Source organism: Salmo trutta, chromosome 35 (genome assembly GCF_901001165.1).
Source record: "Salmo trutta chromosome 35, fSalTru1.1, whole genome shotgun sequence".
In the NCBI taxonomy this organism is placed as follows: domain Eukaryota; kingdom Metazoa; phylum Chordata; class Actinopteri; order Salmoniformes; family Salmonidae; genus Salmo; species Salmo trutta.
In genome coordinates, this window is record NC_042991.1 from 390,744 (window position 1) to 462,436 (window position 71,693).

General features: G+C 41.5%; 2 protein-coding genes across 2 annotated transcripts; one reads left to right on the plus strand and one right to left on the minus strand.

Moving 5' to 3' along the window:
• Window positions 1-1,729: 1,729 nt before the first annotated feature.
• LOC115174384 (nuclear receptor subfamily 2 group E member 1-like) lies at window positions 1,730-13,993 on the plus strand. The gene is made up of 10 exons (XM_029732902.1): window positions 1,730-1,786; window positions 1,880-1,928; window positions 5,711-5,856; window positions 6,462-6,549; window positions 6,811-7,046; window positions 7,437-7,583; window positions 7,813-7,909; window positions 8,167-8,316; window positions 9,775-9,883; window positions 13,611-13,993. Exons 1-10 carry the CDS (start codon window positions 1,730-1,732, stop codon window positions 13,771-13,773), a joined length of 1,242 nt encoding a protein of 413 aa, XP_029588762.1. The 3' UTR covers window positions 13,774-13,993.
• Window positions 13,994-16,966: 2,973 nt separating this feature from the next.
• Window positions 16,967-60,444, minus strand: LOC115174429 (sorting nexin-3). Its single transcript, XM_029732940.1, has 4 exons — window positions 60,006-60,444; window positions 20,455-20,550; window positions 20,201-20,325; window positions 16,967-17,877 (listed from the first exon to the last, which is right to left on the minus strand). Exons 1-4 carry the CDS (start codon window positions 60,165-60,167, stop codon window positions 17,772-17,774), a joined length of 489 nt encoding a protein of 162 aa, XP_029588800.1. The 5' UTR covers window positions 60,168-60,444; the 3' UTR covers window positions 16,967-17,771.
• Between the last annotated feature and the right edge of the window lie 11,249 nt (window positions 60,445-71,693).

Here is a 71,693-nt window from a genome sequence, read left to right on the forward strand (position 1 = left end):
TGGTAATTGCATCATGACTTTTTGAGGTTGCAGTTTATTTAATTGTTTTAATCATTCCAACTTTGTTTTCCAGAGAAGCCCTTCAAGACAATGAACACAGTCCCCCACACTTCACTAAACCCGAAATTGTGAACACAGGGCAAGGTCTGGGTGATTGCCTCTACCCTCAGCCCTCATCCCAACCCCACAGTCAGTCCTCAACGCCAGATATCTGTCTCTCATGTTTTATCGACTCTTCATCGGTACCGTCCATGGTGATGAAATTGGACTTGTTTACTACTGTAGTCTATATTAGCCATTCGTAATTGACTCTAATTTGTAATGCTGATTGTAGAATTTGAGATTTGCATATATTAAAACTAGAAAATTCGAATTTATTCACCTTATTTTATTATTTAATAGCCCATTTCTTTTTCACAGACTTATGTTTCCTGTTTATGATTTCTTTAATAATGTATATGCCTATTAAGATCGGTTGCGACATAAACTGTTCGTCTTTGTCTTTGATTTTCATAGTGGAACAATTCACGGTGGTAATATCTGCATTCTATAGCTTATAGGGTTATAATGACTTCCAATAAGTCTCTCGAAATTTTAAAGACAATTTACAGTAATGCGGACAATTTACATGCATACTGATGCCGTCAAGCAAAAAACAGATAGGCCTCTAGACAATCCACTGTCCTTTGTTAACGATTTTTCATTGACTGCTGGAGATGAAGGGAGTTGCTAAAACAAAAAGTTAAAGCAAGCAATTCGGGCAGCAATGATGTTGGTTATATTTGTGTAAAGGCTATCAGTGAATGACGAGGATTAGGGAGATTATCTCGCACATTCACCCCCCCCCTTCCTGGCATAGCCTAGCATAGCCTAGCATAGAAACAATTGTGTGAAATAAAGCTCATTTTAATAAGTATGGAATATCATAAACATTTTGTTAAAGCAATTATTTCCTTCATATGTAAAAAAATGTTTACTAAAATACCTTCTATTTTTTTTAGACAGTTTCTGAGGCACTTGCACTTGTAGCCTGTGTATATCAACTTGGGTAGTTTGCTCATTAAAGCTAGAATCCTTAGTTGCTACATCCATTTTTGAATTTATTAATGACATACCCATTGATTGTTGAAGAATATTACGTATGGCCTAAATGCCTCGAGATTAGTTCACGCGTCATACCCCATCAGAACCCAAAATATAAGCTTTATTCCAATGTAAATGTAGACAAACAATGTATAGACTCAAAACATGGTTAAAACTATAACTTTGTATATCATAGACGGTCAGTCCTTGCATCCATAGCTATGTCAATGAATTTGAGAGTGGTTACATTTCTCCAGGCACATCTTTCAGGTTTTACCAAAACTAAAATAGAGTCGGATGCCCGCTTTGTTATTGTTTCAGTTAAGGATTCTATCTTTAACATATTCGATGTATTTATTTATAACATACTTAGAGAAGTTAGTACTTGGACCAGCTCGAGCATACTCAAAACTGACTCAACCAAGCAAGCCATGATTAAGGCATTTTTAACGGTGAAAGACATGACAACGACTAATTGCAATTAACTACGCCATTGTACCCCGCCCTTGTCTGTTTAAATCGACACTTTTAACGTCTATATGACCTCTGGGCTACCGTGGGAATGTTCATAATTAGAAACAGAATTGTGGATTTCTGGAGTTACCGGGCGAAAGCGTCACAAGCTGTCAAGGTCAGTGAGTCAATGATGGGTCTACCGGCGCGGACCCCTCGCCTCAGCTCCCCTGCACTCCCTGCTCCTGAGGCGAAGAGGAGAGGCTGCATCTTTCCGCCCCGGCAAGCGGGCAAAGGTGGCGAGGGAGAGACCACCACACTGCTCTAGTTTCGGCTACATTAGCGTGTGAGTCCCCAACCCAGAACCCCTGCTTCGTTGCCGACTACAAAAGGTCTGTGGGAACCGCTATCTTTCACACATAGCCCTGGAGGGATGCCCAAACGGTCTACCGTTGACAAAATCCATAACTCACCCTCTCTCGATGATAATCGATCGACATTCGTTTTAGACAATACTAGTAACAACTCACTTTCAAGTTAATGCCCCATGCACATAAGCGCAACAGGTGCACATTCAATTGTGTTCAAATATGTTAACTAACCTTTGAAGAGATTGCACCTATTTAAACATTTGCACTAAAACGTTATAGACGCGGCAGTCAGAAAGAATGGTTAGAAATAGAGAGAATAATTCAATAGTGATGTACAACACCCCTTAATATTAATGCATCTATACAGCCCAGTGTTTTCTTTCCCACTTCACTTGCCTCCAAGCGAGTCCCTGTGAGCCGGGTGACGTCATGCTGGCACACAGAAGTTGGGAGTAGAAAGCATGGAAAAGCTAAGTGGGTGAAGCAAGCGGAGTTCTCCACCCTCCGCCTTTTCTGACACTTCTCGTAAATATTACAGTTAAGAAGAGCCTTGTTTATTTGTTGGTTTAGACTGGACTCGCTGGGTAGTCCGTTTGTTCTGGAGCGCCGATCCGGCAGTTTTCTAAACAACTTTGTGCGCGGTGTTGAGTTCCGAGCAAACGTGGAGCAGTTGCCACTCGCCGCTTGCAGACGGATCTCTATCCGGTTTTCGCGCTACTGTCCACACTGCATGGACCTTGTGTGACTCAACGTCCAAGATTTGCAAATACTCGAAAATCCATCTTGGTAACTAGAATTTGGTAATCCTTGGAAAATATCAAGTTGGGCGACATTATAGAAATCTTATTGTTTTAAGGAAAACTGTAGGCTATATTTCATTTTTTGATATTCTTCAGCTGTTACTTTTGCACCGACAGTGGATTTTGATTGTTAAAATATAAAACAGTGTAGAACGACACTGTCCACGATGAGCAAACCCACCTGTTCAACAAGTGGGTGTTTGGATATTCTGAATGTTAAATCAAGTAAGTAGGCTACAGTTCCTATTTGTCCTTCACATATAATGAGGTATTCGTGTATTTATAATTGTATTACTTCAAACATGTATTAATTGAAAAGTAATAGGATATTATGTGAAAAGCGTTGAAACATTCCCGAAATAAAGTCAGCGACAATTTGCGTTTACCTTGGAGTTGCTGTAGGCTACATCTGCTAACCCGTTTTATAACTTAAATGATGAAGTCAATTTTGTTATTACATAAAATTGCTTTTTATTTTTTTTCCAATGTGACAATGGTAGCCTAGGCATACTCCCCACAAATATGACTCATTGAGCACTGTACAAGATAATGCGCTGATTAATTAACTGTTTAATTCTAGTTATTTGTTGTTGATTATTATAGCGTTAGTATCTCATGGAAAAGTACACTGCAAGTACAGTGAGTTACAAGACTGAGGAGGTGAGAGAAGGAATAGAGGTAAAACATGTAAAAGGGGTTAGGGTTAGAATGTTCCTGAAATAGTGTGCGAAAGACACATACTATCTAGGCCTACATGAGGCTGAATAAGAACACAAACTATAGGCTACAGTTTCTTGCTGTTTCCAATTTAAAGTCCTGCACTTCGAAAGTCTATAGTGAGGGTTATCGAGGTAGGACAATGGGTCAATGTGCCACCATGATGATAGCCCAGTCAGCTTATTATTGATTAACAACTTAGTCTTGATGATGTCTATTTGTGTGTGTGTGTGTGTGTGTGTGTGTGTGTGTGTGTGTGTGTGTGTGTGTGTGTGTGTGTGTGTGTGTGTGTGTGTTGAAATACAGAATGTGTGTGCAATATATTATATATTCTGTACTAGCTTACATGTATTTTTATTCTTACATAAAGTGTTGCTAAACTGAATGCACGTCCAAACGAAATATGCCTAAAACTCATAGGCTATTATTCGTTTCACCAATGCCTGGTTGGTTGCTATTTAGGCCTTGGAAAATCTCAGGCAGTAGCCTAATCTACAATTATTCACTTTCATATAGCTTTTTAATTAGAATAATTTACATCAACATCACAATCATTATTATAGCCTATTGCTTTCCTGCAAGTTCATTGCACACATTGTGGCTGGTCACAAAAACCTTTCGCTCAGTCAGTAAAACTAACTTCTTTCAGCAGGTTTTGGACTGATGGTAATTAAGGTAATGGAATATGCCATATATTTTTAAGCAATTACGGCACACAATGGCGACGACTGGGACCCCCATGGAGAGAAGTTAAGACGTGTTCCCACTCCAAAATCAAGCTCATTTTATTTTATTTTTCTCCAACAGCATGATATTAATTATGCCCTTTATTAGTGCGTAGGCCTAATTATAATTGTTCAGTGAGGAAAACATTGTTATATTGGATTCATTCGTTAAATATGCCTACTTCTACGCCTAGGCCTACTTCTAGGCCTATAATATTTTCAGATGCGCAATTAGGCTATTGTCCACTTGTATTTATTGTTTTAAAGGTTATACAGTCATTATTTTTTAACGAATAGTTTGAGTCAACTCGTTTATGCCTATTTATTTGTTTTTGTTGTAGCCATGGCATCAAATATTTTTTCCAATTATTTTAGATGTATGCTGGATTTTTTTATCCTTAACCCCGTGATGTATTTACTTCGCCACCATTACCTTTTTTGCCTTTACCTCCCTTATCTCACTTCATTTGCTCACTTTGTATATAGACTTATTTTTCTACTGTATTATTGACTGTATGTTTGTTTTACTCCATGTGTAACTCTGTGTTGTTGTATGTGTCGAACTGCTTCGCTTTATCTTGGCCAGGTCGCAATTGTAAATGAGAACTTGTTCTCAACTTGCCTACCTGGTTAAATAAAGGTGAAATATATATATATTTTTTATACAAAAAAGAATTTATAGAAATGTAGCCTAATAGACAACCACTCTTGAAACACTTTGTATAATTGGTGTATTGAACTCCTCGCCGAAGTCGATTGTTTTTGCTGCTCTGTCGTTATGAAGTTGTATCCAAATTCCCATGCTACTACCCTTTTTGATGGGTCACTGGTGAATCAATGAGCAGGTGGCAAAACGTCAGTGTAATTACATAGCCGGCGTATCCAGCCATAAAAATACTCCCTCATATACATACAAATATAATTCTTTCAAATAGATTTGAATACAAATCTTTATAGAAATCAATTTTGTTTCATTTACTCCCGGGTCAATTTACATACACTTCATTTGAGTTGGTGAAACGAGTTGGTGCGCATTATTCTCTGTACCGTCTCACTCCCTAATCCGCAGGCCTATAGACCTGCGGGATAAAGCAGCTGTCGATTCCCATTATGAGGGGGAGTTGGCAGCTTGTCGAGATCGGGGCAGTCAGACGAGGTTCAATGGGGAAAATCATTAAGTTAACACTTTCCCTAATGTCTCCATTGTGTGCCCCCGGGCATTGTCTTTAGAGACCTCAGATATGACGCTTCCCACGAACTCACAAGATACGCGCGCGTGTACATGCCCATGGCCGGGTGACCTATTAAGGCACGGGACGCTGCCCATTGTCACGTTGTGTATTTTGTTTTGTCGTCCCTCATTAAAAGGGAGGGAGGGGGTGATGAGGTGGAGGGGGTACAGTGCATGAGTTTGAATACAGAATTTATTCTGATGTGTGCTCTTCCAAGCCTTTGATGACGCGTAAAACACCTTTCTGATTTTTGATTTTGAGGCACAAAGTACATTAACTATCAAAAGTAATAAAGATGAATTAATGAATTTGTATTTATTTTTATCCAGGTCGTATTTTGGATATCCCGTGTAAAGTGTGTGGCGACCGGAGCTCTGGGAAACACTATGGCGTGTATACGTGTGACGGCTGCTCTGGCTTCTTCAAGAGGAGCATCCGCAGAAACAGAACATACGTCTGTAAATCAGGCTGTCAGGTAATAGGCCTAACTACAGTGTTTCTCAATTTCATGGTAAATCTATTTTCAATTCAGGCGGTGACTTTATCCTAAATGTATGCAAATATGATCTGTAGTTTTGGCGCACACACTGCACATTTTTACCTGTCTTACGTTATTGGTCAGCCTTGAGTCTGCAGGGTTAAATCTCCCCTGAGATGTGTCTCTGAGAGGGCCCAGCGATGCAGGGCACGACAAGGCCTAATTGCATCACCTACCAGGGTCATTGACTGGCGTTAAACACAGTCCAGCTTTAATTTATCAGGTGTAATCCAATCTAATGTTATGACACTAACCCGAGGATTTAGCCAGCAGTGGGCGGGATAGCACTACTTATCCTCGGGGATAAGACCGCTGCTGAGCCGCGGGGGATCGAGTCAACGAACAACACATCCTTCACCTGTAGATTTTCTCTTCCCTCAAACAACGTGTTAATTGTCCTGTTTTTTTTCTCTCTCTCTCTCTCTCTCTCTCTCTCTCTCTCTCTCTCTCTCTCTCTCTCTCTCGCTTCCTCACCCCCTCCCTCTCGCTCTCTCCCCCCTCCCTCTCGCTCTATGTCTCTCTCTCCCTCTTTTCCATCATAGGGAGGATGCCCCGTGGACAAAACGCACAGAAACCAATGCCGAGCGTGCCGCTTGAAAAAGTGTCTCGAAGTGAACATGAATAAAGATGGTAAACAGGCTTAATTAAATTATTATTTTGGCTATACGCCCGCTATGACATTTCGGTTTAAGGTGGCCAAATCGGATGGAAAACTGTATTTAACGGAATCAGCTGAGAGCTGGGTAAACAGTGAACGTATTCATAAAGTTTTCATGAGAGGCTAAGCCTTTTACCTTACCAATCTTCGAACAAAATAAAAACATTTTTAAATGAGGCATTCACAGACCATTATTTTACTAAAGAGTCTTGTCCCTGCTCTCCATTTCTCAGCCGTTCAGCACGAGAGGGGTCCCAGGACGTCCACCATACGCAAGCAGGTCGCCCTATATTTCAGGGGGCACAAAGAGGTGAACGGTTCATCGACCCACTTCCCGGGCTCGAGCCTACCGGGGCCGCCTTTTTTCACTACGGTCACACAACTGGAGCCACATAACTTGGAGATGAGCGCAGTAGCTTGTACGCCGGAGAGGCAGGCCATCGTGGGACTGGCCCAGCCCACCCCGAAGGTAAGCCTCTGTCCTCCGCTCGCTCTTTACTCACGGAGCAGCGCTATGTGGGCAATGAGTCAACAAGGCCATGCACGTTGCAAAGTTATTTATTTTCTCCACTTTTAAACAGTTTATAAGTTGATATTCTGGTCCTGATTCAGCAGCTTCGAGGGACACAATCTGTCATTCATGTTTTCACCTAAATCCAACGCAGGCAACATGAGTTTATAGCCTACATCTTAGTCTAGTTTTGGTGCTTAGAGTTTTTATGAAATACACACATTGGCCTATTTATCACCAACGTGCAGTATATATTAGCATGTTATTTATTAGTCCTACAGCACATTATATATTTTTTTCAAATAGCACCCACAGGCGCTATTTGTTTATTGACCTCTTGCATTGCAGTACCCTCATGAGGTCAGCGGCACGCCCATGTACCTCTATGAGGTTGCTACTGAGTCGGTGTGTGAGTCAGCCGCGCGCCTGCTGTTCATGAGCATCAAGTGGGCCAAGAGCGTGCCCGCCTTCTCCACGCTCCCCTTACCTGACCAGGTAAGCCACTATATTCAGTATATGGATATTATAGGCTAGATATTAGCCAATTAGCGACTTTATTAAGCTATCCCTTTCCAAATAGAAAAGTTGCAATTCCATAGGCCTAAATCCATGAATCGAATAATACGACTAATGTGTGCCAAGTATAAATCCATATCTATATTTTCATAAAAGTAAATTAGCCATGCTCATGGGTGCTGACTGAGGTTTGTAATCCATTTTGCAGCTGATCCTCCTGGAGGAAGCCTGGAGGGAACTGTTTGTTCTGGGCATAGCGCAGTGGGCCATTCCGGTGGACTCCAACACCCTGCTCGCTGTTTCCAGTATGTAACCTATATGATCAACAGGTTAACTCTACTTTTAGGCTACTTACTATTGTTATGTTATGTTTAGTTTAGATTATTTTCGTTTAAATTTTCAGAACGAAAATGGAGACAGATTTTCCATTCCTTTTCTGTTTTTCGAAATATTCACATTATCCTCAATACAATGTAACAACACTTTGTAAATGTTTCTGCATATGTTTCGTAGCTAATATCGTTATTGTCGCCCCCCCCCCCCCCCCCCCCCCCCAATGAAGGTATGAATACAGACAACACAGAGTCCCAGCGGATGAATACAATAATCTCAGAAATACAAACCCTGCAAGAGGTCGTTACCTGCTTCAGACAGCTGCGTCTGGACGCAACTGAGTTCGCCTGTTTGAAGTGCATCGTCACGTTTAAAGCTGGTGAGTTGAAGAGGGGGTACTCAACATTTATTTTAAATGAAATTATCCTCACTAAAGTCATAAGAAGGCAGCGTTGGGGTCAATGTCATTTAATTTCAGTAAAATAGTCAGACATTCGTTAGTGGGGGGACAGCAATTCTACATATTTTGCCATGGGGAAAATATAAAAATGTGCAGCTTTATAGCTAATCTCATGCTATTGTACACATTTTGCCATTAGGCTGAGTTAACGTTTTGCATTTTTTAAGCTCATTAAAGCTAAAATATAGTTGTGTTGACTGTGATAAAGAAACTGGATTATGAGCTGTCTTGTTTGCCAAATGAACAAATGAAATAGGCAGTGGAATGGTGCATATAGCCATAGAAACACTGACTTATAGTGAGCTCCAAAAGTATTGGGACAGTGACACATTTTGTGTTGTTTTGGCTCTGTACTCCAGCACTTTGGATTTGAAATGATACAATGAATCTGATGTTAAAGTGCATCTTTGATTTGAGGGTATTTTCATCCATATTCGGGTAAACCGTTCAGAAATTACAGCACTTTCTGTACATAGTACATTGTACATTTGTACATTGTACATAGTACAAGTACTCATTGTACTATTTTATGGGACCAAAAGTATTGCGACAAATTCACATATGTGTTTTAAAGTAGTAAAAAGTTAAGTATTTGGTCCCATATTCATAGCACGCAAAGACTACATCAAGCTTGTGACTCTACCAATTTGTTGGATGCATTTGCTGTTTGTTTTGGTTGCGTTTCAGATTATTTTGGGCCTAATATAAATGAATGGTAAATAATCTATTGTGTCATTTTGGAGTCACGTTTATTGTAAATAAGAAAATAATATGTTTCTAAACACGTCTACATTAATGTGTGATTACGGATAATCCTGACTGAATCGTGAATAATAATGATAAGAATTATATTTGATGATGTTTGCATGTTTAGGTAAAAAGCCAAATAATGTCCCGTTTGGAACTCTGGCAAGTAGAGAGCATTTTATTTATTTATTATTATAATTTTTTTCTGATTCGGTGGGCCTGGCTCCCCACTGGGTTGGCCTGGGCCCATCCAGGCCCACCTGTGCCTACACGACTTTTTGAATTCCAGTCAATTCAGGAAGTGCACTGAAATTCCAATTCCAATTCTCTTCAATGCTTTTCAATTATGAACATTTGAAATTGGAATTTGGTGTACATTCTGAATTGATTGGAATTGAAATGGAATTGACCCCAACCCTGCACGGTCACCAATAGTTAAGAAAAAAAACAAAACAAATCGAATAGTCAAGGACATAAAAGCCAAATAACATGTTTTTTAACATTACAATGCAGATGTCAGAAGTACTTTTTCATGTATGAACATTTCCATTGAAAGCAATGCATTTGTCAGGTGCAGCGTGAATATAATGGCAGTCAGTAACCATGCTGTTTATGACTTTTCCCTTCAAGCAGTGCCAACGCATGACGGGTCGGAGTTGAGGAGTTTCCGCAACGCCAGTGCCATTGCTGCACTCCAGGATGAGGCACAGCTCACCCTAAACAGTTACATACACACCAGGTGAGACATTTGATAAAAACAAACAGTTGCTAGATATTTTTTTTAAACAGATATGCTCTTGTTTAATTCAGCTATGTGTTCCATTTACCAAAATACTTGGCACACAGGTGGCCAATATAGCCATATTTACTGTATCTACAATAGGCTATTATGCAGCAAGATAGGTTACCGTGCAAACAAAATTTGTCGTTAGGCCATCTCCAGAACGTCACGAAATGGTTGCCTAAAGTCCCCTGGACATTGTGCCATGGTCCTGTGGAGGTTTTGTCTAGTTTCTGGTTTGTTCCAGGGACGTCCCCAGGGTTGTTCTCTGGACGTGTCATTGTCCTGTGGAGGTTTGTGGATATATATGCTGATTTTTTTTGGTTGTAAAACCATTATTTGGTCAACAGTAATGTGCATTATTCAAATCCATGCAATGAAAGTATATGCCTTGTCCCTGTTTTGCTGCCAGCTTTCACTCCCTTTCCCCCCTGTGCGCACAAAGTAGAGGGAAAGATTAATTCTGATAAGCGCAAGCATACGATGATTGCCCAACATTTCAACATTGCAATTGAGGGGAAAACACAGTTTGTAAAGCAACTTTGATAAAGAGAGGAGAGCCTAAGCTTTATGTGAGTATTATTTCTCAATTCTCAATATTGAACAAATGGCAGCACGTTACATCCCAGTATGTAGGCTAATATGGTTTTGAAATGATGCGCCCGCAGAGAGTAGCGCATCTTTTGCATTGAACACATTCAGTAGCCTAGTACCCCCTGTATATAGCCTTGTTATTGTTATGTCATTTTCTTGTGTAACTTTAAGATATATATTTTTTTTCACTAGTTTGTTTAGTAAATATTTTCTTAATTCTATTTCTTGAATTGCATTGTTGGTTAAGGGTTTGTAAGCAAGCATTTCACCGTAAGGGCTACACCTGTTGAATCATGTGACAAATAACATTATATTTTATTTGATTTAAAAAGTTCTATATACAACTGTTAGAGGTTCCTTGTGTGAAGAAAGCGATAGAACACTTTTTGGTTCTCTAAGGAACCTTTTTTTCTAAGAGTGTGTGTGCTAGATTGCTACCTCTAAATATGATATTGTTGCTAAATAGCCATGTAGTTGATGAATCTATCAGTACATTTAATGTCCTACACAATTGTTTCGTCTGTAGCCCTACGGTACCGAGTCAATGTGTGGGGGTACATGTTAGTCGAGGTAATTTGTAAAGTGACTATGCATAGATAATAAACAGCGAGTAGCAGCAGTGTAAAAACAAAGGGGGGTGGGTCAATGTAAATACTACCGGTGGCCATTTGAGAACAGTCTATGACGTGGTGACCGGAGTTTGCTATGCAGACATATAATTATTATGACGTAGAAGAAGAACTTACATGCAGTTGTTGTCAGCAGCAGCCGAAAGGGAGATCATCTGCCTCTTATAGTTGGGTTACTGCCATACTTTGCAAATAATAAATAGTCCCAGTGCAGTCAAAAACGTGATTTACCTGTGTTTAATATATATTTCCACACTATGAGGGTGGAATAATACTGTGAAATTGTAAAATGATGATGATGCCCTTTAAGTGTAACAATGGTTTGAAAAGACTGTCTGAAATTTAGGCCTGTTTTGGTGGAATGGAGTTTAGGCCTGCCTGATGACATAAATGTAGTTAATAAACCAATAACAGCTAGTATTCAGTTTTCCCCTCCCCACTCAGACCACTCACAGACAGTCCTAGCAAAGTTATTGCTTGAGTCATTTCTCTTTGCTAAGAAGCTATTTTTGTTTCTTTTTGACAATTTTAATTGAAAACAATCACAGTCAGTACTTAATTGTTACACAGAAATGATTTGATATTGAGATAGAAACGCCTGCATTGGACCTTAGGCTTGTGTGAGGCTGCTCGAACATGGAAACCATTTCATGAAGCACCCGACGAACAGTTATTGTGCTGACGTTGCTTCCACAGGCAGTTTGGAACTTAGTAGTGAGCGCTACAAGTGAGGACAGATGGATTTTTACGCATAGCACTCAGTGGTCCCGTTCTTTGAGCTTATGTCCTACCACTTCGCGGCTGAGCCGTTGTTGCTCCTAGATGTTTCCACTTCACAATAACAGTACTTATAGTTGACTGGGGCAACTCTAGCAGGGCAGAAAGGTGGCATCCTATGACAGCACCACATTGAAAGTCACTGACCTTTTCAGTAAAGCCATTCCACTGTCAATGTTTGTCTTTGGAGATTGCATGGCTGTGTGCTCAATTTTCTTTTCTTTTTTACACCTGTCAGCAACGGGTGTAGCTGGAATAGCCAAATCCACTAATTTGAAGGGGTGTCCACATAGTTTTTGTATACATAATGTATTACTTTTTGTCCATATCACCAGCTCTATGAGAACGTCCTAAAAACGTCCATGATGACATCTCCAGAACGTACTGGGAACTAGACTGAGCCCTCTTGGACCATGACAACGTCCTAACGTGAGAAAACAAGGACCTGTATGAAACATCCCTTTGTGGTCGTCATAAGGACAACGTCCTGTCAGAGCCAAAAGGGGCATTCCCTAATGGTCATGAAAATACTTTATCGTAACGTTCTGTCGGTAGCAAACCAGGACCTGTCTGAAATGTCCCATTGCGGTCATTACATGTCCCGAGCATAACGTAATGTCATAATCTAATAGGAACCTATTTGTAATGGTCGCTAGTGGACATCAAAATACCTTATTATAACGTTATACTGCGACCAAACCGGGACCTGTAATGAACATCATTTTATGGTCCCAATCATGTTTTAATGTTCCCCCGAATGATCTAAGAACATCAGTGGGATAACGTTTCGCCGAAACCCTAAAAGGGAGCTAATGGGAACGTTGCCTAATGTCCTTAGGACGTCCCCTGTTTGCTAGGTACTTGTTCAATTCATATAAACAGTTACAAGCACAAATTGTTGAGGGAGTCACTGTGCAATTACTCAAAAGTCTCAAATGAAATTTAAAGGTGATGAAATAATTCAGTGTCTAATCAAAAAAGCATATTTTGTCCAATGGGTAAAATAATGTGTTAATTGTGTAGATAATCTTCTAAGAAAACCCATGGTCCACTTGTAGGAAGGCCAGAATTAGGGTGACTAAATCAATGGCCAGAGAAAAAAAAGTGGTAAAAAAACAGGAAAATTGCATCATGTCACCTAGGCTTGATTCTGTGTACTCGCCATCTTTCTTCTCGAATCCGCAGGACATAAAACAATATAGAGAGAGGTAAGACGGATATCGATTTTGAGACGACATATAGTGTTTTAATATTTTAGTATACACTTTTCATATTTATTCGAAATTCCTGTTCTTATTCGAAGATTTCTCAAGGAGCACTAAAGCGTATACCAAGCTTTTTAGTTTCAAAGCCTTTTACATTTAATTCAGCTCAGAAGATGATCACCACAAAATATAAATCCTCAAAAGCAGTTAGAGAAATCTGCAGCTCTATGTCAACAGAGCTTGGTGCTTATTATCAGATGTATTACGTTACCAAATCTGACTTTTTGGATATAATGTTAATGACACGTTAGAGAAAGAACACATTGAACAATTCAGAACATGAATAATCATAGTTTGGTCAAATGCATTTTAAAACATAGGGAAGTGAAATTTTATCGCCAAAGCGCGTTTTTGGCAACTCTGGGCAGAGTGGGTGAACACCCTAAATGTCTGCATCTTTCTTGTTCTTGTTATTTGCAGATATCCAACTCAGCCCTGCCGCTTTGGGAAGCTGCTCCTACTTCTACCAGCTCTGCGGTCAGTCAGCCCATCCACCATAGAAGAAGTATTTTTCAAGAAGACCATCGGGAACGTGCCCATCAGAAGGCTCCTCTCTGACATGTACAAATCAAGCGATATATGAGTTTATTTCCGCCATATCAACATTACGCGCACTAGCCAAGAGTGTCTGTTAAGGCTCGCAGACACAAACATTCTAATGAGCACTTGGCAAATTGAACTTGAAGAACATAAAAACCTTGATTTTACCAATCTTTGGGTTAGGCTTAAGTTTTGAGGATGTATACTGAACAAAAATATAAACGGAACATGTAAAGCGTTGGTCCCATGTTTCATGAGCTGAAATAAAAGATCCCAGAATTTTTCCTTACACTTAAAAAGCTTATTTCTCTTAAATTTGGTGCACAAATTTGTTTACGTCCGTGTCAGTGAGCATTTCTCCTTTGCCAAATTAATCCACCCACATGAATGGTGTGGCATATCAAGAAGCTGATTAAACAGCATGTTCATTACACAGCTGCACCTTGTGCTGGGGACAACAACAAAAAAACACTCTATAACGTGCAGTTTTGTCACACAACACAATACCACAGATGTCTCAAGTTTTGATGGAGCCTGCAATTGGCATGCTGACTGCAGGAATGTCCACCAGAGCTGTTGCCAAACAATTTAGTGTTCGTTTCTCTACCATACCAATGTCGTTTTAGAGAATTTGGCAGTACATCCAACCAGTTTCACAACCGCAGTCCACATGTAACCACGCCAGCCCAGGACATCCATATCCGGCTTCATTACCTGCGGGATCGTCTGAGACTAGCCACTCAGACAGCTGATGAAACTGAGGAGTATTTCTGTCTGTAATAATGCCATTTTGTGGGGGAAAACTCATTCTGATTGGCTGGGCCTGGCTCCCAGGTGGGTGGGCCTATGCCCTCCCAGGCCCACCCATGGCTGCGGTCCTACACAGTCATGTGAAATTCATTTAAATTGACTGATTTCTGTATATGAGCTATAACTCAGTAATATCATTGAAATTATTGCATGTTGCATTTATATTTTTGTTCAGTATAATAATAGAGTTGTCTAGCCAATTTAAGATTGCTACAATTTCGCTAAATACTGCAATCTGTGGTTTACACAAAATAAGGAAAATCTTTAGTTGAAATAAGCCATCTGTGCGCAATTGATGAACCTTTAAAATGTAGAGATGTTTTTGAGTGTCTCTAAGACCAATAAGCTTTACGACCAATGCCCTTTCAATCTTTTATTGCAATGTTCAATCTGATCGAATGGAAGAAACCAAAAAAGATGATTCACAGCACGATCCACGGTCAGATGTGCTATAGGGTCGTTGCCCCCTTGCCCAATGCTGAAACCAAAGGGTGTGAAGCGTCACAACTGCCTGCATGAAGTGGAGGGGCCACCTCCTCAAGGTAGGAGAATGCTGACTGACCTCCAGGAGCTCGTGTGATGATTCCATACCAGAGAGTTTTGACAGGCACAAGGACTTGACAAACGCTACCCGAGAATTGAGAAATAAAACGACTTTTGGTATGTGCAGGTTTCAGTGTTCAAGGCTGAGTGAAATGTCACCAGTTTGCATTTGTGTGTCAGTGTGTGGGGAAGTATTAAAATGATTAGGCCTACTTTGTGAAGTTAGACACTAACACTGGAAAAAAATATTCAGCACTTGGATTTGTGGATTTTGTTGTTGGCTGTAAATATTTTTCTCTGTTGTACAAAGTGGGAGTTTTATTCTTGTGAGAGTTGTACTGAAATATATTAGAAGAATAAATTATATTGAAATATGGGTGTCCCAAATTGTAATTTAGTTACCTTATACCACATTGTTTGGGAAATTGATTTACATTTCCTTTTTGACTAAATATGCTATCCAGCTCTCTCAGGTACAGTGCCTTCAGAAAGTATTCATAACCCTTGACTTATTTCACATTTTGTTGTGCTACAAAAAAAACTCCCTAGTCCTTGCCAGTGACAAGCATACCCTTGATGCAGCCTCCACCATGCTGGAAAATATGAAGAGTGGTACTCTGTAATTGAATTTGCCCCAGACATAATGCTATGTGTTCAGGACAAAAAGTTAATTTCTTTGCCATATCTTTTGCAGTATTACTTAAGCGCCTTGCTGTAAACAGGATGCATGTTTTGGAATATTTTTTATTATGTACAGGTTTCCTTTTCACTCTGTCATTTAGGTTAGTATTGTGGAGTAACTACAATGTTGATCAATCCTCAGTTCTCATATCACAACCATTAAACTCTTAACTATTTTAAAATCACCATTGGCCACATTGTGAAATCCCTGAGCAGTTTCCTTCCTCTCCGGCAACCGAGTTAGGAAGGATGCCTGTATCTTTGTAGTGGCTGGGTGCATTATTACATCATCCAAAGCCTAAATAGTAACTTCACCATAGTCTAATGGATATTCAGCATCTGAATTTTCATATTTTTTTTTTTTTACATATCTACCAATCGGTGTCCTTTTCGAGGCATTGAAAAACCTCTGGTCTTTGTGCTTGAAATTCACTACTCGATTGAGATACCTTACAGATAGTTGTATGTGTGGGGTACAGAGATGGGGTAGTAATTCAAAAATCAGATTAACCACTGTTCTTGAACACAGAATGAGTCCATGCAACATATGCCATTTGTTAAACACATTTTTACTCCAGAACGTTAAGCTTGCCATAACAAAATGGTTGAATACTTATTGACTCGACATTTCAGCTTTTAATTTTGTATTAATTTCTCACATTTTCTACCAACAAAATTTCACTGACATTATGGAGTATATTGTGTAGATCAGTGACACAAAATCTCAATTTAATCATTTTAAAATTCATGTCATCAAAGAACAATGTGGAGAAAGTAAAAGCACTGTACAAGGCAGTTTTGGAATCCAAAATCACTTGAGCGTGACCCAGAGTGAAGGGTACGTTACCCTGAAACTCCAGTGAGAACAAATGCCATGGGTTTTAAAGCTAGGCTGCAGTAAAGTAAACATTAAGCCATGGCCAATGCAATGCCCCAGATGCAATACATTTTCACAGGGGTTTCAAGTATTTTCTGATGAATCAAGGGCTTTACCTTTAATTGAGTTTCATATTTAGTATAATGATTGAAAAAACCTCAAGCACAATTAAAAACATTAGTAGCAATCAATGTCGTTCAGTCCAATTAATGTGGTTGCCATTCACAGGTGGTTCTAACTGATGTATATCAGAAGCAGCATGGACCAAAGTGTGTGTCTATTCACTGAAATCTTCACTCAGGAAAAACATGACAACATCACCTCATGCATATGAGTGCGTTTGACCTATTTTATTGGAAAATTTTCAAAATAAACAAAATGGCACAGCAGTATACACATTTCATAAACACATGGTCAGTTGGTAGAAATGCTGTGGGGTTCCCCTCTCTGGTGCATTTTTTCTCATTATAAAATAATTTACAGGCTAACTAACAGTGGAAGTGCTGGCTGGTAGTACACAGACAGACACATGCTTCAGTTCATGGAAGTGATGGACCGTCCACAAAGGGCAATTTTCAGAGTCAGGGACAAAGTGTGCCAAGTCACATTTATGGTGGTGAGGACAATCATTCCAATTGAACATTGAGTAAAAACAACAGTGTGTAATGTATGGGGTTTTAACATGAGGTTTGCATACATGGAAAGGTATTTTTTTTTACATTTCTTTAAAAAATATCCAAGACAAGACAATATCCAATATCCAAAAAATATCCAAGACATACCTCACTGATAAATATAGATAACATACTGTAAAATACTCAAGGTAGTGGCATTGAGACAACAAAAGCGATGATATATTATTTTCAACCAGTTATTACATGTAGACCATTTCCTAGTTTGATCCAATCGAGAGTTGAAAACGAGCACTACATGAGATCCCTAATCAACACGGAGATGAAAGAAAGTGATTGCAAACAAAAGAAGAATAAAGATCATAGAAGTGTTTGTGGTCGGAGCAGAGCAGGACCATTAGCAGTACAGAGAGCTTTGGGTTGTGGAGCGGGGCCTGGCCGAGTATAGACCAGGGCAGAGAGTGCCCCGGGGCTGGGCTGCGTGGTGGCCCGCTTCTCTTAAGCTTGTCGTATTTTGGAGGGGGTATAGGTCTTGTCCACAGACTCGTCCTGTAGAAACATGTGCAGACAGCGCTCGTTCTGGGCCAAGGGGTGACCAGCCACTCTGAAACACAAAACAGGGAGAGACAAAGGTTACAAGTGGTTATGAATACATGTTGTTGTTACAGTCTGTCTGACATGGCCACAAAGTACATGGTAACACATTGCACATATTTTCTTTCCTTGAAAGAAATCTCAAAATACATTCTTTACTATAACAACACCCTTACTTAATCCTCTTCGTTCCTATCAAATCAAATGTATTTATAAAGCCCTTCTTACATCAGCTGATATCTCAAAGTGCTGTACAGAAACCCAGCCTAAAACCCCAAACAGCAAACAATGCAGGTGTAGAAGCACGGTGTCTAGGAAAAACTCCCTAGAAAGGCCAGAACCTAGGAAGAAACCTAGAGAGGAACCAGGCTATGAGGGGTGGCCAGTCCTCTTCTGGCTGTGCCGGGTGGAGATTATAACAGAACATGGCCAAGATGTTCAAATGTTCATAGGTGACCAGCAGGGTCAAATAATAATAATCACAGTGGATGTCGAGGGTGCAACAGGTCAGCACCTCAGGAGTAAATGTCAGTTGGCTTTTCATAGCCGATCATTGAGAGTATCTCTACCGCTCCTGCTTTCTCTAGAGAGTTGAAAACAGCAGGTCTGGGACAGGTAGCACATCCGGTGAACAGGTCAGGGTTCCATAGCCGCAGGCAGAACAGTTGAAACTGGAGCAGCAGCACGGCCAGGCCAGCTATGTGGAACATAAGGCTTCCATGAGAGAGTGCCACGAGAGAGAATTACCATAATTGGACAGCATTAAAGTACAGTGAAAAGTGTTGTCAAAAGTTAAGCAAAATATGCCCACATTTTCATCAGGTTTGTTTTCCATTTTCTCAGTGTCCAAATGATCAGGTCAGATGCAATTTAGAAGACCACTGACCTATGTATGATGGAATTGAGAGCGAACATCTTTAAATTCATAAAGTCCCCGTGTTACATCTGAAGCAGGAAGTGGAGAATTTGATGAAGAGGAAAGGATTCTGGAAACCTGCTCATAATTACCATCAAGGTCAAGGAGAGGGATGGGGAGATTGAAGCAAAAGAGAAGAAAGGAGAGAAAGATGGAGGTGGAACGCAAAGGAGAAAAAGAGAGCAAAAAAGTGAAAAAGAACATACTTCCTCTTAAAAGACCAATTTCCCATGACAGACGTACTCTCAACATCCTATGTACTCAGCTACATTCTTAAAAGGGAAATATTTCTGAAGGGCAAGCATGACCAAGGGTTCATGTACAACAGAAACATTGTGGAGGATTTGAGGAGGCTTCCATTTGCCATTAGATGAGCAAGTTGAGCCCCCCTCCCGACACTCCATGACTCAATCAAAACAGACATTTATATTTTTTTATGGGGTTGAATTAAAACCGTAAATAAGCTGGCCCCTGATCGCACCCAACCCTGTACCCACTCCTCCATCCTAACTCCGACTATATTCTCGCCTTTTGTTTTTGAACAATATGGCCTGCAAACTTCCCTTTAAACTTCACTGTGCTGTTCTCTCCTCCTCTGCTGGGTTGTTTAGAAATGATAACCATGTTTACCTCTAGGTAAATGGTTTTCCTCTCCACAATACACTCAATCACAGTTCATAACAGCAGAGCGAACCAACTCCACTCCGCTGTGCAGCTATTAAGTCTGAACAATGCCATGATCAACAGTAGCGTTTAATTTGAGGAAAAAAATAATAATCTTAATTACCAACACATTCTTCGCTCTTTCGGAAAAAAACTATTTATGGATTTTTTTCTCTTCTCGCCATAGTCTTTAGGCATACTTAATATTCTAACAGGTATAATTTGCACATGAAACAAAGATAATAGCCAAGTCTGCAATCAAAGCAAATAATAACAGTACCACTGTAACTTTTATTGTTCTCCACGTGGGAGTGAGAACACCTTGGGTAAAAAAAATAAGCAGGGGTGCACACACCACCCATCGAGGAACCGCTCGTTGTAATTTGAGACTCAATTATCATAAATTACACATATAAAATAAAACTAATTTAGGAAAAAAACAAGGACTAAGGGACGCACTTGCGGCCTCTTTGGCTGTTCTTGTTCCTTTACTAGGCAATTATGAAGGAGAACGAAGAAGTAGACGTCCTGCTGAATATGTTCAGTCTGTTAACGACACCAAGAAAGACGAGAGAAAATCTGATTCATGTTAAGTGTTTCATAGGCTCCTAAGGTTAAGATTGAACTAAGAGTGGCTGCAAATGAAATGTTTAACAAACACACACGCCTGACATCAATCAAAAAGTAGTAATATTGCAACCAAACACAACATCCTGGCTCTAGGAAGCAGAGGATCTCGTCTGTGTAGACTCACTTGTTGAGGAACTGCTCCAGCCCAGCTCTCCGCTCCTCGATGAAAGAATCGTCAAATATCCCATCGTCCCCTCGGAACGGCAGCTGTCTGAACAGAGCCTTCCCTGGGAGAGGGGGTACCACCACCTGAGAGGGACACACATGTTAACAAGTTAAAATCTTGTATCAGTTATATTGTTGTCTTTATCTCTCAGGTTTGATTAGATTATTCCTGTGTAATGTGTATTGAGACTTGTAAAGCCCCAGAGGGCTCACCTTGCTGTCTCTCTCCAGCTCCCCTCTGAGCCACTGAAAGTCGCTGTACCGTCTCCGCACACGAGACTCCTTCAACTTGAAGATGGGCAGATTGGTCTGAAACACAGAGAGAAATCAGACTTAGGGGGACCAGAGCTAACATACTGTATAAGGGTAGCATAAATTGTAGGTTAAAATAAAGACAAGAGTTAGAGTATAACGAACACTTGAACTAAACCATGATCTTATCGAGTGGAAAGTTGGCTACATTGTAGATCGAGTCCAGTATAAGTCAGTGATAAATTATATTGATACTAAACATTTATAAAGCTTTTTCACTAGGTCTCACAGCACACTGTATGGTACCATCTATCAATCCACCACCAATGAATAGTTCAGACAGAAAAACACCACGTATTACTTTTAACCATTTATTAGAAAGAAAATGACAATACATTAGGTCTTGGCGGTTGGCTCCGCTGCTTCAGGGTCGCTCACTGCTTAGCAAAGCTCATTACCATAATAACAAACTACAGGCAGTAAGCGCGGTATAGCTATACCAATCCCCCCGACTGAAACAAAAGCAGGCTGGGGGTGGCGGCGGGCGAGCAGAAAACAGACATGCATAGCGAGTAACACGTTACAGCAACAGCATGTCACCAAGAAACACCAGCACATAGCTTGCACGTGACAAACCTCAGAGGATGTGTGTGCAGAAACTGGCCACCTAAATATACCGCCATATTAAAGTAGAGTGAGGAATCCAATTGTTGCAATATCAGCTAATTCAAACACTCAGGTTTCCTGTCTGAAATGGCTTAGCTTTATTAACCTGAGTGAATCACAGCCACCATTTTGTGCCAGAGACACTCACCACACACTAGCTATGAGAGTGGAGAGTAGATGCGGAGTGAATGACCCATGCTTGCTATTGTGGCGTTTGGGCCTAGCCTTGTATGAATCCCTCAGTGGAAAATTACTGTTAAGAGACATACAAAAAGAAATTACATTGGAAATACTGTATTTAAAAAATATATATATATTTAACCTTTATTTAACTAGGCAAGTCAGTTAAGAACAAATTATTATTTACAATGACGGCCTACCAAAAGGCAAAAGACCTCCTGCGGGGACGGGGCTGGGATTAAAAAAAACAAAAAACAACAACATATAAATAGGACAAAACACACATGACAAGAGAGACAACACAATACTACATAAAGAGAGACCTAAGACAACAACATAGCAAGGCAGCAACACATGACAACACAGCATGGTAGCAACACAACATGACAACAACACAACATGGTAGCAGCACAAAACATGGTACACACATTATTGGGCACAGCACAAAGGGCAAGAAGGTAGAGACAACAATACATCACACAAAGCAGCCACAACTGTCAGTAAGAGTGTCCATGATTGAGTCTTTGAATGAAGAGATTGAGATAAAACTGTCCAGTTTGAGTGTTTGTTGCAGCTCATTCCATTCGCTATCTTCAGCGAACTGAAAAGACAAGCGACCCAGGGATGTGTGTGCTTTGGGGACCTTTAACAGAATGTGACTGGCAGAACGGGTGTTGTATGTGGAGGATGAGGGCTGCAGTAGATATCTCAGATAGGCCTCACTCCCCCCTAAGAGGGTTTTATAAATAAGCATCAACCAGTGGGTCTTGCGACGGGTATACAGAGATGACCAGTTTACAGAGGAGTATAGAGTGCAGTGATGTGTCCTATAAGGAGTATTAGTTGCAAATCTGATGGCCGAATGGTGAAAAACATTAACCGCTCGAGAGCGCCCTTACCTGCTGATCAATAAATGATGTCTCTAATCTAGCATGGGTAGGATGGTCATCTGAATCAGGGTTAGTTTGGCAGCTGGGGTGAAAGAGGAGCGATTACGATAGAGGAAACCACGTCTAGATATAACTTTAGCCTGCAGCTTTGACATGTGCTGAGAGAAGGACAGTGTACTGTCTAGCCATACCTCATACAAGTACTTGGGAGTGACTACATCAAGCTCTAAACCCTCAGAGGTAGTAATCACACCTGTGAGGAGAAGGGCATTCTTCTTACCAAACCACATGACCTTTGTTTTGGAGGTGTTCAGAACAAGGTTAAGGGTAGAGAAAGCTTGTTGGACACTAAGAAAGCTATGTTGTAGAGCATTTAACACAACATCCCGGGAGGGGTCAGCTGAGTATTAGACTGTATCATCTGCATATAAATGGATGAGAGAGCTTCCTACTGCCTGAGCTATGTTGTTGTAAATTGATAAGAGCGTAGGGCACCCCCTTGGTGACAGGCAGATTTTCTGAGACAGCAGATTTTCTGACTTTAAACACTGCACTCTTTGAGAGAGGTAGTTAGCAAACCAGGCCAAAGACCCCTCAGAGACACCAATATTCCTTAGCCGGCCCACAAGAATGGAATGGTCTACCGTGTCAAAAGCTTTGGCCAAGTAAGTAAAAATAGCAGTACAACATTGCATAGAATCAAGGGCAATGGTGACATCATTGAGGACCTTTAAGGTTGCAGTGACATATCAAATCAAAGTTTATTTGTCACGTGCGCCGAATACAACAGGCGTAGACCTTACAGTGAAATGCTTACTTACAGGCTCTATCCAATAGTGCAAAAAAGGTATTAGATGAACAATAGGTAGGTAAAGAAATAAAAACAACAGTAAAAAGACAGCTATATAGAGTAGCGAGGCTATAAAAGTAGCGAGGCTACATCCAGACACCGGTTAGTCAGGCTGATTGAGGTAGTATGTACATGTAGATATGGTTAAAAGTAGCTATGCATATATGATGAACAGAGAGTAGCAGTAGCGTAAAATCACACATCCATAACCTGTGCAGAAACCAGAATGAATACCCGAGAGAATACTATAGAGATCACAAAAGGCAGTCAGTTGATTATTTTAAGTTTTTCCAACACTTTTGATAAACAGGGCAAAATAGAAATAAACCTATAACAGTTGGATAAGCTTGATCTCCCCCTTTAAATAAAGGACTAAGCCTGGCTGCCTTCCAAGCAATGGCAACCTTCCCAGAAAGGAGACAGGTTAAAAAGGTCGGAGATCAGCTTGGCGATGATAGGGGCAGCAACCTTAAAGAAGAAAGGGTCTAAACCATCTGACCCAGATGGTTTTTTGGGGTCAAGTCTCAGGAGCTCCTCAGACTCAGTGACTGCATGCAGGGAGAAACTTTGTAGCGGGGCAGGGGAAAAAGAGGGAGAAGCATTGGGGATAGTTGCATTAAAAGGGGTGGAAGATGAGGAAATGTTGGACGGGCAAGGAGGCATGGCTGAGTCAAATAGGAATCCTGACTTAAGGAAGTGGTGATTAAAGAGCTCAGCCATGTGCTTCTTGTCAGTAAAAACCACATCATCAACTTTAAGGGTCATGGGCAGCTGTGAGGAGGGTTTATTCTCCAGGTCTTTAACCGTTTTCCAGAACTTCTTAGGGTTAGACCCACAAAAAGTAACTAACTTTGGCCTTCCGGATAGCCTGAGTGCACTTATTTCTCATTTGCCTGAACGAGAGCCAGACAGCCTGAGTATGCGTGTAGCGAGTCATTACAGAAAACACCAGACTGATACCTACCAGGATTATTTGTATGGATAACATCAAGAAGAGTAGCCTTTTCTGGGTGTTTGGAGTCATACCTTGTGGGATTGGTAATAATCTGAGAAAGATTTAGGGAGTCCCATTGATTTAGGACTTGGTCAGGTAGTTTAAGCATGTCCCAGTTTAGGTCACCTAGCAGGACAAATTCAGACTTGGTGTAAGGGGCCAGGAGAGAGCTTAGGGCAGGTAGGGTACAGGCCGGTGCTGAAGGAGGACGATAAACACCCAGCAACAATCAACAAAGAGCTATTTGAAAGTTTAATACTTAAAACAAGCAAATCAAATTGTTTGGGGACAGACTTGGTGGAGACAACCGATCACTGAAGGTGATCCTTGGTAAAGATTGCCACTCCCCCACCTTTTCTTGACGAAAAAGGTTATAACCAGAAAGGTTAACATCAGTATTCAAAACACTCTTCCTTAACCACGTCTCAGTAATGACCAACACATCTGGATTGGAGCTCTGAACCCACACTTTCAATTGATCCATTTTAGGTAATAAGCTTCTCGTGTTAGTGTGCAGAAAACCCAGGCTTTTATGGGAGCAGAAATCAGTGAAGCAGATATCAGAGCACAAGTCAGAATTGGGGCTAGCAACAGTAGGTGGGCCAGGGTGTACATTAACATTTCCAGATATCATCAGCAGTAATACAATCAAGGCACGGCATAGTACAGGGAGAGCTCTGCAGTGCTGATTTATGACATCTGAATGTGCATCAGATGGCAACAAGATCATAATGTATAGAAATTTCTTCAGATAACATGAATGCAAAGCCGGCGAGAGGTGTTTAGAATGGAATGGAAGGCCAAAAGTCTGTGTAACCAATAGAGAGTCAGAGTCCCGAGTGTTGGGAACAAACATAGTCTGTCCCACGGTTGGGTAAAGAAAGTTCATAGTCAACAAAGTATGCAGGAGTCATGAGGCAAATAGCAAAATACACAACATTATTTTTTAATATATAAACGACTTGGGGCTAGCCATTGGAAGTTCAGAGTCACTCGCCCCAACAGTGCATGTGTGCTGGAGGCGAGCGAAAGCTCGGGAGAAAAGGGGGGGGGGGGGGGGTCATGGTCTACCCCTACCAGACAGGGGGAGACAGGCCAGGGTAGACGGTGAACAGATCGCCAAGTGGAATCCAAGCAGCAGTGCAGCAGGCAATGGGAGTAGGTATCACCCACTTGGGAGAAGCTTTTATTTCTGGAGGCAGATTTCTTGTAGAAAATGCCAGTGGATGGTCTTTGAACAGCAGAAGGGGGCTTCAAGGCTTCTGGATCTGGGTGGGGTAGCCTGCCATTTTTTGGGCTCAAAAGGCTTTGACACCTCTCGCTTCACACGTCAGTACTAATTGAAGTTGTATCTCTTTGTCCTAGCAAAGCTTGATCATTCAGTCCTTATTAAGTAAAATATATAATTGTAATGTATTTTTCTTCTTGGCTTTTGAAAGTAAAAAAAAAATGCTTCAGACTAAGCATTACTCACTCAGCTCCAGGTTGGATGAGGTTCTCAGGTCTCTGCTTGTTTGCCAGAACATTTGATGTACAGTTATGGCCAAAAGTTTTGAGCATGACACAAATATTCATTTTCACAAAGTCTGCTGCCTTAGTTTGCATGATGGCAATTTGCATATACTCCAGAATGTTATGAAGAGTGATAAGATGAATTGCAAAGTCCCTCTTTGCCATGCAAATGAACTGAATCCCCCCCAAAAATTCCACTGCATTTCAGCCCTGCCACAAAAGGACCAGCTGACATCATGTTAGTGATTCTCTCGTTAACACAGGTGTTAACACTCGTTAACACTTGGTCATGCGGATTGAGTTCGAATAACAGACTGGAAGCTTCAAAAGGAGGGTGGTGCTTGGAATCATTGTTCTTCCTCTGTCAATCATGGTTACCTGCAAGGAAACATGTGCCGTCATCATTGCTTTGCACAAAAAGGGCTTCACAGGCAAGGATATTGCTGCCAGTAAGATTGCACCTAAATCAACCACTTATCGGATCATCAAGAACTTCAAGGAGAGTGGTTCAATTGTTGTGAAGAAGGCTTCAGGGCGCGCAAGAAAGTCCAGCAAGCGCCAGGACCGTCTCCTAAAGTTGATTCAGCTGCGGGATCGGGGCACCACCAGTACAGAGCTTGCTCAGGAATGGCAGCAAAGAAGCCACTCCTCTCCAGGAAAAACATCAGGGACAGACTGATATTCTGCAAAAGGTGCTGAGGACTGGGGTAAAGTCATTTTCTCAGATGAATCCCCTTTCCGATTATTTGGGGCATCCGGAAAAAAGCTTGTCCGGAGAAGACAAGGTGAGCGCTACCATCAGTCCTGTGTCATGCCAACAGTAAAGCATCCTGAGACCATTCATGTGTCGGGTTGTTTCTCAGCCAAGGGAGTGGGCACAGTCACAATTTTGCCTAAGAACACAGCCATGAATAAAGAATGGTACCAACACATCCTCCGAGAGCAACTTCTCCCAACCACCCAGGAACAGTTTGGTGACGAACAATGCCTTTTCCAGCATGATGGAGCACCTTGCCATAAGGCAAAAGTGATAATTAAGTGGCTCGGGGAACAAAACATCAATTTTTTGGGTCCATCGTCAGAAAACTCCCCAGACCTTAATCCCATTGAGAACTTGTGGTCAACCCTCAAGAGACAGGTGGACAAACAAAAACCCACAAATTCTGACAAACTCCAAGCATTGATTATGCAAGAATGGGCTGCCATCAGTCAGGATGTGGCCCAGAAGCCAATTGACAGCATGCCAGGGAGGCTTTGCAGAGGTCTTGAAAAGAAGGGTCAACACTGCAAATATTGAATCTTTGCATCAACTTCATGTAATTGTCAATAAAGGCCTTTGACACTTATGAAATGCTTGTAATTATACTTCAGTATTCCATAGTAACATCTGACAAAAATATGTAAAGACACTGAAGCAGCAAACTTTGTGGAAATTAATATTTGTGTCATTCTCAACTTTTGGCCACAACTGTATAGTTTGGGAATAATAATCATTGAGTGTAGGAAACACTCCAAGTAATTCCATCCAAAATCAGGTTGTAGGTTTGGAGTGAAGGTTGTTGTTTAGGATAGCATCCTGTATATGTCCATCCCCAAAAATCTAAGTTTGTCTAAGTCCAAATCTATTTTTTAAAACATGCTGAAAAATGTGGGAGCGCATCTGCTCATGACCTCTCTCTCTGGGGAATGGCTATTAAAAAATCCATATTGAGGACTGAAGAATAAAAAAAGTTAGCATACTGCTCACCAAGCTCTGATGCACTTTGGATGATCTTAGAGATAGCGAGAGAGTAGACAGTGGGTGTGGTGACCGGACTCTAAAGAAATGTAAGTTGCTTGTTTAAAGAGCACTGGAATGTAAATTTCATGAAATGTTTCACTGAAGCGACCTGCAGCACATTAGAACACAATGCGAAAGCAGCAGCTACTCTTCCTGGGCTCCACATGAAATAATACATAGTACAGAAAATGATTAGTCAAGGACTGAACTACACTGAACAAAAATATAAAAACGCAACATATAAAGTGTCGGTCCCATGTTTTATGAGCTGAAATCAAAGATCCCAGACATTTTCCATATGCACAAAAAGCTTATTTCTCTCAAATGTTGTGTACAAATTTGTTTCCATCCCTGTTAGTGAGCACTTCTCCTTTGGCAAGATAATTGTGTTGAGTAGCCAGCAAAAAATAGGAGCATTGCGCTGTGATTGGCTCAGTGTTCTGTCACTCATGGGAACACTACGTCATCACCAAGTTTAAGTCCTTAGTAAGGGTAGACATCCAACATTTCAGCCCTTTGGGTCCTGCCATAGTTATATTACAGATCTATAGAACAGATCTACCACTTCTTAGACTTGCTTTTAATGAGCACCACAGTGCTAGCCAGTTTCCCTCGGGGGGAATCCCCTTCGAAACAGGACGCAGTTTGATTGCCATCTTAAGTGGCGGTCCAATTCACAAAAATTACCTCCTCGACCCGCTTTTTAGCTTGAGGGAGCAAGTGAACAACTTTGATCACTTGCCGGGTTGATCTAGCCCACAATTCAATGCAATCGTAGTCACGTGTCAAAGTCCGGTGGCCAAAGTGTGAAATTTACTCAACACGGCTGGATAAAAAAAATTAAAATAACATTGATTTTAGCGTTGGCAAATCGGAATGACGCTCAAAGTGGCTCGGACTCATAGTGAGGAGCCAATAAAAAAAAACGTAGCTAGCTTCATAAACATATTTTTGGGAATTCGGAATAAAGGACCAAACTATACAAAATTGCTAGCCAGCTAAAGGTAACAGTAGCTGAAGCTCAACTTCAATATTTCCACCAAGGACGTTGCCACTCCGTTCATCACCATCCCTCAATTGGATTTAGGGCTGAAGGCTGTCTACTTTGCATTTGGACCGTAACACAGTGACTAGGGTCTGGTTTCAATGATAGACTATTTTGGCATAGAGGAACTACGACACTGCCTACATCGATAAAAGAAAAAAATATTCTGGGGACTCTCCCAACAAATCACAAGGCAGACATGCCAGAACGTTGTGATTCAAAACCCAAGTTTGCTGGCAAAACCTTTGCAGTGATTTTAGTTAAAGAGATTCTACAGTACTTTTGTATACTTTTTAGCCAGTGGTTCTGAAAGTAGCACTTGCAAGCAAAAGTGGTCCCTGAAAAGTGCATACTACGTCACATACGTGCACCACATTGCCCTCTCTCGATCTTTTAATGCTGTGTCCATTGAGCCGTTGGGCCTGCCCTGCATCCTCATTGGATATTGCTGGGCATACCTCTTGCTAGCTGTCACTCAAATGTGAGGGGCTGGAGCTCCTGGGCTAGAACTTGAATTGCTAGGGGGCTGGCCCATGTGGGGGGAAATGTAGGAAAATGGCATAGCACAGCTTCAAGAAAACAGTCGCTTTCAAACAAGGGATTTCGTGGCTAATTGAGGTAAAACAGAAATTCTGCTCATAGAGTATGTATGTATGTATGTATGCATGCATGCATGCATGCATGCATGTATGAGCTACACATTGACACATCCATCCCAAAGCGGGAGGTTTAAAAAATACTTTGTTGCCCAAGTACCAGAGCACATCTTTAAGGTAGTTAATGCAAACTAGCCACTTGCGAAATGCACTCATTAAAAATACCCACCGTGATCTCCATCTTGCTAGCTAATATTCTGTATTTTATTAAAGCAGATAAAGTAGTGACGTAGTTCCTCTATGCCAAAAGAGTCTATCATTGAAACCAAACCCTAGTCACTGTGTTGCCTAGGGTCAGGTTTCCGAGACTACATGCAACTCAGCAGCTAAGAAGAACATGAAATCGCTAGAGTGCCTTTGTGTCACACTTATGTTTGCAAAGTTTGTACAAACATGTTGATCATGTCGCTTGTGTATAACATGATAGCTACATGTAGCCTAACACCTATTCTGAAAAAAGAACACTAAATCGTGCTTGAGACATGGAATGCATAGTTTGAACATGTCAACCATGTCTTTAGCATAGACTGTAAAAAAATTGGTCTTAATGTACAACATGAAGTTTACCCTCCATGTCAAGGAAGGGGACGCGGAAGCTACATAGACAGCAGAGTGGGCAGCAGCTACATAAAAAAATCCTTCAAACACACAGAAATCTCTATCATTAAACACAGCAAGTTGGGTTCCAGAAAATTCAGAACCGCAGCCACTCCATTTTTAACACCACAAAAACTACAATGAAGTCAATTACTAATATCAGAAAATGAATTACAAGTAACTATGTGGCTCAGTTGGTAGAGCATGGCACTTGTAATGCCAGGGTTGCGGGTTCGATTTACACGGGGGACCAGTATAGATTTTTTTTTTAAATGGAAATGTATGACCTCACTACTGTAAGTTGCTCTGGTTAAAAGTGTCTGCTAAATGACTAAAATGTGAAATGAAAGATAAGATAGAAAACTTTGCCTAATGTGGGGGTTCTGACAGTTGATAACAGAGGAAAAAAACCTATAAAGAACAAGGTCGAGACAAAAGTTTTTGTCTGAGGGGCTCTAGAACACTACAACTTTTTTCCCCCGTCTTGCTCCTCCTTTCTTTCCCCTCTCATTACCCCCTTTCTTGTTACCTCCTTTCTCCCCCTTTCTGAAGAAGTAGGCTTCCTCTCTTGTTCGTCTATCCAGCCATACTCTCTCCTCTTACTCTTTATTTCCTTCCCCATTTCCCTTTCTCACCAGGTGAGGTTGTCAGCCCCCCCCCCCTCCTCTCAGGTCACAGGAGAAGGGGATTAGCCTAACTTTAGCGCCCCTCAGCTCTTAGCTGCTCTCTCCCCTCTCAGTGGGCTGTCCCCCAGTGTTCTGGTACTTCACAGCATGGAGCGCTTCACGGAATGCTGGGAAGTTAATCCCCACGACAACAGATCATGGTTACAGGTAATCTGTCACCGCCGAGGCGCTAATCTCATCAGGCCCAACACACACAGGAGCATAACTCTGTATGTGGACACTCAGGCGCTAGAGTTGGACAACACATTTAAAAAGGTTGCACAACAATACACACACGCACTTGACGATTAGACAATTCAGTGCTTGAGCCTGTAAATTGAACCCACAAATACTGATGCTCCAGATACTCAACTAGTCTAAAGGCCAGTTTTATTGCTTCTTTAATCAGTACTACAGTTTTCAGCTGTGCAAAGATCATTAGAAAACTTTTGCAATTATCAATTAGCCTTTTAAAATGATAAACTTGGATTAGCTAACACAACGTGCCATTGGAACACAGGAGTGATGGTTGCTGATAATGGGCCTCTGTACATCTATGTAGATATTACATAAAAAAATCTTGTTTCCAGCTACAACAGTCATTTACAACATTAACAATGTCTACACTGTATTTCTGATCAATTTGATGTTATTTTAAATGGACAAAAAAAGCTTTTCTTTAATAAACAGGGACATTTCTAAGTGACCAGAAACTTTTGAATGGTAGTGTAAATAAATTCAATTTAGTCTCAAATAAATAATGAAATATGTTCAATTTGGTTTAAGTAACGCAAAAACACAGTGTTGGAGAAGCAAGTAAATGTGCAATATGTGGCAAGTAAAAAAGCTAACATTTAAGTTCAGAACATGAGAACATATGAAAGCTGGTGGTAACTTTTAACATGACTCTTCAATATTCCCAGTTAAGATGTTTTAGGTTGTAGAGCAGAAAGCAGAGCTTGTCTGCATGTTCCCCTGTCAGTCTGCTCCTCCGCTTATCATAAATGATCCCCACCTCACTGAACACTCTCTCGCTTGGGACAGAGAAACGTCTTTGCCAGTGGAGCGAGTGATTGAAGTCTGTCATCATTCTGCTTCCACCACTCCAAAGACAAGCCACTCCTTCTGTCAATGGCTCTGTGAGGTAACGCTCCAACTCAATTTCAAAACGGCACTGGACTTCAGCCTTGCCCTCTTGGCTTCCAAGGATTCTATCGTAGAGGCTGTCCACCAGACTGGGTGGCTGATCTACCCGGACTCTTTGCCTCTTTGCACCTGAATCTGTGTCCTCCTCTTCACTAGTCCCTTCTGCTGTGGCTCTGGGATTTGATTTCCTTAGTAGGTCAGATTCCTCCTTCAGCCACTCTTTTGCTTTCTCTAGTGCTGTCCCTGAGGTGAGGCGTAGCTCTTGTAACGTGGATCCAGGACAGTTGCCAGCACCAGGCACTTTGTCTCGCCATCACGGTTGACAACTCCATTGTGTCCTCCTCCCAGAGTGCTAAGAGCCTTGGCGTGACCCTGGACAACACCCTGTCGTTCTCCGCTAACATCAAGGCGGTGACCCGATCCTGTAGGTTCATGCTCTACAACATTCGCAGAGTACGACCCTGCCTTACACAGGAAGCGGTGCAGGTCCTAATCCAGGCACTTGTCATCTCCCGTCTGGATTACTGCAACTCGGTGTTGGCGGGGCTCCCTGCCTGTGCCATTAAACCCCTACAACTCCTCCAGAACGCCGCAGCCCGTCTGGTGTTCAACCGTCACAAGTTCTCTCACGTCACCCCGCGCCTCCGCACACTCCCCTGGCTTCCAGTTGAAGCTCGCATCTGCTACAAGACCATGGTGCTTGCCTACGGAGCTGTGAGGGGAACGGCACCTCCATACCTTCAGGCTCTGATCAGTCCCTACACCCAAAGAAGGGCACTGCGTTGATCCACCTCTGGCCTGCTCGCCTCCCTACCTCTGCGGAAGCACAGTTCCCGTTCAGCCCAGTCAAAACTGTTCGCTGCTCTGGAACCCCAATGGTGGAACAAGCTCCCTCACGACGCCAGGACAGCGGAGTCAATCACCACCTTCCGGAGACACCTGAAACCCCACCTCTGGGATAGGATAAATTAATCCTTCAAACCCCCCCTCAATAAAAGATATAGATCTACTATTGTAAAGTGGTTGTTCCACTGGATATCATAAGGTGAATGCACCAATTTGTAAGTCGCTCTGGATAAGAGCGTCTGCTAAATGACGTAAATGTAAAATGTAGTCCAAATGTCTCCTCGGCCTTAGAGAACCGCCTTGTCAGACTGTCCAACATGGTCTTCCGTAAAGTTGATGCCTTGAGTAAAAGAACCCTCCTGCTGCAGCATCAGCTTCAGCACCGACACACTGGGGATGATGCATGCGGCTGTAGAGTTGGAGTGGCTCATCTCCAGTGTCACCTCCTCCATAGGTGCCAGTCTCTCACTTATGTTAGAGACAATGTCCCACTGTGCAGCAGACAAACTGCTGATGTGTCCGTATTCACCTGAATACAGATTCAGTGCACGCCTCTATTCAAACATCCTCTGCAACATCTGTAGTGTTGAGTTCCAGCAAGTTTGAACTGCTTGGATGATGCTGTGTTTGGGAAGGCCAAGCTCTTCCTGAATTTGGCCAGTAAACATTAGATTATGTCAGGAGAGTACCCTGCCAAAAATAATCACACAGCCATTTTCAAAGCAAGCATATATGTCACAAAAACCAAAACCACAGCTAAATGCAGCACTAACCTTTGATGATCTTCATCAGATGACACTCCTAGGACATTATGTTATACAATACATGCATGTTTTGTTCAATCAAGTTCATATTTATATCAAAAAACAGCTTTTTACATTAGCATGTGATGTTCAGAACTAGCATAACCACCGCAAACTTCCGGTGAATTTACAAAAATACTCATCATAAACGTTGACAAAATAAATAATTATTTTAAGAATTATAGATACAGAACTCCTTTATGCAATCGCTGTGTCAGATTTTAAAATAGCTTTTCGGCGAAAGCACAGTTTTCAATATTCTGAGTACATAGCTCGCCATCACGGCGAGCTATTCAGACACCCGCCAAGTTCGGAGCAAACTAAACTCAGAATTAGTATTAGAAATATTGTATTAACTTTGCTGATCTTCGTCAGAATGCACTCCCAGGACTGCTACTTCCACAAGCAATCTTGTTTTTGTTCCAAATAATCCATAGTTATGTCCAAATACCTCCATTTTGTTCGTGCGTTCAGGTCACTATCCAAAGGGTAACGTGCGAGCGCAATTCGAGACACAAAAAGTCAAAATGTTCCATTACCGTACTTAGAAGCATGTCAAACGCTGTATAAAATAAATTTTTATGGTATTTTTAACGTGAAATTGCGATAATATTCCAACCGGACAATAGTGTATTCATTCAAGGAGAAAAAGAAAAAAACAGCGTGCTCGCGGGAACGCGCATATCCAATCTCTTTGTCCTCAGGCAGACCACTCAGTAACTGAGCTCCTATACTCTGCCCAGAGACAGGAGAAGGCTCAATCCACTTTCTGAAGGCTTTAGACAGCCAATGGAAGCCTTAGAAAGTGCAACGTAACAGCACAGATACTGTAGTTTCGAAAGGGACAAGAAAGAAGAACTACATTTCTCAGATCCTACACTTCCTGGTCAACTTTTTCTCAGGTTTTTGCCTGCCATATGAGTGCTGTTATACTCACAGACACCATTCAAACAGTTTTAGAAACTTCAGAGTGTTTTCTATCCAAATCTACTAATAATATGCATATTCTCATTTCTGGGCAAGAGTCGTGACCAGTTTAAATGAGGTACGTTTTTTCATCCGGCCGTGAAAATACTGCCCCCTATCCATATCAGGTTAACTAGTCCAACGCTCTAACCACCTACTTTACATTGCACTCCATGAGGAGCCTGCCTGTTACACGAATGCAGTAAGAAGCCAAGGAAAGTTGCTAGCTAGCATTAAACTTATCTTATAAAAAACAATCAATCAATCATAATCACTAGTTAACTACACATGGTTGATGATATTACTAGTTTATCAAGCCTGTCCTGTGTTGCATATAATCTCTTAGGTACACGTTGCTCCAACCATAAACATTAATGCCTTTCTTAAAATCAATACACAAGTATATATTTTTAAACCTGCATATTTAGTTAATATTGCCTGCTAACATGAATTTATTTTAACTAGGGAAAATGTGTCACTTCTCTTGCAACAGAGTCAGGGTATATGCAGCAGTTTGGGCCACCTGGCTCGTTGCGAACTGTGAAGACTATTTCTTCTTAACAAAGACAGCCGACTTCGCCAAACGGGGGATGATTTAACAAAAGCGCATTTGCGAAAGAAAAAACAATCGTTGCACGACTGTGCCTAACCATAAACATCAATGCCTTTCTTAAAATCAATACACAGAAGTATATATTTTTAAACATGCATATTTAGCTAAAAGAAATCCAGGTTAGCAGGCAATATTAACCAGGTGAAATTGTGTCATTTCTCTTGCGTTCATTGCACACAGAGTCAGGGTATATGCAACAGTTTGGGCCGCCTGGCTCATTGCGAACGAATTTGCCAGAATTTTACGTATTATGACATAACATTGAAGGTTGTGCAATGTAACAGGAATATTTAGACTTAGGGATGCCACCCGTTAGATAAAATATGAAACAGTTCCGTATTTCACTGAAAGGAAAAACGTTTTGTTTTCGAGATGATAGTTTCCGGATTCGACCATATTAATGACCAAAGGCTCGTATTTCTGTGTGTTATTACGTTATACTTAAGTCTATGATTGATCCACCTCTACGCAGACGACACCATTCTGTATACGGCTTTTCTGGAGGTTTGTTAACACAGTGTCCAAAGATGAGCTTCAATGCCATACAACACTCCTTCCGTGGCCTCCAACTGCTCGTAAATGCAAGTAAAACTAAATGCATGCTCTTCAACCGATCACTGCCCGTACCCGCCCGCCCGTCTAGCATCACTACTCTGGACGGTTCTGACTTAAAATATGTGGACAACTACAAATACCTAGGTGTCTGTTTAGACTGTATACTCTCCTTCCAGACTCACATTACATCTAGACGTTCCGCTAGCGGAACACCTGCTCCAATATCCAATGATGGGCGTGGCGCGAAATACAAAGTCCTCGAAAATCCGAAAACTTCAATTTTTCAAATATATAACTATTTTACACCATTTTAAAAGACAAGACTCTCCTTTATCTAACCACACTGTCCGATTTCAAAAAGGCTTTACAGCGAAAGCAAAACATTAGATTATGTCAGCAGAGTACCCAGCCAGAAATAATCAGACACCCATTTTTCAAGCTAGCATATAATGTCACAAAAAACAAAACCACAGCTAAATGCAGCACTAACCTTTGATGATCATCAGATGACACTCCTAGGACATTATGTTATACAATACATGCATGTTTTGTTCAATCAAGTTCATATTTATATCAAAAAACAGCTTTTTACATTAGCATGTGACGTTCAGAACAAGCATTCCCACCGAACACTTCCGGTGAATTTACTAAATTACTCACGATAAACGTTCACAAAAAACATAATTATTTTAAGAATTATAGATACAGAACTCCTTTATGCAATCGCGGTGTACGATTTTAAAATAGCTTTTCGGTGAAAGCACATTTTGCAATATTCTGAGTAGATAGCCCGGCCATCATGGCTAGCTATTTTGACACCCACCAAGTTTGGTACTCACCAAACTATACTATAAGAAAAATTGGATTAACTTTGCTGTTCTTCGTCAGAATGCACTCCCAGGACTTTTACTTCAATAACAAATGTTGGTTTGGTTCCAAATAATCCATAGTTATATCCAAATAGCGGCGTTTTGTTGTGCGTTCAAGACACTATCCGAAGGGTAACGAAGGGTGACGCACCCGGCGCGTTTCGTGACAAAAAATGTCAAAATATTCCATTACCGTACTTCGAAGCATGTCAAACGCTGTTTAAAATAAATGTGTATGCGATTTTTCTCGTAAAAAAGCGATAATATTCCGACCGGGAGTCGTTGTTTTCGTTCAAAGACAGAGAAAGTAAAATGGACTCTTCTCGTGCACGCGCGCACCAGTCTCATTGTTCTCAGATCGACCACTATCCAAATGAGCTACTGTTTTTCAGCCATGGTCTGCAAAGTCATCATTCAACGTTCTGGCGCCTTCTGAGAGACTATGGGAGCGTTAGAAAATGTCACGTTACAGCAACCCTGTTTTGGATAGAGATGATCAAGAAGGCTAAGAAATGGTCAGAGGGCGCTTCCTGTTTGGAATCTTCTCAGGTTTTGGCCTGCCAAATGAGTTCTGTTATACTCACCGACACCATTCAAACAGTTTTAGAAACTTTGGAGTGTTTTCTATCCAAAGCTAATAATTATATGCATATTCTAGTTTCTGGGCAGGAGTAATAATCAGATTAAATCGGGTACGTTTTTTATCCGGCAGTGAAAATACTGCCCCCTATCCATAACAAGTTAAGCATCTCCAATCCAAAATTAAATCTAGAATCGGCTTCCTATTTCGCAACAAAGCATCCTTCACTCATGCTGCAAAACATACCCTCGTAAAACTGACCATCCTACCGATCCTTGACTTTGGCAATGTCATTTACAAAATAGCCTCCAACACTCTACTCAGCAAATTGGATGTAGTCTATCACAGTGCCATCAGTTTTGTCACCAAATCCCCATATGCTACCCACCTCTGTGACCTGTATGCTCTCGTTGGCTGGCACTCGCTTCATATTCGTCGCCAAACCCACTGGCTCCAGGTCATCTATAAGTCTTTGCTAGCTAAAGCAACGCCTTATCTCAGCTCACTGGTCACCATAGCAGCACCCACCAGTAGCACGCGCTCCAGCAGGTATATTTCACTGGTCATCCCCAAAGCCAACTCCTGGAACGAATTGCAAAAATCGCTGGAGACTCATATCTCCCTCACTAAACTTTAAGCATCAGCTGTCAGAGCAGCTTACCAATCATTGCATCTGTACACAGCCCACCCAACTACCTCATCCCCATATTGTTATTTATTTTTTTGCTCCTTTACACCCCAGTATCTCTACTTGAACATTCATCTTCTGCACATCTATCACTCCAGTGTTTATTGCTAAATTGTAATAATTTCACCACTATGGCCTATTTATTTCCTTACCTCCCTAATCTTACTACATTTGCACACACTATATAGATTTTTCTATTGTGTTATTGACTGTACGTTTGTTTATCCCATGTGTAACTGTGTTGTTTGTGTCGTACTGCTTTGCTTTATCTTGGTCAGGTCACAGTTGTAAATGAGAACTGGTTCTCAACTGGCCTACCTGGTTAAATAAATGTGAAATACATTTACAAAATGTTTTTAAAATGTCTGAGTTTGACTAATACAGTGAACAAGGAGCAACAAATGGTAACGGCGTCACCGGCCTGAATCTAATCTGTAGCTATACCGTCAGTAACAGAGGTAAATGTAGTTTTATATTCGGTTCTCTTGTCAATGACCCAAGCATGTCATGACCATGAAGATTAGGGGTGTGCCGAGTAGTCGGACAAAACGAGTATCGTAACAAATATGGGACATTTTCTGGCTACGATTATGATCCAAGTATTTTTTGTAACTGTCTGTGATCAAAATTAAAGTAATTTTTGGGTGCCAGCACACATCTTTCTCATGTCAGTCAGTCATGCGCAAAGTTCTATGTGGTCTAAATAACTTAACTGGCTAGTTAGCCTGTCTGTAAAGAGAAAGGCGGGTTATGTGTTGACCCCGCTGCTCTGATTGGATAGAGTGAAGCTGTATTTCTCTGTCCACTCACTTCATAATTTCCTCACGTTTTCGGTCTGCTGCCTGCTACTATGACAAATCACATGGTGAGGATGTGTGCTATCAAGCTATAAATGTGCATAATATCTAACAAGCGGGGCAAGAGTAGGGAAAAAAGATGAAACGCTGATGTGCAATGTGACTGAGTGACAGAAAGCTTGGCTGCCTGCTGCAAGTTGAGGACACAGACTGCTCCTAATTTGCAGCAAGAATGTGCAGGTAAGGTATTTTGCCAACATCTACTATTAAAACACTTCCTTTTTTTTCTCAGATTCATGAGTATCATCCGATCCGACTATCAATTGTCAATTTACGGATACGATTACGGCCATGTTGGCATAACCTCTAATGAAGATGGTATATTCTGAATCAGTGGAGGATAGAGACAAATACACGATTGATTTTTATTACATATTTCTTTCTTCCAGCTTTGAATCTTCAATAGCTACACAGTGTGCCATGACTACAGAACAAGCCCAAAAACATACTTAGATTTATTGATTATATAACTGAAATCTTAAAAATAAGTTTGTCTTGCCTAATTAATGGAATACAAGTAATTGAACCGACAGTCAATTAGTTGTTTAATAAAATCGTGGGGGGAAAAAATGGTGGGTAATCGCTCAGCACGAACAGCAGCTCATCTCTGTAATGCACCGTCCCTAGTACACTCACCTCTCAAGCAAAATAATGGTGGCGTTCACACTAGCAAAAATGATCAATAATTAGTAAATATTAAAAGGGATGGTTCAGCCTGTTTTCATGTTTAGGTAAAATATCATCTTACACAGAGTTGTCCTCATAGTAGTGACATCTTCTCCCGTTGTCTGCATGGAGAGATGCATGTCCAGACTGTCTTACAGGTGTGATATCACGCATTGATACTGACCCAAATAGGAGGCTGGAGTATGTTTTAGATATCAATTTAGAATTAATTTATAGATATTTTTGATTATTTTCATTTAAATTATATAAGCTATTCAAGAATGAAAGCAAAAAAAAAATAAGACATTTCAACAACGAAAAAAAGCTGTGAACTTTTGTCCATCCTCCCCTAACTCAGAATATATCATTTTCATTGTCGGTACCGTTTAAGATTAGGGAGGACTAATGTATATATTTTTTTAATGGGCCTTACTTCTATTACAGCATATTAGATGACTGTCACTCATATTCCATTTAACCAGCTCAATGTACAGCGCATTCGGAAAGTATTCAGACCCCTTGACTTTTTCCACATTTTGTTACGTTACAACCTTATTCTAAAATTGATTAAAAAAAAAATCCTCATCAATACACACACACACACACACACAATACCACAGTGCATTTTTGCAAATTTATAAAAAAAAACAGAAATACCTTATTTACATAAGTATTCATAACCTTTGCTATGAGACTCAAAATTGAGCTCAGGTGTATCCTGTTTCCATTGCTCATCCTTGAGATGTGGAGTCCACCTGTGGTAAATTCAATTGACTGGACTTGATTTGGAAAGGCAACACCTGTCTATATAAAGGTCCCACAGTTGTCAGAGCAAAAACTAAGCCAAGGAATTGCCCGTAGAGCTACGAGACAGAATTGTGTCGAGGCACAGATCTGGGGAAGGGCACAGATCTGGGGAAGGGTACCAAAAAATATCTGCAGCATTGAAGGTCCCCAAGAACACAGCGGCCTCCATCATTCTTAAATGGAAGAAGTTTGGAACCACCAAGACTCTTCCTAGTGCTGGCCGCCTGGCAAAACTGAGCAATCGGGAGAGAAGGGCCTTGGTCAAGGAGGTGACCAAGAACCTGATGATCACTGAGGGACAAAAATCTATTTTATCCAATTTAGAAAAATTCAAGGGGGTCTGAATACACTATACAAACAGCATAATCACTTTGCTTGTTGTATAATTCCTTCTCGCATCTAAGCACGCTCCTCACCTTTTCAGTGCACAACACAACAGCTGTCTGATCAGGCAAAAGAAGAAAGAAAACTTTCCCAGCCAAACCTTTATACCATAACCGCTAACCACTACATACAGCCTATATCATTGTCACCATATTAGCTAAAGTCATAGTGAACATAGCTACGAGAACTAACGAATGTTAGTAAACCCGCTACAATAACGAGGTAGTGTACAGAAAGTAGTTTAGCAGTTACACCGGCAAGCCCCGGTGACAATGCATTAATAAAACTGAAAGCTTACCTTGACTTGGAAGAGTTCCAGTGCTGGATAGCCTTAGCCAGCTAGCCAACATAAATAGCATTCATCAGTTTGAACTGGGTGTTTGAGTATGCTAAATTAGCTAGCTGCATTATTAGCTAGCTGCATCATTAGCTAGCTGCATCATTAGCTAGCTGCATCATTAGCTAGCTGCATCATTAGCTAGCTGCATCATTAGCTAGCTGCATCAGAGCTAGCTGCATCAGAGCTAGCTGCATCAGAGCTAGCTGCATCAGAGCTAGCTGCATCAGCTAGCTGCATCAGCTAGCTGATATATTAGCTAGCTGTATTAGCTAGCTGTATTAGCTAGCTGTATTAGCTAGCTGTATTAGCTAGCTGTATTAGCTAAGTAAGTGAAAAAATACCAATGTAGCAATTACATGATTAGTAACATGCCTGGCATTTGAAAATACTATGCATTTTGTTAAACTCAAATTCATAACCCGCTTCAAATCATACAGATTCTGTTGTATGGTGTTAAATGCTATTTTGGCATTTCAAAAGCTAAAGAAACTGCTAGCACGTGAATAAAGAATGGTATCATCTGCATAAAAATGAACGTCCGCTGTTTCAATATGATTCCCAATGTTGTTGATATACAAAACGAACAACATTGGGCCCAAGCCTTTCACTACTAGCAAAAATGTAGATGAATTATTTAAATTATCTGAAGTAGATTTAAGGTAGTGGTCTGCTTTCAGTTTTCGGGTCATAGCCACACCCATATTTTGAAGACTTTTAAAAGCCATCCTATCGCCCACCAAACCAGAGCCTCCTGCTATAGCCCACCTAGCATTTAGTTCCCTTATGATTTTAACAAGTTCATCAGTAAGCCAAGGGTTCTCTACCATTAATCCTGCATTCTTTGAAAGGGACATGCCTATTGCATACCTCCTGGAATGCGTTGTGGAAGTAAGAAAATGCTAATTCAACATCAGGGATTAATTCAATTCTATTCAATGCTAAATACAGTTGAAGTCAGAAGTTTACATACATTTAGGTTGGAGTCATTAAAACTAGTTTTTCAACCACTCCACAAATTTCTTGTTAAACTATAGTGTTGTCCTAATCGACTTGCCATCTACTTTGTGCATGACACAAGTAATTTTTCCAACAACTATTTACAGACAGATTATTTCACTTATAATTCACAATTCCAGTAGGTCAGAAGTACACTAAGTTGACTGCTTTTAAACAGCTTGGAAAATTCCAGAAAATGATGTCATGGCTTTAGAAGCTTCTGATAGGCTAATTGACATCATTTGAGTCAATTGGAGGTGTACCTGTGGATATATTTCAAGGCCTACCTTCAAACTCAGTGCCTCTTTGCTTGACATTATGGGAAAATCAAAAGAAATAAGCCAAGGCCTCAGAAAAAAAATTGTAGACCTCCACAAGTCTGGTTCATCCTTGGGAGCAATTTCCAAACGCCTGAAGGTACCACGTTCATCTGTACAAACAATAGTACGCAAGTATAAACACCACGGGACCACGCAGCTGTCATACCGCTCAGGAAGGAGACGCGTTCGGTCTCCTAGAGGTGAACGTACTTTGGTGAGAAAAGTGCAAATCAAGGGTGGGAAGCTTGTGGAAGGCTACCCAAAACATTTGACTCAAGTTAAACAATTTAAAAGGCAATGCTACCAAGTACTAATTTTGTGTATGTAAACTTCTGACCCACTGGGAATGTGCTGAAAGAAATAAAAGCTGAAATAAATCACTCTCTCTACTATTATTCTGACATTTCACATTCTTAAAATAAAGTGGTGATCCTAACTGACCTAAGACAGGGAATTTTTACTAGGACTAAATGTCAGGAATTGTGAAAAACTGAGTTTAAATGTATTTGGCTAAGGTGTATGTAAACTTCTGACTTCAACTGTACATCATGTAAAAAACCTTGAATATCAAACTGCTTCCAGTTACTCTTTGTAATGACACGTAGAGATCGCTTAGGAATTTGACCATCTCTCACACAGGCAACAGCACAATGATCACTTATGTAATTTGCAACAACTAAAAACGATGAGTATTGGTTACGATCAAATCAATCAAAGAGGATTTCAGAGGTTACTTTATATTCAACCTAGTTACACTGTTGACAATCTGTGTGAGACTATAGTTATTGCATATCATTTTTAGTTGATCAGAGTTAATGTTAACCAGTCCTGATTCAGATCACCCATCAAGACAAACTCAGAGTTAACATGCTGTGATAACAATTCAAAAATACATTCCAGAGAGCCAGCAGTAGTAGGTCTATAACAATAAGATACAACATTTCAAGATGAGCTGAGGTTTAGGTTCAAAGACAGATTCAAATTGTTTAGGTTAATTAACAGAAATCAGAACAGCCACGAGAACTTGTCTTTTACGTATACAGTACAGCAACATCACCACCCTTAGATTTACGATCTGCACGAAAAACATTGTTACCATTTATGCCAATATTTTTGTCTAATAGATTTTCTGAACCAGGTTTCAGAAAGCATAAATACATCACTGTCGGCAGTTGTTATCCATATTTTCCCAAAATATCCATCTTCGGCAGAAGGCTTACATTCATATGCAGAAATTTCAGGCCACTCTGACTACTTAATTTGGCAGGGGTAAAAATGTCAGGACCTGGGTTAGATTGCACATTTCCAGACAATAGAAGCAGCAAGATAATGGCAAGTCTAGATCGGGGGTTACAACATTTGGATTTACAGACAGCACTTGAATGACAATCCCGTCTCCAGAGTCTTTAATGCCACATATTTCAGGAGATGTGTAAAGTCCAGAGACATGGTTAAGTACCAAGAGAACAGTCCTGACATGTAAGCGGAAGAGTCCGATTTCTCCATTGTTGTTTGTTAGAAATGTGCAAAGTTCACACGCGCATTTATAGAGCAAGCGTGTGCTTTCTCCCAAGGCATGAGGGAGAAACAGTCATATTTCCCCATTCACAGAGCAAAGGGCTCTAAAAAGGATCGCCAATGTAAAAGCCAAGGGTAGACAACAGCAGCACGTTCATTTATTGCCCTTTTAATTAACATAAGAGAAAACACACCACTAACCAAAGTTAACAGAAGAATCTAAGATGTAGCCAACACAACACTAAACACTAATATTAAAATGAGCTACGACTTCATATAAAACCGTTCCTAAATAATAATACAAGCATAGCAAGAATCCCTAATCAAATAGTCCAACAGCAGATTAGTAAAAAGTATGCGTTGTATGTGTATGATGTAGGCGAGCAAAGCTCTGGGGAGAGAGAGAGAGTGGCGGGGGCACCTGTACCAGACTAGAAGAGACAGAACAGGGCAGGCGGGGAGCAACGCAGCAGGTAACAGGAGGAAGCCGAAGAAAGGCCCTCAACTAGGCAGACATCCAGGGTGACAATAGATAAAATAACCATGACGGTGATACAGTCGCTGATACAAATCCATGACAGTGATACAATCGCTAACCAGAACCGTAATAAAAATTGCTAAAATCCAGACCAGAACGGATGGTCATGCAAAAGCAGGGAGCGAAATGTTTAATGGTAGCCTCTTCCAAGTGAAAATGGCTGATCTGTGATGCACTTCAAAATACTAGAAGCGTGGATCAGAAAACCAGTCAGTACCTGGTGGGACCACCATTTGCCTCATGCATCGCAACATCTCCTTTGGATTGAGTTGATCAGGCTGTTGATTGTGGCCTGTGGAATGTTGTCCTACTTCTCTTTAATGGCTGTGCGAAGTTGCTAGATATTGGCGGGAACTGGAACATGCGGTCATACACGTCAATCAAGAGCATCCCAAACGTGCTCAACGTGTAACATGTCAGGTGAGTATGCAGGTCATTGAAGAACTGGGACATTATTAGCTTCAGTCAGGTCAAGACCCTGGTGAGGACGACGAGCGCGCAGATAATCTTCACCGAGACAGTTTTTGAAAGTTTGTGCAGAAATTCTTTGGTTGTGCAAACCCAGTTTCATCAACTGTCCGAGTGGCTGGCCTCAGATGATCCCGCAGGTAAAGAAGCCGGATGTGGAGGTCCTGGGTTGGCATGGTTACACATGGTCTGCGGTTGTGAGGCCGGTTGGACGTACTGCCAAATTATCTAAAACGACATTATGGTAGAGAAATGAACATTCAATTCTCTGGCAACAGCTCTAGAGGACATTCCTGCAGTCAGCGTGCCAATTGCATGCTCCCTCAGAACTACATCCCTGAAGTCACACAGAAAGGTGAATGCAGCGATCAGGTTGGTTCCACCACGCTAATCATAACCACCATTGATAATGTAGGGCGCTGGCAAAGACCTTACCTCCACCCACCTCTTGCCTGCTCACCAACAGTCATCGATGGGGAGACCAGAATTAGGTAGGTTTAGTATGACCTGTTCAAACTTCATCATAGTGCATGTTTATTTGTCAGATATCACACACCCTAACAGGAATTGGTAATAGAACAGTGACTGTGTTCACAAATGCATCTATGGAGCCAGCACTTGGAGACTTGCAAGATGTGATGAAGTCCTGACCAACAGACAGGCTTGATACTGTCTCTGAGTGGAGAGAGACCTGGCACTCAACACATCCACAATGTGGGACTGAATGTGATTACTAATAATATAGTATAGAAGAAATGTCCAGTATTTGCAACACCTTTTTCATTCCATCAGTCACTAATGAACTCTGCCTCAACTCAGCCTATTTCTACAGTTGGAGAGGACTGTAGAAGCTTTTTCCAGATGCCAGCCTCTGTTGTTTGATGGGGAGACCATAATTGGGTAGGTTTTATCTGACCTGTTCAAACTTAAATATAATACCTGTTTGTGTGTCAGCTATGACCATTGTAACTGCCGTTGAGAATGGAACAATGACTATGTGTGTTTGTGTTCACAGAAACATGAACAGTGAGGGAAAAAAAGTATTTGATCCCCATTTCTTTGTCAGTGGGCAAACGTACAAAATCAGCAGGGGATCAAATACTTTTTTCCCCTCACTGTATGGTTTGATGCTGGAGGAAGCTTTGAATGGGTCGGTAGCCTACAGACTTGTATGATAAGGATGCAGTTGCTGAATTTTATTTCGATATTCTGAACTAAATGTTTTGATAACTTTCAAATGTAGTTACCGATCCATGTAGAAGAAACAAGCCTTTACATAATACAATAGAAGCAGTGTCCTGCTAATATAACAATGTGCACCTTTCATCGTCATTCCCAGTCGATACAGATACTGTGCCTATCGGCATTTTGTCTGGTGGTAATGGGGCTACCTTGGCAAACATGTCAGAGTGGTCATATCTTCCTGTGTGGTGTCCCGTATACAACCAGAGTTCCCTAATCCTGTTGCAGAATACACAGGGTTTCTCCCTCCCCATATTGACTGACACCATTCAATTCAATAATTAAAAAAGACAATGTAAGTAAAAGTTGTCTAGTAAAAATGTTATGCTGAGTGCCAGGTCTTTCTCCATTTAGAGATATCAGTATCAACCTATCTGTCAGTGGAGTGGACATCAAATCATCTTGCAAGTCTCCATGTGCTGGCTGATACAGTGAGGGGGAAAAAGTATTTGATCCCCTGCTGATTTTGTACGTTTGCCCACTGACAAAGAAATGATCAGTCTATAATTTTAATGGTAGGTTTATTTGAACAGTGAGAGACAGAATAACAAAAAAAATCCAGAAAAACGCATGTCAAAAATTTTATGAATTGATTTGCATTTTAATGAGGAAATAAGTATTTGACCCCCTCTCAATCAGAAAGATTTCTGCCTCCCAGGTGTCTTTTATACAGGTAACGAGCTGAGATTAGGAGCACGCTCTTAAAAGGGAGTGCTCCTAATCTCAGCTTGTTACCTGTATAAAAGACCTGTCCACAGAAGCAATCAATCAATCAGATTCCAAACTCTCCACCATGGCCAAGACCAAAGAGCTCTAAGGATGTCAGGGACAAGATTGAAGACCTACACAAGGCTGGAATGGGCTACAAGACCATCGCCAAGCAGCTTGGTGAGAAGGTAACCACAGTTGGTGCGATTATTCGCAAATGGAAGAAACACAATAGAACTGTCAAATCTCCCTCGGCCTGGGGCTCCATGCAAGATCTTACCTCGTAAAGTTGCAATGATCATGAGAACGGTGAGGAATCAGCCCAGAACTACACGGGAGGATCTTGTCAATGATCTCAAGGCAGCTGGGACCATAGTCACCAAGAAAACAATTGGTAACACACTACGCCGTGAAGGACTGAAATCCTGCAGCGCCCGCAAGGTCCCCCTGCTCAAGAAAGCACATATACATGCCCGTCTGAAGTTTTCCAATGAACATCTGAATAATTCAGAGAACAACTGGGTGAATGTATTGTGGTCAGATGAGACCAAAATGGAGCTCTCTGGCATCAACTCAACTCGCCGTGTTTGGAGGAGGAGGAATGCTGCCTATGACCCCAAGAACACCATCTCCACCGTCAAACATGGAGGTGGAAACATTATGCTTTGGGGGTGTTTTTCTGCTAAGGGGACAGGACAACTTCACCGCATCAAAGGGACGATGGATGGGGCCATGTACCGTCAAATCTTGGGTGAGAACCTCCTTCCCTCAGCCAGGGAATTGAAAATGTGTCGTGGATGGGTATTCCAGCATGACAATGACCCAAAACACACAGCCAAGGCAACAAAGGAGTGGCTCAAGAAGAAGTACATTAAGGTCCTGGAGTGGCCTAGCCAGTCTCCAGACCTTAATCCCATAGAAAATCTGTGGAGGGAGCTGAAGGTTCGAGTTGCCAAACATCAGCCTCGAAACCATAATGACTTGGAGAAGATCTGCAAAGAGGAGTGGGACAAAATCCCTCCTGAGATGTGTGCACACCTGGTGGCCAACTACAAGAAACGTCTGACCTCTGTGATTGGCAAAACCCTTGTTGGCACCAAGTACTAAGTCATGTTTTGCAGAGGGGTCAAATACTTATTTCCCTCATTAAAATGCAAATCATTTTATAACATTTTTGACATGCGTTTTTGTTGTTATTCTGTCTCTCACTGTTCAAATAAACCTACCATTAAAATTATCCACTGATCATTTCTTTATCAATGGGTAAACGTACAAAATCAGCAGGGGATCAAATACTTTTTCCCCCTCACTATATCTATCTGCCTGTTATTGAATTCAATCTGCAGGAGGTTTGTTCGTTGTGATTAATTGGGGGGGGGGAACAACTGCAGGCAAGGTTCTGACAGATGGGTGTATCTTGGTGGTGGCAAGGACACGACCAAGATAACCTACATCAAACCACACCCAAATCAAAGTGTATTGGTCGCGTACACAGATTCGCAGATGTTATTGCAAGTGCAGCGAAATGCTTGTGTTTCTAGCTCCAACTGTGCAGTAATGCCAGAATATAAAATGTATATAATATACTTCAGAAAGTATTCAGACCCCTGGAATTATTCCACACTTGAATTTAAATGTTTTTTGTTTTTTTTTACCTCAATCTACAAACAATACCCCATAATGACAAAGCAAAAACAGGTTTTAACACATTTTTGCTAAATTATAAAAACTGAAATATTGCATAAGTACTCTCAACTCCAACTCTAAAAAGTTCTGGGACATTGTAAAGTCCATGGAGAATAAGAACACCTCCTCCCAACTGCCCACTGCACTGAGGATAGGAAACTCTGTCACCACCGATAAGCCCACTATAATTGAGAATTTCAATAAGCATTTTTCTACGGCTGGCCATGCTTTCCACCTAACTACCCCTACTGCATTCAACAGCACTGCACCCCCCACAGCTACTCGCCCAAACCTCCCCCATTTCTCCTTCTCCCAAATCCATTCAGCTGATGTTCTGAAAGAGCTGCAAAATCTGGACCCCTACAAATCAGCTGGGCTTGACAATCTGGACCCTTTCTTTCTAAAATTATCTGCCGAAATTATTGCAACCCCTATTACTAGCCTGTTCAACCTCTCTTTCGTGTCGTCTGAGATTCCCATAGATTGGAAAGCAGCTGCTGTCATCTCCCTCTTCAAAGGAGGTGACACTCTTGACCCAAATTGCTACAGACCTATATCCATCCTACCCTGCCTTTCTAAGGTCTTCGAAAGCCAAGTCAACAAACAGATTACCGACTATTTCGAATCCCACCGCACCCTCTCCGCTATGCAATCTGGTTTCAGAGCTGGTCATGGGTGCACCTCAGCCACGCTCAAGGTCCTAAACGACATCGTAACCGCCATCGATAAGAAACAATACTGTGCTGCCGTATTCATTGACCTGGCCAAAGCTTTTGACTCTGTTAATCACCACATCCTCATCGGCAGACTTAGTAGCCTTGGTTTCTCAAACGATTGCGTCGCCTGGTTCACCAACTACTTCTCTGACAGAGTTCAGTGTGTCAAATCGGAGGGCCTACTGTCTGGACCTCTGGCAGTCTCTATGGGGGTACCACAGGGTTCAATTCTTGGGCCAACTCTTTTCTCTGTATACATAAATGATGTCGCTCTTGCTGCTGGTGAATCTCTGATCCACCTCTACGCAGACGACACCATTCTGTATACTTCTGGCCCTTCTTTGGACACTGTGTTAACAACCCTCCAGACGAGCTTCAATGCCATTTAACTCTCCTTCCGTGGCCTTCAACTGCTCCTAAACACAAGTAAAACTAAATGCATGCTCTTCAACCGATCGCTGCCTGCACCTGCCCGCCCATCCAGCATAACTTCTCTGGACGGTTCTAACTTAGAATTTGTGGACAACTACAAATACCTAGGTGTCTGGTTAGACTGTAAACTCTCCTTCCAGACTCACATCAATCATCTCCAATCCAAAGTGAAATCTAGAATTGGCTTCCTATTTCGCAACAAAGCATCCTTCACTCATGCTGCCAAACATACCCTCGTAAAACTGACCATCCTACCAATCCTCGACTTCGGCGATGTCATTTACAAAATAGCCTCCAATACCCTACTCAACAAGCTGGATGCAGTCTATCACAGTGCCATCCGTTTTGTCACCAAAGCCCCATATACAACCCACCACTGCGATCTGTATGCTCTCGTTGGCTGGCCTTCACTTCATAATCGTCGCCAAACACATTGGCTCCAGGTCATCTACAAGACCCTGCTAGGTAAAGTCCCCCCTTATCTCCGCTCACTGGTCACCATAGCAGCACCCACCTGTAGCACGCGCTCCAGCAGGTATATCTCTCTGGTCACCCCTAAAGCCAACTCCTCCTTTGGTCGTCTCTCCTTCCAGTTCTCTGCTGCCAACGACTGGAACGAACTACAAAAATCTCTGAAATTGGAAACACTTATCTCCCTCACTAGCTTTAAGCACCAGCTGTCAGAGCAGCTCACAGATCACTGCACCTGTACATAGCCCATCTATAATTTAGCCCAAACTACTACCTCTTCCCCTACTGTATTTATTTATTTTATTTATTTTGCTCCTTTGCACCATATTATTTATATTTGAACTTTGAACTTTCTTCAAACTACAAATCTACCATTCCAGTGTTTTTCTTGCTATACTTTATTTACTTTGCCACCATGGCATTTTTTTGCTTTTACCTCCCTTATCTCACATCATTTGCTCACATTGTATATAGTCTTATTTTTTTGTACTGTATTATTGACTGTATGTTGTTTACTCCATGTGTAACTCTGTGTTTTTGTATGTTGTCGAACTGCTTTGCTTTATCTTGGCCAGGTCGCAATTGTAAATGAGAACTTGTTCTCAACTTGCCTACCTGGTTAAATAAAGGTGAAATAAATAAATAAATAAATAAATAGTATTCAGACCCTTTACTCAGTACTTTGATGAAGCATCAATTGGCAACAATTGCAGCCTCGAGTCTTCTTGGTTATAACACCACAAGATTGGCACACCTTTATTTGGGGAGTTTCTCCTATTCTTCTCTACAGGTCCTCTCAAGCTCTGTCAGGTTGGATGGGGAGCATTGCTGTACAATTATTTTCAGGTCTCTCCGAAGATGTTCGATCAGGTTCAATTCCGGGCTCTGGCTAGGCCACTCAAGGACATTCAGAGACTTGACCCTAAGCACACAACGCAAGAGTGGCTTCGGGACATTGTCCTGTTGGAAGGTGAATCTTCGCCCCAGTCTGAGGTCCTGAGCGCTCTGGAGCAGGTTTTAATCAAGGATCTCTGTACTTTGCTCCGTTCATCTTTGCCTCGATCCTGGCTAGTCTCCCAGTCCCTGCATTCAGGCCAAAGAGTTCAATCTTGGTTTCATCAGACCAGAGAATCTTGTTTCTCATGGTCCGAGAGTCTTTAGGTGCCTTTTGGAAAACTCCAAGCGGGCTGTCATGTGCCTTTTACTAGGAGGGGCTTCAGTCTGGCCACTCTACCATAAAGGCCTGATTTGTGGAGTGCTGCAGAGATATTGTCCTTTTGGAAGGTTCTCCCATCTCCATAAAATAACTCTGGAGCTCCATCAGAGTGACCATCATGTTCTTAGTCACCTCCCTGACCAAGGCCCTTCTCCCCCGATTGCTGAGTTTGGCCGGGTGGCCAGCTCTAGGAAGAGTCTTGGTGGTTCCAAACTTCTATTTAAGAATGATGGATCTGTGCCTCGACACAATCCTGTCTCGGAGCTCTATGGACAATTCCTTCGACCTCATGGTTTGCTTTTTGCTCTGACATGCACTGTCAACTGTGGGACCTTATATAGACAGGTGTGTGCCTTTCCAAATCATGTCCAATCAATTTAAATTTACCACAGGTGGACTCCAATCAAGTTGTAGAAACATCAATGGAAACAGGATGCACCTGAGCTCAATTGCGAGTCTAATAGCAAAGGGTCTGAATACTTTTGTAAATAAGGTACTTCTGTTTTCGTTTTGTTATTATGGGGGTATTGTAAGTAGATTGCTGAGGATTTTTTAAATGTATTTTAGAATAAGGCTGTAATATAACAAAATGTGTTAAAGGTCAACGGGTCTGAATACTTTCCTAAGGCACTGTATATATACACATATGATGGTGTGTATGGATAGTATATGAATAGAAAAGGTGTGCACAACAGTAGTTATATAGGATGAGCCATGACTAGAATACAGGATAATCAAATCAAACTTTATTTGTCACATGCGCCGAATACAACAAGTGTAGACCTTACCGTGAAATGCTTACTTACAAGTCCTTAACTCTTCTTGAACTGCATTGTTGGTTAAGAAAATATTTACCAAATAAAATAAAGTTACAAGAAAGAAAATAACATTAAAATAACCATAAAGGGGCTATATACAGGTGGTACCAGTACAGAGTCAATGTGGGGGGGTACAGGTTAATCTAGGTAATTTGTACATGTAGGTAGGGGTGAAGTGCCTATGCATAGATAATCAACAACGAGTAGCAGCATTGTACAAAACAAATAGAGGGGAGGGGCAATGTAAATAGTCCGGTGGCCAGTTGATTAACTGTTCAGCAGTCGTATGGCTTGGGGGGGGGTAAAAGCTGTTAAGGAGCCTTTTGGTCCTAGACTTGGCGCTCCTGTACTGCTTGCCGTGTAGTAGCAGAGAGAACAGTCTATGACAATTTTTTGGGCTTTTCTTTGACACCGCCTACTATATAGGACCTGGATGGCAAGAAGCTTGGCCCCAGTGATGTACTGGGCCGTACACACTACCCTCTGTAGCGCTTTACGGTCAGATGCCGAGCAGTTGCCATACCAGGAGGTGATGCAACCGGTCAGGATGCTCTCGACAGTGCAGCTGTATAACTTTTTGAGGATCTGTATATACATATAAAGTGGGTAAAACAGTATGTAAACATTATTAAAGTGACCCCAAGCAATCTCATGTTTGGCTTCTGTCGTGGCTGCCAGCATTTCTTGAGGAGCAAGCCAAAACACAAGGCCAAATCAGTGGGTGCAGTTCCCCTTTAACATTGTTCCCTCCAAAAGGTGAAGTGGCAACCTTCACAAGAATTTTACTAATGGGAAACAAACTTTACTTTGAATGAAAAAAGAAAGTCATTAAATTAAAAGAATTCCAAAACACACACACACACACACACACACACTCAGATGTTTCCCTTTAAATGGATGTCAAACAAAAAACAATTATTGCAAAGTTAAACAAAACATACAACTCTATGCACAAGAACTACTTTTGACAATTTCTACAGAAAACTTTACATATTTCACTCTATTAATGTGGAATTGCACTAATGTGGTTAAATTAAGGTTAGTAAGTGATTAGCAGTAATGGGCTTTTATTCATTGTTTTATTTTGTGTTACAGCATTAAACCAACATTATGCATTTAATGTAAAAAAATATATATATATTATATAGACACTACTGTTCAAAAGTTTGGGGTCACTTAGAAATGTCCTTGTTTTTTAAAGAAAAGCACATTTTTTACCTTTTCATGGTTGACGTTGAGACTGGTGTTTTGCGGGTACTATTTAATGAAGCTGCCTTTTTAAAATGATAAACTTGGATTAGCTAACACAACGTGCCATTGGAACACAGGAGTGATGGTTGCTGATAATGTGCCTATGTAGATATCCATAAAAAAATCTGCCGTCTCCAGCTACAATAGTGATTGTCTACACTGTATTACTAATCAATTGTATGTTATTTTAATGGACAATTTTTTTTGCTTTTCTTTCAAAAACAAGGACATTTCTAAGTGACAATACCATAGGTAATTAAAAATTGGGGGGGGGGGGGCAGAGAGAGAAAGGTCACCCCTCTCCTGTGAGAATGGTTGAAGGCCGCCTACGCATTAGATTTTAGTAGGATGTCAACTTTTAGAGTGCCGCATCCCTAACCCCCCGCACCCTTCTTACCTAGCTGTCCCTTTAAAAAATAAAAAGTATGAAAAATGGCAGAACAATACCATCTCATCATATCTTATTCCAAAAGGAAAAGAGAGGGGGGGAACAATGGCGTTGAGTCCGTCGGTCTCACTCTATGGTTTTCTTTGTGCACTTTCACTTACTCTCTCTCGCCCCTACAGCTCGAAAGCCTTCCCTCTCTCCTCTCCGACTCGCCTAGCTGGCAGAAAGCTGCTTTGTTGCCATAGTATCAACTCTCACTTTGATACTGTCATTTCAAGTAGGACATGGTAGCCTTGATACAATATGTTCCCCATTTCCATTAAAATAGTTGTCAGATATGATCCTGTAGATTTTGGATTACACTTGACTGTGCCTGACAAGCCACCCACACCCCTCCCTATTTTATTAATGGCCAAAAAGTTTCCACCCCAAATAGAAAGGAAAGGGAAAGGAAAGCTGTAAGAGGCCTTTTTATATGCTCCCGTCTGTCCATAAATAAAGTGAGATCCAAAATTCCATTCTCTCTAGTGTGTGCTCTCTGAAGGGGGAGATGGAAGCAACCAAAGGCAAGGTCTAATGTTGGTGGCGAAGCTTCCACCCCCCCTCCCGTTTGTTGAGTTAGAAAACAAATACACTACTCTGCTGAGAGAGAGAGAAAAGTCCTTCACCCAACTGAAAACCATTCAAGAAATGAAAAAAAACAACAACAAAAAACAACTAAAGCCTGTGGATGAACTAACTGGAAAGCAAACTAAAATTAGGCTATCCAACATGTTGTCTACAAAATGTAGGCCTATAAACAATAGCCTTCTATTATCAGGGGGATTATTTAAACTACATACGATAGGCAGAAGGCACACTTCAAATATAACAAATGACAAATGGAAAGACCAAAGATGACATTCCATTGTTTTTTGAAAGACCATATTTCTCAGGTTTACAAGTCTGGACACGCGAATTGTAGGTTAACTTGAGGACATGACACTGGTTTTAGCATAGAAACTGGCCTAAACGATAGGCCTAAACGACCACTAACTGACCACACGCTCTCACCGCGACTTTTTGTCACGTGACCATAATAAGTCCCCTTTCATCATGAAATGCGCCACGCGAGTGACCATAAAATGACCACTGCACTGATCATGAAAGAAATGTCATTTGACCATATCAGTGAAAACCGTAATAACAAAAAATGTATACTACCAAACCAAGACATTGAATGATTGTTACTTAGGCTACAGTAGGCCTACTACTTGTCTAAAAGAGTTGTGCAACAGTTACCACAGATATTGAAGTTGGGACAGAGACCTAGAATGAGTAGTACGAACCAAAGAAACATGAACTCAAAGTATAGAAGCTAGCCTATAGGCATTGCAGTGAAGAGGTGACCTGCCTGACCCCTGTCTCTGCTGGTGCAGGTACAGCACACATTTCACCTGTTAAAAGGTCAATTGTCATATGAGTCGACTTTAAAGAGTCATCGTGTGCCAAGGTGACTATTCTCTCCACTAGGAAGGGCGGGCGAAGGACGTTGGAGATGGAGGAATATGGTAGAAGAGCGAGGGAGTGCCTTTGTGGCCTCCCAGGGGGGGCCTTCCCCTACCCACCGGCCTGATCCATTCTTCTCCCCTCTCAATGAGGGGATTAAGAAGGCTCTCTCAGTATGGCCGTATTGGGGGGGATGAGTTGCACCGGGAGAGTCGGGACGGGGCGATCCAAATAATATTATAGCTAAGTGGTGAGGGAACCTGAAACACTAACTCTGCAAAGCATTCCAGGCTCACCAAGGTACCAGGCAGGCCTTTCGCTATAGCTGAAACACCGTTAGAATCAGGAGTAAAGTTTCTAAAGAAAGGGAAAAGAAAGGAATGAAGAGAGAAGCGAAGAAAAGTTGAGACCACGTTTGTTGAGAAGTGAGGGATGCTCCTCTTATTCCATGCTCTTATGCAAAGCAGGGTCAAGGAGGGCTACGAAGCACACAATTAATGCTGATTACACGCATATGCTAATTATTACACGCTAATCAAGAACAGTAGCCTTATATTCAGACCGAATGCCTACAGACAGGCTTCTCTCGCTCTGGCTTCTTTAGGTAGGAGAAAGCTATAAATACCACAGGACTGCTAGGGGCTCTACTAATAACCATGGGGGCCGTCAGCCAAGGCTTCAGACAGACACAGAGGCAAACAACAACAGAGAGACAGACCAGACAATCAGACAGGCTTGAGGGTCGTACGGTGATAACATGCTTAGCTCTTGATGTACTGCCTCAAATGCAATGAATCTGGTCATTTGACATTTGTTTTCTATTCTGCACATTGTGTAGGTGGCGGAAAGAGTGGTGTGAAACATATGATAAAAGCGGAGGATGAAAAACAGTATATTCTATAAAAAAGTGTTGTTGCGTTGGTAACCGTATTCAGTTGGTTTGCTTTAGTTTTCATAAAAACATGAGAACAAGCACCAGACATGTTCAAAAATATATTTTCTTAAAATTGTGTTATACCCCATGCATTGTCTGTCCTCATCTTAATTGTCATGATGATACTTTGAGTAACTTAATTCTCTCTACAAGCACTCAAGAGCACCTTCAGCTGATTTGAGGGTTCAACAGTTGATGCAGAGTGACTTTAATAGTGCAGTTTATAAAACATGGATCAAACCAAAGGTGAATGTCAAAAATTGTTCTTTGATTCCAATCCAACTGTCCTCTCCCCACCAGTGGGAAGCAAGGAGAGAATTGGAATACCTGAGGTCTGGCTTTGTGACGACATACATTTTGTCCTGTCTAAACCCCCCATCCTTTACTGAGCAGAGCAGGAAGGAAATGCTTGGGGTGGGTGAGTGGTCTGTGGGGCTCGCTGATGCTGAGCCTGCTCAATATGATGTCTTCATTCCAGAGAAGCAGACCAGTACAATTTCAATACACTGAACTTTACACAGAGACCCTTCACTGGAATAGTATTGCTCTGACTAACAGAGGGGAAGGGAAATCTGTATTGTTCAATATCTGAGTTTTGGGCCATGGACCTAGTTTTGTCCCATGAAATAAATGTTGTGGATCTTAATATTTTTCCTCATAATCCTGGTCTATCGGACCACCATTTTATTACGTTTGCAATCACAACAAATAATCTGCTCAGACCCCAACCAAGGAGCATCAAAAGTCGTGCTATAAATTCTCAGACAACCCAAAGATTCCTTGATGCCCTTCCAGACTCCCTCTGCCTACCCAGGGACGTCAGAGGACAAAAATCAGTTAACCACCTAACTGAGGATCTCAATTTAACCTTGCGCAATACCCTAGATGCAGTTGCACCCCTAAAAACATTTGTCATAAGAAACTAGCTCCCTGGTATACAGAAAATACCCGAGCTCTGAAGCAAGCTTCCAGAAAATTGGAACGGAAATGGTGCCACACCAAACGAAGTCTTCCGACTAGCTTGTAAAGACAGTACCGTGCAGTATCGAAGAGCCCTCACTGCTGCTTGATCATCCTATTTTTCCAACCTAATTGAGGAAAATAAGAACAATCCGAAATGTATTTTTGACACTGTTGCAAACTAACTAAAAAGCAGCATCACCAAGAGAGGATGGCTTTCACTTCAGCAGTAATAAATTCATAAACTTCTTTGAGGAAAAGATCATGATCATTAGAAAGCAAATGTTGGACTCCATTCCTCTCAAAAATATTTGAAAAAGCTGTTGCGCAGCAACTCTCTGCCTTCCTGAAGACAAACGATGTATACGAAATGATTCAGTCTGGTTTTAGACCCCATCATAGCACTGAGACTGCACTTGTGAAGGTGGTAAATGACCTTTCAATGGCGTCAGACCGAGGCTCTGCATCTGTCCTCGTGCTCCTAGACCTTAGTGCTGCTTTTGATACCATCGATCACCACATTCTTGTGGAGAGATTGGAAACCCAAATTGATCTACACGGACAAGTTCTGGCCTGGTTAGATCTTATCTGTCAGAAAGAAATCAGTTTGTCTCTGACAAATCAACTGTAAATTTCGGTGTTCCTCAAGGTTCCCTTTTAGGACCACTATTGTTTTCACTAAAATATATATATATATATATATAAATAAAACCTCTTGGCGCTGTCATTCGAAAACATAATGTTAACTTTCACTGCTATGCGGATGACACACAGCTGTACATTTCAATGAAACATGGTGAAGCCCCAAAATTGCCCTCGCTGGAAGCCTGTGTTTCAGACATAAGGAAGTGGATGGCTGCAAACTTTCTACTTTTAAACTCGGACAAAACAGAGATGCTTGTTCTAGGTCTGAAGAAACAAAGATCTTCTCTTGAATCTGACAATTAATCTTGATGGTTGTACAGTCGTCTCAAATAAAGCTGTGAAGGACCTCTGCATTACTCTGGACCCTGATCTCTCTTTTGACGAACATATCAAGATTGTTTCAAGGACAGCTTTTTCCATCTGCGTAACATTGCAAAATTTTCTGTCCAAAATTGATGCAGAAAAATGTATCCATGCTTTTGTTACTTCTAGGTTAGACTACTGCAATGCTCTACTTTCCGGCTACCCGGATAAAGCACTAAATAAACTTCAGTTAGTGCTAAATATGGCTGCTAGAATCTTGACTAGAACCCCAAAAAATGTATATTACTCCAGTGTTAACTTCCCTACACTGGCTTCCTGTTAAGGCAAGGGCTGATTTCAAGGTTTTACTGCTAACCTACAAAGCATTACATGGGCTTGCTCCTACCTATCTTTCCGATTTGGTCCTGCCGTACATACCTACACGTACGCTACGGTCACAAGACGCAGGCCTCCCAATTGTCCCTAGAATTTCTAAGCAAACAGTTGGAGGCAGGGCTTTCTCCTATAGAGCTCAATTTTTATGGAATGGTCTGCCTACCCATGTGAGAGATGCAGACTCAGTCTCAACCTTCAAGTCTTTATTGAAGACTCATCCCTTCAGTAGGTCCTATGATTGAGTGTAGTCTGGCCCAGGAGTGTGAAGGTGAACGGAAAGGCACTGGAGCAACGAACCGCCCTTGCTGTCTCTGCCTAGCCGGTTCCCCTCTCTCCACTGGGATTCTCTGCCTCTAACCCTATTACAGGGGCCGAGTCACTGGCTTACTGGTGCTCTTCCATGCCGTCCCTTGATTGGGTTGAATCACTGATGTGGCCTTCCTGTCTGGGTTGGCGCCCCCCTTGGGTTGTGCCGTGGCGGAGATCTTTGTGGGCTTTGCTCAGCCTTGTCTCAGGATGGTAAGTTGGTGGTTGAAGGTATCCCTCTAGTGGTGTGGGGGCTGTGCTTTGGCAAAGTGGGTGGGGTTATATCCTGCCTGTTTGGCCCTGTCCCGGGGTATCATCAGATGGGGCCACAGTGTCTCCTGACCCCTCCTGTGTCAGCCTCCAGTATTTATGCTGCAGTAGTTTATGTGTCGGGGGGCTAGGGTCAGTCTGTTATATCTGGAGTATTTCTCCAGTGTCCTGTGTGAACTTAAGTATGCTCTCTCTAAGACCATGCCTCAGGACTACCTGGCATGATGACTCCTTGCTGTCCCCAGTCCACCTGGCTGTGCTGCTGCTCCAGTTTCAACTGTTCTGCCGGCGGCTATGGAAGCCTGACCTCTTCACCGGACGTGCTACCTGTCCCAGACCTGGTGTTTTCAACTCTCTAGAGACAGCAGGAGCGGTAGAGAAAAGCCAACTGACATTTACTCCTGAGGTGCTGACCTGTTGCACCCTAGACATCCACTGTGATTATTATTATTTGACCATGCTGGTCATTTATGAACATTTGAACATCTTGGCCAAGTTCTGTTATAATCTCCACCCGGCACAGCCAGAAGAGGACTGGCCAACCCTCATAGCCTGGTTCCTCTATGTTTCTTCCTAGGTTTTGGCCTTTCTAGGGAGTTTTTCCTAGCCACCGTGCATTGCTTGCTGTTTGGGGTTTTAGGCTGGGTTTCTGTACAGCACTTTGAGATATCAGCTGATGTAAGAAGGGCTATATAAATAAATATGATTTGAGTCAGGGCATAAGAGAAGAGACATTTCTTCACTGAGTGAGGGAGCTGGACTCTGAGCTCTAGCTCGGTTTCTAGGTAGAGACTTTACATTAACTTCTCATAGACTGTTTAAATACGCCCTTGTCAAGCTCTTTACTTCTGTGTGTGACAAATACCATTATCTACCCTTTACATCCGATGACAGGGGTGTGGCTGGAGCACAACAAGGATTTGTTAACGGTTCGTAGAACCGTTAACGGTTCGTTACTTTAGTAAATATAGCCTAGCAAGTAGATCATACAAATTCGCTTCTGTAGCTAACTACATGGCTCCCTGACGGTTTGACGTCGTGGAGCTCTTGCAAACAAGACACAAACAAGTCCCCCACCTTCAACAACATATTTGTAACTTGCCATTGGCGACACATTCCTTAAGATAACATCTAGCTAGCTAACAATTAGCAAGAAAGTTGTCTAGGCTATCGTAAATAACTGGAGGCCCATGCAATGATACAATGTATCAATACTTTGACAACCTCACTAGAATTAGTTGAATTGTTTTAATATACAGCTGCATTGGTTAAATGTCACTATAACTACGCGTTAGTTGAATTAAAGCACCCCGTGTTTAAAAGCTGGTTGGCTAACTAACGTTAGCTACTATAACTGATTTGACCGTTTGAATATTATTGATATCTGACTGGTACACATCTCTTAGTGTGACCCTTGCTAAACTCAATCCCCTTTATCAAGATGACCAGGTGCATTGCCCTAAAGAGCAAGATAATGGTTTGCTCACCTTTAGTCTGATTTCATACGTGGTAAACCTGGTCCTGCCGACACCGACCGTCTCAGGGTTGCTCACGTCTATCTCTAGAAAGTTACTAGGTGGTCCATACGCGTCATTCAAGTTCTGAGGCTTGGAGAATAGCCTCCTTGTATCAGCTATGGTATCAGCCATTTCTCCCTCACTAGCTAGCTAAGTTAGCCTCAATGGTTTGCGGTTGCGCGCTCCACTTCTGATCAGCTGAGGTGCAGCTGACGCTTGGCACCATGTGTTTTGTTTACAACCTATGTCTCAGCGCATTTGCGTTTTCTTGGCTGATAAGTGTACTATCTGAAATATTGACCAATCAGAGTTATATGCGCTGTGTAAAGTATTGCATTTCATTCCCCACAAACTAAACAAAATAGCTACATACGTATACCAAAATACACTTTACGGAATACATATTACATGTAAACCCTTTTGATTGGCTTTATAATTCGCCCATAAACGTAGTTTATTACAAAGGAAATTACGTCTGTTATTTCTTCTTCTTTGGTATAATGGCGTTCGCAACATTTATAAGTGCATTCCGCCACCTACTGTACGGGTAAATAATAAGAATCCTGAAAGGAAAACAATGCGTAGTAAAAAATACATGTAAAAAAATTCCATACAAACTACGAAATGTTAAACTAAATCAGCCTGCTTTTCTGTTTTAATCAGGTCCCTACCCAGGCTCAGAAGGATCCTGTGATGGCGGGACATTTCCAGGCGACAGTAGTCCTTGCAGTGCTTCTTCCATTAAGTCGTGGAGGCCCAAAAACATCTCAGCTGCAGATATAATGATGTCCATCTTCTTGGACTTTTTGGACACTGTAATATTCATATGTGAATACATACTGAATTATAATTGGATGCATTTTACCGCCGTATCCTACTGTGCAGTGATTGGTTAAGACCACCCAGACGGTTAGGGCATTGTCAGTTGATCGTGGTTGGAGATAGGCGAACATGTAGTTGTAGCTAGTTAATAAAGAGTTATGTTAAGAAACATCCTGTAGTTCTGCGTTTTATTATTTGTACAAAGCGTACAAAACAAGACAAGACATTTGTAAGACGTTACAAATCAAATGAGTTTGAATCCTTCACAAAAGCATGGGAGTTCACACGTCACCACAAGCCCACATTACCCTCAAAGTAATGGCCTTGCTGAAAAATCTGTGCAGATTGCTAAATCACTCATGGACAAAGCAAAAGCAGACAAGAGAGACCCCTATCTCAGTCTCCTTGAATACTGCAACACTCCAGTTGACAACTTCAAATCACCAGCCCAGCTGTTGATGAGCCGCAGACTTCGCTCAACTCTTCCCAGCACCAACCAGCAGCTGCAACCTGAGGTCGTCAGCTACAATGAAATGCATGGAAAACGTGCACAGAGACAACAACAACAAAAGCGATACTACGACAGGTCAGCTAGACCACTGCCACCACTGATCGACGGAGAGTCAGTTAGAATCCAGGAGCATGGCCTCTGGAAACCAGCAGTCGTCATCCAGCCAGCTGACACTGAACGTTCATATCACGTCCGCACAACAGAAGGAGCAGTGTACCGCCGCAATCGTCGTCACTTACTGAACACAAAAGAACAACACACTGATGAGATGAACTGTTCCCCTGAAAGAGAACGTGATGGACTAAACACACACACAGCACAACATACACCATACTTACCTGCAACACCACAAGAGCTGTTGACTGACACAGAAGCATGCTCAACATCATATCGCACAAGGTCAGGAAGAGAGGTCAAGCCCAGAGATGTCCTCGACCTGTGAAATGTCAAAGGGTGTAGGCGGATCGCTGCCCTAAAAGAGTTCCAGACTGTAAACTTGTTATTGAAAGTTCACTTGAAATGCTTTGGTATTGTATTTGTTTGAAATGTTAAGATGTCATTTCTACAGTGAAAGCTGAGTTGCTGAGAATCCCTTGTTCTAAAAGTAACAGTATGTTGGATCATTGTTTCAGAGTCTATGTTGATTCAGTTGGTGTGTTATGCAATATAAATGGTTACTTACCTTGAGTTCAAACTACAGAGCATGTATTCAAAAGAAAAGCTTAGAATATGTAAACATTTGTATTTTGTTTTAAAAGAAGGGGGATGTAATATTCATATGTGAATACATACTGAATTATAATTGGATGCATTTTACCGCCGTATCCTACTGTGCAGTGATTGGTTAAGACCACCCAGACGGTTAGGGCATTGTCAGTTGATCGTGGTTGGAGATAGGCGAACATGTAGTTGTAGCTAGTTAATAAAGAGTTATGTTAAGAAACATCCTGTAGTTCTGCGTTTTATTATTTGTACAAAGCGTACAAAACAAGACAGACACTTGTGCAGTGCAATTAATAACTATGGCTATAAATACTACAAAATCCACCTTTTTCACAATAAGTGTATCCAGATCACTTGATTGAAGTATAACCTTTGCAACTGGTTGCGGTGCATCCACCACCATATCTTCTTCAGAACTGTGGCCTCTTACCCCTTCAACACTCTTCACCGCCTCCACATAGGAGATTTGCTGTACAACCCTGATCCTTGACTCCTCAACTTCTTTCACCCTAACAGGGTACTCAGGGAATTCAGAAATATGATCCCCACCACAGTTGCAACATTTGACATTCAAGACTCTTCAATAACATATTCCTCATGTCTGCAAACACTTAACACATGGCCAAACTTTTTACACTTCTTGCATTGCATTGGGTTTTGCACGAACACTCATATATGTTATATATCCCAAATTTACTCATCAAACATCAATAATACAGATACACTTTGCTCCTTTTTCCCATTCTCCAAGCGGGTCATGCGACATGCATTAACTACTCATGGAATTTTTTGCCTAAGATACTGATTATCAATGTCCAACCGGATGCCAGAAATAACACCATTTACTGGTGCCCTGCTCCGAAAATCAAAGCTGTTCACTTCATGTGTCGATATTTTTGCAAGCCACAATGCACGCTCTTTTTGTTATTTAGATACACACGATATCAACACCATACCATTCCTGGTTACTTTGATTGCATCCACTTTTCCAAACACCCTCTTCACCATCCTCTTGACTTCAAAAGGGTTTCCCAAATAAACATCTTTATCCAAAAAACGTACTCCAACAAGCAATGATTCATCAGACTCATTTACCACAACAATTTTAGCCCTTTTTGTTCCATTCTTGGACTTCACTGTTGTTCACTCATCTTTCTCGCTAACAGTACTCTACGTGCTTTCAGCTTCAAACAACACTTCTGCTTCCCCCATCTCACGGTCCTAAGGAGCAAACTAGATAAACAATCCCCCAATTCTCTCTGCGCGTGAGCTGAACTTCAAGAACTTGTCCGGGTCGACTTGTGTCATTGCTGTTCAGGTACCAAAAACTATTAGGGCCAAATGAACATTGGTCTCCCCTCAATCTAGCTAGCTAACATTATACTGCATCTAAAGTCAGTCTGGCGACATAAAATTGATGACAATGGTTTTCGTACTAATTATTTGCCTCCTTTTAAAATGTAATTTTCCAAGCCACTGTAATGAACAAACTAGATTTACAACTCACCTGATGACCTGATAATGATGGCAAAGTTGTATGCAATTAAATATTTGCCTACCTTAGCAATGGCATCACATTTCTAGGTCACTATAGTGTATTTTAGACTAAACAGTCTCCATTCAAAATGACTGGGTTCATCACGACTATTTACACAGGACATCTAGCAGTCCAGTTTGTAGCTAACGGTCCAGCTTCCTAAAGATGTCAATCATCAATATGTCGGATTTCCTGCGCGAACATGGGGTCACAGAAGAGGTCCTCTCAAAGTCGGAGGAGCAAAAGCGGGTTGTGGAGGTGGTGCAGTGGGTTAATAGGGGGTGCTCGCTGTCTGCATGAAGAATGTTGTTCCTGACTTGATGTATCCTCACACCGATGGCAACCAAATTTGTGATCCAGATTACAGGTTCATAATTTATCAACAGATTATGGATCAGGTAACAGTGGAAGTAGGCTAACACTTCAGGCCTACATGTCAGTGATTAGGTGCTACATTGGTGTAGTATTTTTGCACGGACATGGAGTACTCTCTCAACAATAATTCCAGCAAATTGGTTATTAGAGTATGCATGCAGTTGTTCTTCGCCACAACTAGGTCTTCCCTGTGGCTCAGTTGGTAGCACATAGTGTTTGCAATGCCAGCATGGTGTGTGCAACACCAGGGTTGTGGGTTCAATTCCCATGGGGGGCCAGTACAAAAAAATAAAAAATGCATGAAATGTATGCACTCACTACTGTAAGTCGCTCTGGATAAGAGCGTCTGCTAAAATGTACTAGCATATACTACCGGTGTTATTTACAATCTGCATTTATGCTATTCTATGCTCCAAACGTAACTCATATTTATTCAAATTTTACATAGGGATATTTACTTGTTCTGTAAGTTAAACAGTCAGACACTGCCATCACTGCTTCTCAAACATGATCTTTCATATTTGAAGGGACATTATCTTCAGTTGTGAACAAAATAATCTTGTATGCACAACATGTGTGTCTGCTAAATAGGCACCATGTGGATAAGTGCCAGTCCACTGGACAAGCACTGATATACATTAAATCATCCTACTGTGCTTGTGTAAGAGTTGAAATTGACTACGTAAGTAAAGTACCAGTCAAAAGTTTGGACACACCTACTCATTGCAGAGTTTCTTTATTTTTACTATTTTCTACATTGTAGAACAATAGTGAAGACATCAAAACTATGAAATAAGACATATGGAATCATGTAAAAACCAAAAAAGTGTTAAACAAATCAAAATATATTTTATATTTGAGATTCTTCAAAGTAGTAGACATGACAGGGTTGGTCTAATCCTGAATGCTTATTTGTTACTTTTATTTCTTATTCTTATTTTTTGTAGGTATTTTTTAAAACTGCTTTGTTGGCTAGGGCTTGTAAGTAAGCATTTCAATGTAAGGTATTGTATTCGGCGCATATGACAAATTAAATTTGATTTGATGTATTGTTAGAACCACATTCCAGCCAGTGTCTATTCCATAAGTTACCACCGGCTAAATTTATGACATTAAAATGCTTATTTTCTCTGTTCCATCTGACTGCGCAATCCACTGTCTCAACAGCCCAGCCAAGCAGTTTATAAACTTCATCTCCACTATAAAAATAATCGAAATATTATCTCACATTTCTTTTAGACTAACATTTATTTTACAAGAGCGGAGATTTGAGAAAACCTTGCTGTTTGTCTCCAACATTTGTATTCAAATTCGATCTCCAGCTGTCCTATAGTAATGAATGTGTCGAAACGAACCACCGCATTTAACCATGGCAAGGTGACTGGGAATATGGTTGAATACAAACAGTGTAGTTATTCCCACCGTAATGCAATCAAACAGGCAAAATGTCAGTACAGAGACAAAGTGGAGTCACAATTTAACGGTTCAGACACGAGATGTATGTGGCAGGGTCTACCGACAATCACGGGTTACAAAGGGAAAACCAGCCACGTCGCGGTCACCGACGTCTTACTTCCGGACAAGCTAAACACCTTCTTCGCCCGCATTGAAGATAACACAGTGCCTCCGACGTGGCCCGCACCCAAGGACTGTGGCCTCTCGTTCTCCGTGGCCGACATGAGTAAGACATTTAAACATGTTAAACCTCGCAAGGCTGCCGGGCCAGACGGCATCCCGGGCCGCGTCCTCAGAGCATGCGCTGACCAGCTGGCTGGAGTGTTTACGGACATATTCAATCTCTCCCTCTCCCAGTCTGCTGTCCCCACTTGCTTCAAGATGTCCACCATTGTTCCTGTACCCAGAAGCAAAGGAAACTGAACTAAATGATTATCGCCCCGTAGCACTCACTTCTGTCATCATGAAGTACTTTCAGAGGCTAGTGAGGATCACATCACCTCCACCTTCCCTGACACCCTAGACCCACTTCAATTTGCATACCGCCCCAATAGATCCACAGACTGTACTGTACACTGTCCTATCCCATCTGGACAAGAGGAAAACCTATGTAAGAATGCTGTTCATTGACTATAGCTCAGCCTTCAACACTATAATACCCTCCAAGCTCATCATTAAGCTTGAGGCCCTCGGTCTGAACCCCACCCTGTGCAACCGGGTCCTGGACTTCCTGACGGGCCGTCCCCAGTTGGTGAAGTTAGGAAACAACACAGGGGCCCCACAAGGGTGCGTGCTCAGCCCCCTCCTGCACTCCTTGTTCACCCATGACTGCGTGGCCATGCATGCCTCCAACTCAATCATCAAGACACAACAGTTGTAGGCCTGATTATCAACAACGAAGAGACAGCCTACAGGGAGGAGGTGAGGGCCCTGGCGGATTGGTACCAGGAAAATAACCTCTCCCTCAAAGTCAACAAAATGAAGGAGCTGATCATGGACTTCAGGAAACAGAAGAGAGAACACGCCCCTATCCACATCAACGGGACCACAGTGGAGAAGGTGAAAAGCTTCAAGTTCCTCGATGTACACAACAGAGATGATCTGAAATGGTCTACCCACACAGACAGTGTGGTGAAGAAGGCGCAACAGCGTCTCTTCAACCTCAGAAGGCTGAAGAAATTTGGCTTGACCCCTAAGACCTTCAACAACTTTTACAGATGCGTAATTGAGAGCATGCTGTCGGGCTGTATCACCGCCTGGTACGGCAACTGCACTGCCCACAACCCCAGGGCTCTCCAGAGGGAGGTGTGGTCTGCCCAACGCATTACCGGGGGCACACTGCCTGCCCTGCCCTGCAGGACACCTACAGTGAGGGAAAAAAGTATTTGATCCCCTGCTGATTTTATATGTTTGCCCACTGACAAAGAAATGATCAGTCTATAATTTTAATGGTAGGTTTATTTGAACAGTGAGAGACAGAATAAGAACAAAAAAATCCAGAAAAACGCATGTAAAATTTTTTATAAATTGATTTGAGGTGTCTGGTTAGACTGTAAACTCTCCTTTCAGACTCACCTTAAGCATCTCCAATCCAAAATTAAATCTAGATTCGGCTTCCTATTTCGCAACAAAGCATCCTTCACTCATGCTGCCAAACATACCCTCGTAAAACTGACCATCCTACCGATCCCCGACTTCGGTGATGTCATTTACAAAATACCCTCCAACACCCTACTCAAAAAATTGCAGTCTAACTACAAAACAGCTTAAACAAATGCAAATGTGGCTACTTTGCTGTTATTCTGGCTGCACTTTATGAAGTGACTGTAAGTTAGCCGTAGTTGTCTATCTGGCAAGCAAGGGATAAGAATGTTGCCAGCCAGTATGGCAACAGAACATTTAGAACGAACGACTGGGTCGCGTCAGTAGATACAGAACAAAAAGACTGAACAACTGAGTCGCGTCTCTAGCAACCAAAACAATAGAACGAACGACCAGCCGGCTTAGGTAGCAACTCTAGATTTGCGTCAGGACGAAATCTAGTGGAAGGATGAAATAGTATGAATAAATTAATCAAAATAAAATGTTTAATTAAAACATGTCAATCAGTATTTGAATATTTTGGTACCTGTTGTTTAAAAGCAATAATGCCCTCGAAACCGATGTTTGGAGGATATGTTGGCTTCGTCTCGGGCCTAACAACACACCAATATATCCTAACAACATACCAATATATCCTTCAAACACCAACTTCTCGGACTTTATTACTTTATCGCTTTTTTCTCTAAAATGTTGTGCACAAATGTGTTAACATCCCTCTTAGTGAGCATTTCTCATTCGCTAAGATTATCCATCCACCTGACAGGTGTGGCATATCAAGAAGCTGATTAAACAGCATGATCATTACACAGGTGCACCTTGCACTGGGGACAATAGAAGGCCACTCTAAAATGTGCAGTTTTGTCACACAACTCAATGCCACCAATGTCTCAAGTTTTGAGGAGCGTGCAATTGGCGTGCTGCATGCAGGAATGTCCACCAGAGCTGTTGCCAGATAATTGAATGTTAATTTCTCTACCATAAGCTGCCTCCAACGTGATTTTAGAGAATTTGGAGGTACATCCAACCAGCCTCACAACCACAGACGTGTACGGCGTTGTGTGGGCGAGTGGTTTGCTGATGTCAACATTGTGAACAAAGTGCCCCATGGTGGCGGTGGGGTTATGGTATGGGCAGGCACAAGCTACTGACAACAAACTCAATTGCATTTTATCAATGGAAATTTGAATGCACAGAGATACCTTGACAAGATCCTGAGGTCTGTCATCATGTCATTCATCCGCCGCCATCACCTCATGTTTCAGCATGATAATGCACAGCCCCTTGTCGCAAGGATCTGTAGACAATTCCTGGAAGCTGTACATTTCCTAATTCTTCCATGGCCTGCATACTCACCAGACATGTCATCCATTGAGCATGTTTGGGACGCTCTGGATCGACATGTACGACAGCATGTTACAGTTCCCGTCAATATCCAGCAACTTCTCACAGCTATTGAAAAGGAATGGGACAACATTCCACAGACCACAATCAACAGCCTGAATAACTCTATGCGAAGATGTGTCGCGCACCATGAGGCAAATGGTGGTCATACCAGATCCTGACTGATTTTCTGATCCACACCCCTACTTTTTTTTAAAGGTATCTGTGACCAACAGTTCGATATCTGTATTCCCAGTCACGCGAAATCCATAGAATAGTGCCTAATGAATTTATTTCAATTGACTGATTTCCTTATGTGAACTCTAACTCAGTAAAATCTTTGAAATTGTTGTATGTTGCGGTAAAAATGTTGTTCAGTGTATATACACACACACACAGTGGTGGAAAAAGTACTCAATTGTCATACTTGAGAAAAAGTAAAACACCTTAATTAATATAAAATGACTAAAGTAAAATTCACCCTGTAAAATACAACTTACTTGAGTAAAAGTATCTGTTTTTAAATGTACTTAAAGGAAAGGTTGACCCATTTTGAATGTTATATTGTTTTTGTGCATCTCCGAGTGAAGTTCTATCGATTCCTAGGGTCATTTCATGTTTTCATGTGTATCTGAGTTATTGGCGTTAAGGCAGGCCAAAATCCATCCGGTATGACGTAGCACTGTGATAAAGTCGCTCTCACTACACTGGAAGTTAATAGGAATACGACTTTTAGATCGCGAAGATGTCTTTCATACATGTCAGAATTCAATACTGGCTGATGTCATAACTCGGGAGGATGTCTTCTCTTGAATGAACCCTTGATCATATATTTTTCCAAATTCCTAACTTTAGAAATGTGTAATTTAGCAGAGGGTCTAGCACATTTTTCTTATTTGTCTGCCTCTTTAGTCCAGGCTGCATAGCATGGTGCCGTTGCCAGAGATATTATAGAAAGGAGATAGAAATACAGTGAATGAAGGAAAGTACAATGCCAAACCCAGTAGACTGTCGTCCAATTGCGTTCATGTTGTCAAGCTGTGTCACGTAGTTGCTAAGCTATTCATCACTCTACCATAAAAGTCTGATTGGTGGAGTGCTGCAGAGATGGTTGTCCTTCTGGAAGGTTCTCCCATCTCCACAGAGGAACTATTGCATGTAGCTACGTTTGGTTTATTTCTTACGAGCAATTTAGTCAGCCAGCCAGCCTATAGAGAGATCATTGCATTGTGGATTTTGCAGTCAACCTGAGCTGCAACAGATTTCCACAACAATTTTCCATGATGCTACCAACCTTATTATAGTTTTTCCTTTAAGTACAGTGGTGGAAGAAGTACTCAATTGTGACAGACAGGAGCACACTCCAACACTTATGAATGCAGTATTTGTGTTTAGTGAGTCCGCCAGATCAGAGGCAGTAGGGATGGCAACGCATTACATTGATATGTGGCGTGAATTGGGCCATAATTCTGTCCTGCCTGAGCATTCTAAATGTAACAAGTACCTTTTGGTGTCAGGGAAAATGTATGGGAGTAAAAGTACATATTTTCTTTTGGAATGTAGTGGAGTAAAAGTAAAAGTTGTCAAAAAAATAAATAGTAAAATACAGGTACGCCCAAAAAACTACTTATTTAGTACTTTAAAGTATTTGTATTTTAGTACTTTACACCATTGTATAAAGTACTTAAGTGAATTTCATTATAATTAAGCACCTTGTTTATGGACAGCTATGTATAACTATGAAGCCATCTATTGGAGTGTTCTTGCCACTTCATTTTCTTGATAGCTTTTTTATTTTTTACATTTAACTTACGATAACCACCATTGCATATTTTAAACAATTTGGAGGGATACAGTTGCTCTATGTATTCTTAATTATGAGTTAATGTTATGGTAAAAACTGTATTGTCACTGCCTGCTGCATGATAATAATGTAAGACAGTCAGTTTTAGTTAGTATTTCTTGTCTGCTGAAATGACCTATGCCATTGATTTACTGTGTTGTCAGTATTCAAAGCAAATTTTACTTTCAGAAGTTGTTTTCTATGCAGTTATCCACATCAGGGCAGTGTAATGAGGATAAAATAATGAAATGAAAATGTACACTATTTTCAATGCTTAGAATTTTATATCATATTTTCTTTCTCCACAGATTTACAAAGATGTTGTCCTGCTCATGGAAGATTCAGATATGGCCATCTACACTTGGAGACAGGATTGCTCGTCAATTTCTGCCAAAGTCAAAAGCCAGTCTCAAAACAACAATTTGGGCATTTTGAAAAGCTTATGGAAAAAGCTGAAAAACTTAAGGAAAAGCTGAAACTAAGAAAGCAATGTGGAAGAGGAACCCCAACCCTCTCAGCTCAAAGGAAACAGACCAGAGTAAGATCAAGCACTCACAGTATTGAAGTAGGGTGGATTCACATTGATATCAAGCAGACCAAACAAGTCCGAGCAAAGCAAGGGGGAGGCACCAGAAAGGTAGTTACGGACTGCAGTGCAGGAGTTACTGACACGGTGAAAGTGGAAAGGGTTATTTTCTTCCCCAACGGACAATGCAGCAAAGGCCTTGAGACTGACTTTGTGTTTGAGGTGTGGTACTTCAAGCAAAACACAATTCCAGCTGATGTTTCCATTGGCACAATCTGAGACAGTCAAGCTACCCAAGTTGCATTTCTATATTGCAATTAAGCCATTCAAGAGTTTGAAGACACTTAAATCTCTGAGCCTTTGAGTGATGGGTCTCACGAAGAGGATGATGATGATGATGACAGCACTGAGTTCCTTGTCTTGGATGAATACCAAACATCAGAGGTCAGTCAACATGGGCCAAGCATCTCTAAATACCCAGTCAGCATAGATATCCCCATAATCTTCAACCACCCAGTGCGGTAGCAGAGAGAACAGTCTATGACTAGGGTGACAGGAGTCTTTGGCAATTTTTAGGCCTTCCTCTGACACCGCCTGGTATAGAGGTCCTGGATGGCAGGAAGCTTGGCCCCAGTGATGTACTGGGCCATTCGCACTACATTATGGCCTTCCTCTTGCATTTCAAAGATGATGGTACAAAAAAAATACAAAATAACGGTTGTTTTTTTCTTTGTATTATCTTTTACCAGATCTATTGTATTATATTCTCTTACATTCCTTTCACATTTCCACAAACTTCAGTGTGTCTCTTTTCCAATGGTACCAGGAATATGCATATCCTTATTTCAGGGCCTGAGCTACAGGCAGTTAGATTTGGGTAGGTC

What these genes read in the sequence shown, in the direction of transcription:
- LOC115174384 (XM_029732902.1), top strand. Translation starts at nt 1,730, where the DNA reads ATGGGTCTACCGGCGCGGACCCCTCGCCTCAGCTCCCCTGCACTCCCT. An exon ending in TTCGTTGCCGACTACAAAAG is followed by an intron (nt 1,929 to 5,710) that starts GTCTGTGGGAAC and finishes ATTTTTATCCAG; the next exon opens with GTCGTATTTTGGATATCCCG. An exon ending in CATCGTCACGTTTAAAGCTG is followed by an intron (nt 8,317 to 9,774) that starts GTGAGTTGAAGA and finishes TTTCCCTTCAAG; the next exon opens with CAGTGCCAACGCATGACGGG.
- LOC115174429 (XM_029732940.1), bottom strand. Translation starts at nt 60,167, where the DNA reads ATGGCTGATACCATAGCTGATACAAGGAGGCTATTCTCCAAGCCTCAG. An exon ending in CGTATGAAATCAGACTAAAG is followed by an intron (nt 20,551 to 60,005) that starts GTGAGCAAACCA and finishes TCTGTGTTTCAG; the next exon opens with ACCAATCTGCCCATCTTCAA. An exon ending in CTGGAGCAGTTCCTCAACAA is followed by an intron (nt 17,878 to 20,200) that starts GTGAGTCTACAC and finishes TTTGTGTTTCAG; the next exon opens with AGTGGCTGGTCACCCCTTGG.